Source organism: Rhincodon typus, chromosome 4, assembly GCF_021869965.1.
Source record: "Rhincodon typus isolate 14 chromosome 4, sRhiTyp1.1, whole genome shotgun sequence".
In the NCBI taxonomy this organism is placed as follows: domain Eukaryota; kingdom Metazoa; phylum Chordata; class Chondrichthyes; order Orectolobiformes; family Rhincodontidae; genus Rhincodon; species Rhincodon typus.
The window spans coordinates 77,988,759-78,060,847 of NC_063335.1; positions in this window are offsets into that span (position 1 = coordinate 77,988,759).

Sequence of the window (72,089 nt, forward strand, 5' to 3'; positions counted from 1 at the left end):
TGGTAGGCAAGTTATTGGAGAGGATACTGAAGGACAGGGTCAACCAACATTTGGATAGTCAAGGTCAGGTTAGGGATAGTCAGCATGGATTTGTGTGCAGGAAGTCATCTCTGACAAATCTTTTAGAGTTTTTCGAAGAGGTAACCAAGATGATAGATAAGGATAGGGCAGTGGGTGTTGTCTACATGGACTTCAGTAATGCCTTTGACAAGGTCCCGCACTGCAGGCTAGTCTTGAAGGTTAGGTCGCACAGGATCCAGGGAGAGCTAGCTGATTGAATTCAAAATTGGCTCGATGGTAGGAAGCAGAGGGTGATGGTTGAATGTTGTTTCTTGAACTGGAGGCCAGTGACTAGTGGTGCGCCACAGGGGTCGATGCTGGGACCTTTGTTATTTGTTATTCACATAAATGATCTGGATGTGATGTACAAGGCGTGATTAGTAAGTTTGTGGATGATGCAAAATTAGGAGGTATCATTGATAGCAAGGAAGGTTATCAAAAATTACAGAGGGAACTTGCTCAAATGGAGAAGTGGGCTGAGGATTGGCAAATGCAATTCAATACAGATAAATGTGAGGTATTGCACTTTGCGAAGTCAAACCAAGGTCGGACTTCGACAGTAAATGGTAAGATCCTGAGGAGTGTTTTGGAACAGAGAGGACCTGGTAGTACAAGTACATAGTTCATTGAAAGTGGCGTCACAGGTGGACAGGGTGGTGAAGAAGGCATTTAGCATGCTGGCCTTCATTGGTCAAGGCATTGAGTATAGGAGTTGGGACGTTATGCTGCAGTTGCACAAGTCATTGGTGAGGCCGCACTTGGAGTTTTGTGTACAGTTTTGGTCACCCCGTTATAGGAAAGACATAGTTAAACTGGAAAGTGTGCAAAGAAGATTTACAAGGATGTTGTCAGGACTTGTAGCCCTGAGTTATAGAGAGAGGTTGGCCAGGATAGGACTTTATTCCTTGGAATGTAGGAGAATGAGGGATGACGTTATTGAGGTGTATAAAATCATGAGGGGCATGGATAGGATGATTGCATATAGTCTTTTCTTCCCAGGGATGGGGAATTGAAAACTGGAGGGCATAGGTTTAAGGTGAGAGGACAAAGATCTAAGAAGGACCTGAAGGGCAACTTCTTCACGCAGAGAGTGGTGCGTATATGGAATGGGCTGCCAGAGAAAGTGATTGAGGCAGGTACAATAGCAACATTTAAAAAAACATTTGGATAGGTACATGGCTGGGATGGGTTTAGAGGAATATGGACCAAATGCAGGCAACTGGAACTAGCTGAGTGGGCACCATGATCAGCATGGACCAGTTTGGGCTCATGGGCCTGTTTCAATGCTGTATCATTCTATGACTCTGTGTGGTACCAAAACACATTAAACACACATGTTCAGGAAACTTGATACTGAAGGTCAAGCCAGATCCTACACAGGTGACCAATAAGATGGTATAACACCACAACACTGGTAGAAAGGAAAATGTTTTGAAGGAAATTTCCATTCAAGTTGCGTGGCTGTGTGGAGTTTCCATGCATGCCAATTGGCATACCAATGCACTGACTTCTACTTTCAGATTCCGCTGCCGTGCATGGACCTCAGAGATCCGTCTCACAAAGTATGACAGGTCATCAATTCTGTGCATTGACAAAATCGCACCACAGTGCCAATATACATTCTCATTTTTGGCTTCCCGAAATCTTTAAACCTGCTTGTTACCAATGGTCCAGCAGTGGCAGGACTACTGGTATGCACATAGTTGGGTATAGTCATAAATCATGAAATTCAAACCAGATCATATGAGAAGTTTTATAGCACAGTCTCAGAGCACTAATGCTCATTCTTTTCAGAACAAATTTCGCAATAGTGTTCTGGTGGTAAGTGAAAGTTCAGGACCTGATTTCTGGAGTATTTAGAACACTTGGCCCTTTACAGAGTAGAGCAACGCATTTGCAACTGTAAAATGTCTCACATGAACAAGAAAAATAGTCATGCAATGGGTGTGCAGTGATCACTAAGCTTATGAAATGAGGTTTAGCAACTATTTGCATTGCTATCAGAGATAAAATGAGCCTTGTGCTAGTTAGTAGAGCTATGCCTCAGGAAACTTAAAAAAAAATTTGTGTTGTTGTGAGCAATGTTGGGTTGAGTCTGAGAAGTAGAAGTATATTGTGCTTTGTGTTAACACATACCAGTTGTTGTGGGAATCTAATTCATAATTCATGTGTTTTTAGAATGTAATTTCCAGTTTAGGAAATATAACTTTATGTTGGAGGTTAAAGTGTTAAGTGTATAGTAATTGGAAAATTTGGGCTGTATTTATTTTGGGGCTTCCCTCCCCCTCCCCAGTCTTGACGAAGGGTTTTGCCCAAAATGTTGACTTGGATGCTGTCTGACCTGCTGTGCTTCTCCAGTCTCACACCTATAGACTCTGGCTTCCAGCATCAGCAGTCCTTATTGTCCCCAAGTCACTGAAAACCAGCACTGTGAAGTCCCTTCTATGGATGCCCACCTTGAAGGTGTTTTCCTCCTCCCTCCAAAGAGAGCTCAGTGAGTCTCTCTCCCACTGCAATCCTCCCTTCCGGTTGTCTCCTATTCCCCGAAGCTCTTCAACCACATTCCACCCTTCCCACGGACCAATCATAATAATCCCCTACCTGTATCCACCTATCACCGTCTCTCCTACCCTTTCCCCCAACCCACTCCCCTTCCTCTATTTTTTTCTGGGCTCCCCTTCCCCTCCCCAGTCCTGACGAAGGGTTTCGGCCCGAACCGTCGACTTACCTGCTTCTTCGATGCTGTCTGACCTGCCGTGCTTTTCCACTCTCTGGGCCTGAACTTTCATTATTAAGTTGGAACCATGGAATCAAGTGAACCCGACTCAGAAGATGCCTGGAGTGCCAAATCTTTAGACCGGCATCAGAGTGCGAGCAGGAATCAGACCTCAGAAACAGTGTGGAATAATGCTACATATTAGGCCTGTCTCAGTGCTTTGAAACAATACAAAAAAAAAATCAAAAACCAGCCTTCTAACACCTACTCTTTAAACCCCATCCCTTCAATCCCATATGCTCCTCATGTCCCCTCCATACCAGCCTATGTCACATCATGCCCCTGGCCAAGCGCATGGACCCTAACACCCCGCATGCTAATATCTGTCCCTGTTACCATCTTCATGGCTGTTCATATTCTCTATGCTGATTTACAGCCCCGGCCAAATCCCAAGTTCTTTCATACCCTCCATGTCAACTTAAGTCTCTCACCCATTCCTGATTAGCTTCATAACTTTGTTTCATCTCATGATGAGTCCTGAAGTCTTCCCATGGTAGATACTGGGTGAGTTGTCATAGAATGTGTATAGACATAGGGTGATGATGGGCATGAGCACAAAGTTGGAATACAGAGGCTATAAAGGACCATTGGGAGTGCCTGGTGGGTGATTGAGTAAATGAGTGATTGGGATGGTTGGGTGAATGATTGATGGGGGGCGGCATATGATCAGGTGGGATTCAACTGGACACCCCCCATTCCCTTCCTCTGCTTCCACTCCACCCTCCTGCTCTTGTTCCATCCCTGGTGAAAACAGTGGATGTAGTTTCTCAGGAGCAACTTCTGGAATTGGATTTTGGTACCATTTGGCTCATCTAGAGATTTGATTAAGAAATTTGTGTGCATCTCAAGTGAACGTCACTCAAACAAGCCTGTGATTATTAGAAGGTAATTTCTGTTTGTCTTGGTTTAAGTGTTTGCCCTGGTTTAAGTGTTTGCCCAGAAAATAGGCGCAGTTTTTAGCTTGGTGTAGAATTCAGCTCATGGGATTGAGAGAGCCAACAAAGATGGATGTTAGCCACGTTTGCAATTTAATGAGAAAGAATATCAACTTTATTATTCATTATACAGAATGTAGATGGGGCTTAAACTCATTTTAGACTTTATGACCGGAAGGGCTATGTTCAATAAAGCCTATTGCTGTTCACTCATAAGACTAGATCTCGTATTAGTGCGTGATGTCAACTGAAACCAGACCCATCCAGACTAATGGAGAGGATTCTGTTACACTTCTGATTTGTACCTTGTAGATAGTGGATAGGCAATAGGGAGACAGAAGGTGAGTTATTCACTTTTAAATTCCTGCGCACTCACATGCTCTTGTAGGCTCAATATTATTATGGCTGGTCCAGTTCAGTTTCTGGTCAGTGGTTGTTGATATTGAAAGATTCAATGATGGTAATGATGATGAATGTCAAAGGGCAATGTTTTGATTCTGTTTTGTTGGAGATTGTTTTTGACTGACATTTGTGTGGTGCGAATGTTACTTTCCATTTACCAGTCTGAGGCAGGTTGTCAAAATCTTGTTGTTGGAGACGGATTAATTCAGCATCTGAAGAGTTGCGAATGGTGTTGAACATTGTGCAACATCAATTAATTTTTTATTCATTTGTGGAATGTGGGTGTTGCTGGCTGGCTGAAATTTGTTGTATGTCCATAGTTGCCGTTGAGAAAGTGGTGGTGAGGTGCCTTCTTGAACCGTTGCATTCCTCCTGCTGTGGGTTGACCCACAATTTCATTAGGGAGGGAATCCCGAGATTTTGAACCAATGACAATTAAGAAACAGCAATATATTTCCAAGTCAGGATGGTGAGTGTCTTGGAGGGGAACTTGAAGGTGGTGGTGTTCCCATGTATCTGCTGCCCTTGTCCTTGTAGATGGAAGTGGTCGTGGGTTTGGAGGGTACTGTTTGAGATCTTCAGTGAATTTCTGCAGTGCATCTTGTAGAAAGTACACACTGCTGCTACTGAGCGTTGGTGGTGGAGGGAGTGGATCCTTGTGGATGTAGTGCCAATCAAGCGGGCTGCTTTGTCCTGGATAGTGTCAATCTTCTTGGGTATTGTTGGAGCTGCACCATCCAGGCAAGTGGGAAGTATTCCATCGAACTCCTAACTTGTACCTTGTAGATTATGGACAGGCTTTGGGGAGTAAGGAGATGGGTTACCCAGCACAGTAATCTTAGCCACAGCGTTTATGTGGCAAGTCCAGTTGAGTTTCTGATCAATGGTAACCCCCAGGATGTTGATAGTAGGGCATTCAGTGATGGTAATACCATTGAATGTAAAGGGACAGTGGTTAGATTGTATCTTATTGGTGATGGTCATAGCCTGGCATTTGTGTAGCATGAATGTTAGTCTTCTCAGCCCAAGCCTGGATATTGTCCTGATCTTGGTGCTTTTGAACATTGACTGCTTCAGTATCTGAGGAGTCACAAATGATGTTGAACATCGTGCAATCATCAACAAACATTCCCACTTCTGATCTTATGTTGGAGGGAAGGTCATTGATGAAGCCGTTGAAGATGGTTGAGCTCAGAACACTACCCTGACAAACTCTTGCAAAGATGTCATGGAGCTGAGATGACTCACATCCAACAACCATGACCACCAGGTGTGACTCCAACCAGCAGAGAGTTTGTCCTCTGATACCCACTGATTCCAGGTTTTGCTAGGGCTCCTTGATGCCACACTGAGTTGAATGCAACCTCAATGTCAAAGGCTATCACTCTCACCTCACTTTCGGAATTAAGATCTTATGTCCATGTTTGAATTAAGGCTGTAATGAGGTCAGGAGCTGAATGGCCCTGGTGGAACCCAAACTGGGCATCACTGAGGATGTCACCAAGGATGTCATTGCATCACATACTCATTTCTGATCTCATGGTGGAGGGAAGGTCTTTGATGAAGCAGCTGAAGATGATTGGATTTATGGGCACTACCCTGAGGAACCCTGCAGACATGTCCAAGACCTGAGATGATTAACCTTCAACAACCATAGCCATCTGTCTTTGTGCCAAGTATGATTCCAACCAGTGGAGTTTTTCCCCTGGTTCTCATTAATTCTAGTTTTGTTCGAATTCTGTGAAGTTCTGGTGAAAGGTCACAGACCTGAAACCATAATTCCATTTGTGTCCAAATGCTGCCAGATATGTTGAGCATGTCCAGCATTTTCTGTTGTTTATAAAAATACGTGCTGTATTTCTCAGAGGGTTATTTGTTTTTGTCTGATACAATGACAGTATCCTACAAATAGCATTCCAGTACTTGTTTTTGTATCTTATTCAGTAGCTAATTGTTATTTTTCTTGTTCCATAAACCGGTTTTGACATTTTATAATGAAAACTGCACACCAGGACGTATTGGAAAGCAGCAATCTGGGATGTAAATACTATCACAAACTGTAAGAATAAAATGCATGTATCTTACAAACGCATCTGACCCATTTTTCAAATTTTAGGTTTGTGTAATCCATACTGTTTAATCTCATATTTAGTTTTTCAATTTAGTGCTTGATATTTTGTGAGTTCTTTGTGGTTATCAGTTCAGATAACATGTGCTCCTTATCATTGATAAGTATGCTATACAAAATTGCTGGTGTAACATTAGGCATTTAAGTTTATTCAGAAATAACTTTATTTTGATTGGCTATCTCTGTCCCTACCGCATCCTATTTCTACCAAAATCCTCATCCCTGCTTTCATCACTCCAAGCTTAATTTTTCCAATGCTGTCTTTGCTGACCTCCAAAGTCCCATTTTACCTAAACTCTAGTTTATCCCAAATGTACCTTGCTCCTGTTCCACTTGAATAATTAGACATTTTATCCTACAGTCTGGTAATAACATCCCAGACTGCTCTGCCATACCACATCTACTTGTATCTTCAAAAGTGTCCTTGTCTCCTATTTCCAATTTAGCTTCAACAATCTTACTGAATTGTTCAATCTGCTTGTGTTCAGCCAATGTCATTTCTGAAGTCCTACTTTAAAAGGTGCGATCAAAGTGCAATTTGTTAATGATTATTGACATTTTATATGACCAACTTACTTAACTAACTTAAATTTCATAACTGTAATGACTCTGTGAAAAAAAAATCATAGAATCCCTGCAGTGTGGAAACAGTCCATTTGAGTCCACACTGACCCTCCCAACAGCATCCCACACTGACCCATCATCCTACCCTATTCCTGTAACCCTGCATTTTCTTTGGCTGATCCACCTACCCTGCACATTCCAGGACACTATGGGCAATTTAGAATGGCCAATTCACCTAACCTGCACATTTTTGGACTGTGGGAGGAAATTGGAATACCCGGAGGAAACCACGCAGGTAGAGGGAGAATGTGCAAACTACATAGAGCCAGTCATCTGGTGCTGTGAGGCAGCAGTTCTAGCCACTGAGCCACCGCGCTGCCCTAGTGAGACAGTATCAAACCTGCTGAAATAGCAAAAGACAGTGTTCAGAATCTAATACAGAGAGAGAAATTCAGTTAGAAAGAAGATTGATATTTAACTCTATGAAATGATGGCTGGTATTTTCTGTCCCTATGCATCCAGCTATCATATTCTGACTTTTGAAAACATATGTGAAAATCTATAGGTTGGAGAAATGTAGGAGCAGAAAATTCTGGTCACTCTACTACAAAATAATTTTTCCTGTCCAATGTCAGTCTAAAATTATCCAAATCTCCCCTAAATTTGTATAATTTAATTCATTCATTCATTTTATTTTTGATATGTTACTATATATACCAATCTGGCTTAAATTCAAGCAATTTATACCAAAGTCTTTTTTGATAAATATGTACTTAATGCATATTGTTCGTATTTTGCTGGTCTTGAGTTTCAAGTTGCCCCCTAGTGTACAATTTGTTGTTGCTGCTTCTGGTTGACTATGTTATGATCCCAATTGATGCTATTACTGGACAAGTCAGATCCCAGACTGAAATCTAGCTTGAAAAATTTTTTTTCTGTTATTCAGCAAGGTGGTCTTTTACTGAAACACAAACACACAATGCCGCAGATTTGTTACTAAATAGAAAAAAAAGTTTATTAAACAAAAAATTAAAATAAAATAGAATAAACCAAGCTGTTTACATATAACAAAATTGAAGATTTTGAATCATACAGCAAAAATACAATCCTATCTTTCCCAACACCATTATGTTACAGAACACAAGCACAACAGTTTGCTTCTGGATCACAGCTACAGTTTTTTTTTTATTTAACTGTTTCTTTCAAGTTCCAGTCTTTAGAGTTTGGTAGTTTCTTCCTTGATCAGTTAATCAATTGAGTTTTGACTTTCCTAACTTAGAATAACCCCTTTCAGGTTCTAGACAAACACTTCTGATTGGCAACTTTTAAATTAAAATCCCATACACTGAGGTAACCTATTTCCTAACTTTTCTGAATTATCTAATTTTTCTAGGAGATACTGTTTCATACATTTAACTTCAACTAAGATTTCTGCAAACTGAAAACAAAAGCCTTCTAAGTGATGTTTTTTTTAAAGAAAGTAGAAACATAAAAATGAAAAAAGTAGGCCATTTGAGCCTGCCCTGCCATTCAATATGATCATGGCCAATCATTCTACTCAGTACTCTGTGCTCACTCCATACCCTTTGATTCCTTTAGCCCTATGAACTAAATCCATGTTCTTTTTGAAAACATTCAATGTTTTGGTCTCAACTGCTTTCTATGACAGGGAATTCCACAGGCCCACCAGTAAAGAATTTTTTCCTCCTCAGTTCTAAATGCCCTACCCTATATCCTTAGATTGTGGCCTCTGGTTCTGGATTTCCCAGTCATCAGGAATGTCCTTCCTGCATTTACCCTGTCTAGTCCTGTTTGAATTTTATAGATTTCTATGAGATCACTCCTCATTTTTCTAGAGTCCAGTGACTAAAGTTCTAACCAATCCAGTGTCTCCTTATAAATCAGTCCCGCTATCCTAGGAATCAGTCTGGTTAACCCTTGTTGCACTCCCTCTATACCCGGAACATCCTTCCTCAGATAAGAAGACTAAAACTTCATACAATATTCCAGGTGTGGTCTTACTAAAGCCCTGTACGGTTGCAGCAAGACATCCTTGCTCCTATACTTGAATCTTCTCACTATGAAGGCCAACATGCTGTTTGCGTTCTTCATCATCTGCTGCATCCGAGAGTTTATTTTCAGTGACTCACGTACAAAGACACTCAGATGTCATTTTAGCTCCCCCATTCCCAATCTACCACCATTCAACAATCTTGGCTGTCCTCACAGAAATTGTATAGCAGCCTTTCAAAGATAGTGTGAGTGCAAGGGATACTGGTGTTTTGATGGATACCCACTGAATGGTGAGTTGTTCCAGGAACAGCGAATGATAAGATGAGGCTGGAATTGGACGGGTAGGTACTTAATGTGGTCAGTTTGGTAAGATATAGTGAGAAAACTTGCTGGGCTTCATGGTGAAAGTCCTTTGAAAAACTGCAATGCATTTCAAACTCAGCCAAAAACCCTTGCAAGAATCAATAAAAACTAGTTGTCAACATGCAACAAACTAAATGGATTTCCTTGACCACACTAAAACTTGCAAGTCCTGTAGGTCTTCATACTTAGAGAGGATGATGGCAGCAAACCTAGCATAAGGTGAGGTGCAGACTCAATTCAGCTTCAAATTCAATAGGATGCTGTGAAGTTATTCACTTTGGGCCCAAAGCAGAAAAACTTTCTGAGTGATGAGAACTTTGGGACTGAAGATATGTAAATAGTGAGTAGTTCCCTTCACAACTCCCCAAAATTATTGATATTAGTTATAATAATAATCTTGGACAGGGAACAATTTCAGCATTTGCAGATGAAACTTGGAAGCATTGTACACTGTGAGGAGGATAGTGTGGAACTCCAAAAGGACATTGACACATTGGTGGAGTGGATAGATAGGTAGCAGATGAGATCCAATGCAGAGAAGTGTGAGGTGATTCACTTTGATCAGAAAAACTTTGACAGGCAATATCAAAAAGGAGGTATAATTCCAAAGGGGGTGCAGGAGCAGAGGGACCTGGGAGTATACATGCAGAAATCATGCAGAAAGGTGGCAGGACAGATAGAGAGAGCAGTCAAAAAAGGATGCAGTGTCTTCGGTTTTATTAAATGTACAAGAGCAAGAAGGTGATGTTGAACTTGTATAACATATTTGTTGGACTTCAGCTGGAATATTGTGTAGAGATGTTGGTTCCACATAGTAGGAAAGGTGTGAATTGCTTTGGAATGGGGTTGATAGGGTAGATAGGGAGAAGGTGTTCTTACTTATATGAGGAACAAGAATGGGAGGGCATAGATTTAGAGTTATATGCAAAAGAAGCAAGGGTAATGTGAGAAAGAAAGCATTTTCGTACAGCGGGTATAGTGTATGGAAAGCTGGAAATGTGGTGGAGGGAGGATCAATTGAGGTATTCAAGAGGCCAGTAGATGATTATTTGGATCTAAATAGTGTGCAACGGTATGGAGAAAAAGCAGGAAATTGGCACTAGGTAAGGATACTCACTTGAAGATCCAGTGCAAGCATGATGTGTTGATTGTAAAAATTCTGTTATTCAGTGATTTAAAGCCTATCCACCAACTACAAGGTCCAATCAAGGAGTGAGATGGGATACTCCTGACTTGCCTGGATGAACGTAACTCCAACAACATTCAAGAAACTTGAAACCATCCAGGACAAAGCAAGCTGCTGATTGGCACAACATCCACAGACATTCACTCCTTCCAATACCCATGCTCAGTTGTGATAGTGTGAACCACCTACAATATGCATTGCAGAAATTCTCCAAGGCTCCCCCAGACAGTACCTTCCAAACCCGTGGCTACTACCATCTACAAACAGCAGATACATGGCAAATGCCATTACCAGCAAGTGCCTGTCCAAGGCATGCAGCAACCTGATTTGGAAATATATCACCATTCCTTCGGTGTTTTTGTGTCAAAATCCTGCATTTTGTCAATGCTTCCTAAGAGCATTGTGCATCTAGAGGGAAGCAGTTCAAGAAGGCAGCTCACCACGACCTTCTCAAGTGCACTTAGGGATGGGCGCTAAATGCTGGCCTAGTCAACCACACCCATATCCAATGAATAAACAAAAACAACATGTTCTGTAGTCCAAGTACTCAAAGTATTAAAAGCAAATAGACAGGTACCACAGCTTTGTGGGCAGGTGAATGTAATGTTAGCCTATACTTAAAGCAGGCTGGAACACAAAATGAAAGGTTATGAGGCAGAGCATCAGTAGAATGACACCAACATTTATTTGATTAAATTAGAAGCCAAGATTGCAAAAACATACCCAGCTTGTATCCCTCCCCAATTGCAGGAGATTGCAAGGTGATTTGGTTGAGGGTGTTTAGAATGTTGAAAGTTATTGATTCAGGACCAAATAAAGAACTAATTTCCATAAAAAGAATAGCAGACATTTGGGACAGTCAACACTGTCCTCCTTAAAAAACTGTGGATACTGGGATCGATTTTTGTGAGGTATGAAATGATACTGATCAAAAGCATAAAGATAGTGTTGAGATGCTGATCAGCAATGATCAAATTAAATATCTGATAAGATTAAGTGACCAAATGGTTTAATCCTGTGTACTATATTACAGATGAACAAAGTCCTCTCCAAATTAACCGTTCAATGGTAAATGTGATAATTGTCTTAGTTGGAGTCAAAATATGCAAGATCTAACTGAATCAATTCTTATTACTGGATAAATTAGAAAAGATTTCTGCCCAATTTGACATTACTTTGAGAACAGGAGTGGGCATAAAGGTGGCCAAATCCAGATTTTCCAATCACGATGGAGAAGGATTTATGAGAATTTGAACTACAGTTAGTTCTGCTATAATGTGTGTTGCTGTAACCCGATTGATGAATAGTGGACACTGTTTGGATAATGCCAACTTTCTGCTATACAGGTATAGCAATTTCCCTATAGTGCAATTTTCTATGTGATTTTCTATAGCGAGAGGTTGCACAAGAACGCAACTATCGTGTTATAGCAGAACTGCCTGTACTTTGCCATTTTTCCATTATATAAGGAAGTGCTGCTGGATCAGTGGAAGAATGGAAAAGGAACAGTAGATGGCAGCATTTAACTTTAAAAGTTGGATTAATGATGCTAAGATAGTTACTGAACGCACAATCAAGCTGCAACCTTGAAATAGTTTTACCTGATTATTCTGTCCAGCACAAACCATCTAAGTCAATCACTCACAGCACATTGTGTAACCTACAGACCAGACATTAAAACTAATAAACAGCTGACAAAATATAAAGATCAATACAAAGTGTTTTAAATTTAATTCTGTAAACATAGCGATAATGCTTTGTAATATTCCAAAAGACATTTTCAAATTTGAAATGTTCATTGTACCTGAAGGTGGTATGACAGTTGAAATGCTTCCTTTAATGTATAATGCATCTATTCTTCTTGCGAGATACCGCACTCAATAAAGCTAAGGTCTGGATCACTTAAATTTCTTTAAAGTTGCGTTTGAAGTCAAACTTCAAGATTTCCCAATAGATTTGACTTACTGAGGCTCAATTTGGGATAAGTAGAAACCACAAAATTTTGTGTAACTTTGGCCATTCATCATGATCATTCGCCCTTAATGGCTGTCAAAATGAACTCTTAACATGTGGAATAAGACATTGCTGTTAATTTCACTGCTATAACCTGGCTAAAAATAAACCCTAGTGGATCTGACACTTGTTATATACCCCACCTTAGGTTTGATAGGAAGGAGATGGGGTCATGTATAAAATGGGCAGCTGGTCCAGCATCACTTTTCACAAAACAATAAAAGTTAAAAACACCCTCTGACTTTTTTTTAACAACTCCAATCTTGTGAGAGAAACACTCAAACAAGGGTTTGTGTTCTCTCCAGAATGACTTACATTATCCTTTTGTAGAATCAAAAGTTTCAACGAAATATAACTGAAGTCACTGTGGTATATTATTGAAATGATCTTGTTTCTGATAATTTTGAAACATAGCAAAACATATTTTCTCTCTTTTGTTTTCATTAAACACAACAATTCAGAAACATGGTTTGGAATAGATTAACAGGGACAACTGATAATTATTAGAATAGATGGTGGCTTTCACAAAATCACAGCCATGTTATAATGCAGAAGGAGGCCATTCGGTCCATTGTGTCGAGATCAGTTATCCGAATGAGCACCATGAACTGGTACTATTTTCTTGCCCTTTCCTCATACCATGCACAATGTTTTCATTTAAATAATCATCTAATGTCTTTTCAAATGCATTAATTGAACATGCCACTACCCAACCTCCGGCAGTGCATTTCAGACCCAAACTACTTGTTTTGTGAAAAAGATGTTTGTCACATCATTTTTTTTTTCTTTACAAATGATTTTAAATCATGTCCTCTCATTCTTGACCATTCTATAAGCAGGAAGGGTCTCTTCTTACCTACTTTATCCAGATCCCTCATGGTTTTGAAAACTTCTATCAAATCTCCCCATAGTTGAAGCTTCTCATCCTGCATTGTTCTTATAAACTTCTTCCCTCTCTAAAGTATTCACATTCTTTCTATAGTGTGGTGGCTAGAACTGTACACAATACACCAGCTAAGGTCTAACAAGTCGCTCATACAAGGTTGACATCATCTCCTTATTCTTTTACTCATTTAGTAAAGCCAAGAATACTGTATAAGTGCTGTCTTCACCCGTCTTGCCGCCTTTAGTGATCTGTGCACATATATACCAAAGTCCCTCTGATCCTGCATGCCTTTTAGAGTTACTTGTTTTTTATATTGTCTGTCCATGTGCTTCCTATCAAAATGCATCATTTCACACTTCGCTGCATTGAACTTCACCTGCCATCCATCTTCCCACTTCACCCGCTTATCTATATTCTTTTGGAGCTCCACGCTGTTCTTGTCACAGTTTACAATGCTTCCAAGTTTCATGTCATCTGCAAACTTTGAAATTGTCCCGTTCACACCAAGATCTGAATCATTAATCTAAATCAATAAAATCGAAGTTCCCAATAGTGACCATCGGGAAACTCCACAATAAACCTCCCTCCAGCTGGAAAATACCCATTAACCATGCTGTCTGTTTCCCAACGCTCAGCCAATTTTGTATGCATGTCTTCTGAAAGTTTCCCACTAAAATGTGCCTCATAGCCATTTCCATAATAATAGAAGGATTTCACCGCTTTGTATTATTGTTTGAGACCATACGTTTAGCTGCGTCACATGTTCCACCTGTATCTGAAGCTCCTGCCCCATTTCCAATTTTCCTTCCATTCCTCCGATGTGTTGCGAATTTGTGTAGAGAACTTGTGAATTGGAAAGCAGGAAGTTAGAATTTTTGTTTGTAAAAATGAAAGGGGGCAAGAGCACGTACTCCCTTTAAGAGGCAATGTACTTTTCTAAGCTTGGAGATTTAAACAAAAATGTCTGCAAGCAGCTGCAGATGTACAGACAGTTCTGAAATTGAGACATATGTATCAATTGGCTGTATGGTTGGAAACTCGAGTGTTTTGTGTTAAGGAAATGAGCTTGAATATCAGCCAATTAATTTAAACCAGGCACTTAGAGACTGAAATCAAATTGAATTTAAATCTGATGGTGTTGACAACCTAGAACCAATCCTATTATAAGAAAATTGACAGGTCATCCAGGGTATATAAGAAGAGGGTTTTTGACAATCAGGTTGAGAACGAACTGCCATCAGGAGACTAAAACTCTGGTTCCCATAGAAATCTGTGATTAAGCATCATCTAAAAGGTACCATGTACTCTTAGCTAATGTTCCTGACACCAGAATTTGATAGAGAGAGGCGTTTCAGATATCAAAATTTGATGGAGAAAGGTGTTCCTGGCTGAGGATCAGCAGAGAAGGCATGGAGGATTCTGAAAGACACATCCTGACTGTTGTTTTGAGAGTCTAAGTTTTAATTTGTTTTCCTTATTACTTTGGTTTATATAAGTGGGACTTATATTTATTGGAACGGCATACCATGAGAATTCTGTTTTATTCAGGATTAGTTAGTAGTTAAGGGGAAATTATTAGGTTTGTTAGTAGGTCTATTAATTTGTTCAGTGTTAGAGTGAGATGAATACATTGTTACTTGTTGTTTATAGAGTGAATGAAAGGATTTCATTTCATTTAACCTCTCCTTTATAACAGATTGGGAGGTGAAAGGCAGGTTTTCCCATTTTTCCCATTTCCTTTAGCAGATTACAAGGCAAGGCGAGCTTCTCTGGGTGTTTCAGTTTTACTTATCAGAGGGGTTCGAACTCATCTCCATAACAAATGCCCTTAAGCACGTTATTGTTGCTTTCCAAATCCATGCACATCTTTCCTAAAACTCAGTACATGATTTCCACAAATCGTGATTCCACCTTGATACTTTTCAATGGCTCTTATCAAAGTTACAAATGACACAATATGTGACCCTGACAGGGTAAACTATATCTCCGTTTCCTTTGTGACCTTTCTGCTGCTTTTCATATGTTTGACCACAACATCCGATACAAGTACCTCTCTACAGTGGCCACCTGAACTGACTTAGCCAGTTCTGTTCTAATTCATCTAACCATAGGCTATCATTTGTAATGCCTTCTATTTCTGCCTTTGCACGCCATTATCTCTGGTATCCCCCAAGGATCTGCCCTTCCCCACTGTTGTGATTGTAATGAGGGTCAGCCAAGTCACCCTTATAGAATATGAGTTCCCTGTTAATCTCAGGGTCCAATCAGGGAGCCCTGCCTGACAGATGTAAACCTTGTAGGAGGTTCTGTTCACTCTGAGAGCTAGCTCTGAGGAAGCTGGATCAGTGTCAAGGACTTTCCACGTGTCATTTACATCATAAGAGTTGCTTCATTTCTAATGAGTCCAAATCCAGGTGACAGGATACCGGCATCTGTGGTGTTATTTCACCCATCCTCACCATTTTTCATCTACATGCTGTCTCCTCAGAAATATTGGTCAGCAGGCTGAACAATGGTGAATGCTTTACTTCAGAAAATGTTAAACAAAGCATATATGACAAAAGAAAGGAGTTATATACATAACTTCAGGAACAGTGTTGAAATAGCAGACAATGAAATTGAAACAGACATGGGAGACGAGTTGGGTTTTTAATAAGACACAAATGCATGAACTAATGTAAATGTGATTCAATGGCAAGATTCTGAAGTCACCATTTATGGCTTGAGGGCAAAATTGAAAAAAATAGTCTTGATGTTGAAAGTTATTTTTTCCATTCTCACTGTATTTTCCCACCTTTCTTACCATTACTCATGCCAAATCAGGGAGAGAAAAAAATCCATCTAGGCATTCACTTGGTTTTTCATCTGACAAATTGTCAACATTTGGGATAAATTTCCAAGAAAACTGGCAGAGGCAAAACACTTTATAACGATCTGGAAAAAAAATAGAAACCGCAGTAGTGGGGTATTTGTTTGTTCCTAATTCCTATATTAAGATGGTTTGAATCACCTTTCTTATTTAGTTATCAGAATATAGGTGTGTTACAACAATAAGTTGCATTTTGTTATATGTACTTTCATGAAGCATAACCTCTGGCTGGAAATTTAATTTCCAGAAATAAACTTGAGTGAGGACACTGTAAACAATGGCTAAACTAATTACAATTCAATGATTGCCTGTGTTTATTTGTTAAAGTCAGAATTAGAAGCTTAAAAACACTGAACAATGGATAGCCACGTTCTTAGTCTTGTTACAGATGACATGTTTGCGGTTATCAATGTAAGAGATGTAAATTATTCACATGGTTGCCAGCTGAAAAAAAGATTTGAAAACAAAGGATAAGGGACAATCCTAAAAAATCTACATATTCTAGATCGAAGAATAGGTTTAAAATGAAAATAATTAATTTTTGATTTCTATTGTGACATCGCAAATGTGCCATATTCAATCGGAGACAAATCGCAGTGTGACAGTTTTTGCTTTGTGATTATTTGTATCTTTTCTCACAGAAATATGTCATGGAAGAAGCCAGCTGTCTGTCTGCTGATGGGCCAGTACAATGGGCATAGAACCCATTAGAAAGAAGGGATTTCTGATCTGGAGCTACTTAGCAGGAAAGGTGAGTGGAGAAAATGGCAATGGAATCCTCACAGGGAAAGAGAGACAGAGAGCTCTGGAAGTCTATGTGCCAGTCTGCGAGCCATTAATTTCTCAAGGGCAATTCAGGATGGTCAATCGTTGCAGGTGCAGCCAGTGATTCCTACAATTGTGAATAAATCAAGAAACTGAGAGTCAAGATAAATCCTGAAAAAGTGTATCACACCTTGATTTGGACTCACTAGAAATGAAGGAACTCTTATGATATAATTTAAAGGGAAACTGTTGGGTGGAATTAGAATCAACAACAGCGATGTTGTCGTTGTAATTTTAAGGTTCAAGTAATAGGGGTTTATGAAATATATATTAACCTATTTCTTACTTTGTTTTATTCTTGTGTAGTAAAGATTTTTTAAAAACACATCAATTCTTGTACAGTGTGTGATTCTTTCAATTAATAAATAGGAATTCAAATTCCTTATTAAACATATACAATTTTGGTCCCTTTATTTGAATAAAGATATTATTTCATTGGAGACAGTTCAGAAAAAGTTCACTAGCATGATCCCTAGTAAGGACAGAATGTCTTATGAGCAAAGGCGAAACAGATTGGGACGCTACTCATGATAAGAGGTGATCTCATTGAAACAAATAGGATTCTTAAGGTGCCTGCCAAGGTGAAAGCTGAGAGGATGTTTCCCCTCATCGAGGAGTTTACGGTCAGAGAGTGTAGTCACACAATAAAGCAGTGTCAATTTAAGACTGCAATTAGGAGGAATTTCTTTTCTTGTAGGTTATGAGTCTTTGGAACTCCTTGCCACAGAGCACTGTGGGGTTAAAGTTGTTGTATATATTTAAGACTGAAATAGGGGGGAGTTGATGCCCTAGTGGTATTATAGCTGGACTGTTAATCCAGAGACCCAGATAACATTCTGGGGACCCAAGTTCAAATCCCATCACGGCAGATGGTGGAATTTGAAATCAATAGAATACCTGGAATTAAGGATCTAATGATGACCATGAATCCATCGTCAATTGTCAGGAAAAACCCATCTGGTTCACTAATGTCCTTTAGGGAAGGCAACTGCCATCCTTACCTGGTCTGGCCTACATGTGACTCCAGACCCACAGCAATGTGGTTGACTCTCAACTGCCCTCTGGGCAATTAGGGATGGGCAATAAATGCTGCCTAGCCAGTGACGCCCTCATCCCGTGAATGAATTAAAAAAAGATAGATTCTTGGTCATAGGAGAATCAAAGGTTACTGGGAAAAAAACAGGAAAGTGGATGTGAGGAATGTCAAATCAACCATGATCTTGTTGAATGGCAGAGCATACTCGAGAGGCTTATGATTTTATGGTCTTAATTTATGGAGCATCTTTACTAAACAAGATGTCTAAAGACTCTTAACTGAAAATTTATAAGTGGAAAGGAAACCATGACATTGGAGAAAACTTAGAGAGATGACGGAGGATAGATTGAAAAGATGTGTTTGATGAAAATTTTCAGTAGCTCAGAGAATATCAAAGTAGAAGAATTTAGAATGTCTTTTTTTTGTGTGGTGCTGACGTGACTGAAAACTCACCAATTATATATTCATTTGAGAAAATTTGATATTCATGGAAGTCAGAGATAGAAGACCAGGATTCAGATGATATATGGTTCCAAACGTTCACAGAGGTGGAGAACTTCAAGGTTATGGAGGGATTTAACAACAAGGATACAGACATGAAATTCAGTGCGCTGGAAAAAGGAGCCAGATTGGTCAGTGAAGAACAGAGCAATTGACAAGCAAGACTTTTATGCAAGATTTAGACAGCTGCTCTAGAGTCAAGTTAGGATTTATAGAGGATGGGTAGTAAAACATTGGTGCTGGAGATAATTACGCTAGTTGGGTGTTAGTGGAACGAAAGCCATTGTCATTCATGAAGACAGCATGTTTAGCTTACAGAGTCTTGCATAGCAAGACACCTAAGTAAATGGTAGCTTGGTTACTGGAGGAGCCAACAGTCTTCATAAAGAAGTGTTCTATCATTCCATTTCTGTTATTCTGTAATTGTTTGCTTTGGTAAAAAAATTGCCATCAGTCACCTGTTTAAAGCAAGAATGGACAGAAGACTGACTAACTGTTGCTGACAGCCCTTGTGATATCCTAGAAAGAATTGGAAGTAAAGAAGCTGAGGGCTGTCACCACCTTGACTGCAAGAGGCAATGCAGTGTTAGCTGTGGCAGAGACTGCAGACAGTATTGAAGGGAATGATTCAGGCATCACCTTATATCCTTCTTATGATTCGTATGTAACTCTTGGCCTATATAACCTATTGGAAAGGTCAGGATTTTTGGCACCTTTCCCCCTTTGTATTCTCCTTCAAGTTCCATGTGTTGCAGCTGCTCTTCTCTCTCTATTCATAGTGCAATGGCCAAAGAGTTTCCATTTTTGGAAAAAAAATATTGCCAGCATTCACTTAAACTTCCTGAAGGTTGCCCCTTTGCGATAAACACCCAGAATTCACAGACATGGTAACTACGGAATCTTTGCAGTGGTTTAAATTAGAGCTTAAATTGTGCTGGAACTGTTGAATTCTGTCCTGTATTACCCATGTTGTTGAAGTTCAGGAAAATCAGGGTCTTAATTGCATCACAAGGCCTTAATTTACTTATAAAACTCCTGCCATTTTCCAATTGAACATTGTCTAAGTTGAAGCCAATCAAAATCACAGCATGCAGTTTCTTACAGGACATCATGTTTTTTTTCATCTTTGTTCTGCTACCATTCCATTTAGGCTGAGAAACAGGTCAGAAGGTAGATAAAAATCTGCTCCACTTTGTGATCAATTCCAGTTCCAGTACAATATACTTTTTGATTTAGTATCACTTTACTGTGCTCATTTACCTTGTCCACCTTCACACAGCTGGAAAAATAAACATCATATATCATTGTTCTACCAACCTAAAAATGTGGAAGAGAGATATTCCCCTAAGACAAATATGATGATGAAAAGTATGCATTGGCCATCTGTTCTGAAAACAAACCTCTATATTTTCTATAGTAAGTGAATGTGCTGAAAAGAAATGAGCAGTGATTTCTGTTGAGTTAAACATGGTTTGTTTGAAAAATGAAAATGTTTAGTCTTCTTCTACTCTGTTTTCCTTCTCAGAATCCTTTAGATGCTATCATCCTCAATAACATTCATCAGAACTCCAATGCTGGTGGTAATGTTATTTAAACAAATTTCTTCGTTGGCTTTCTTGAAAAGAAACTGATTAAATGGAAGGAGCCAATATCATTGCTCTGTATCAAAGTGTTATGTACCATTGGACAAGTGGCTAAACCTTTAATATCAGAGTTCTAAACTGAGGGTTTGGTTATAACCTCTGTTTGTTAGAAGGAAAAAGTCATTAAGAACTGGTAGGAAAAGAAACAAACATTACAAAGGGTTGAGAGACAGATTGATTCAAAACAAACAGCTAGCTACTGGACAAATCTACACTTCTAACAAATTTTGCAGAAGTGAGACAGAGGGGTTAAAGTCATAGATTGGGATGGGAATGTTGATGAACATGTTTGCAATGATATAATAGCCATCATAGTGAAGCAAGGCAATCAATATATTAGATCTTCTTTGATTTTGAAAAAATGCTTAATTAAGTGAAGATGCACAGATGTTATGCAGATGCAATCAATGAACTGAAGAATGTTGGATAATATGATAAGGTGAAAAATCTTAGTTTTTTCACAGTGATTGCTATGATATATACATCATTAATTAAACAAGGATCTAAGAAACAAGAATCTACATTGATATCTAATTATTGCATGTCATAGAGTCATACAGCTCGGAAACAGACTCTTCAATCCCACTTGTCTGCACCGATCTGATATACCAATTTGACCTAGTCCCATTTGCCAGCATTTAGCCTACATACCTCTAAACCCTTCCTATTCATACACCCATCCAGATGCCTTTTAAATGTTATAATCGTACCTGCCTCCATCACTTCCTCTGGGCAGCTCATTCCATACACACATATAAACCCCGTGTGAAAAAGTTGCCTCTCAGGTTCTTTTTAAATCTTTACCCTCTCACCTTAAATCTATGCCTTCTCATTTTAGACTCCCCTACCCTAGGAAAACAATCTTAGCTATTCACCCTATACATGTCCCTCATGATTTTATAAACCTCTATAAGGTCACCCCTCAGCTTCCAACACTCCAGGAAAAATAACCCCAACCCATTCAGCCTCCCCTTATAACTCAATCCTTCCAGTCCTTGCAACATTCTTGTAAATCTTTTCTGTACTCTCTCATATCCTTCGTATGGAAGTTTTGACTCTCTTGGAGGTCAGAAGGGTTACGTTGGCATAATAAATGAGTGCTGAAATGTGCTGCAAGGACTTACAGTCCAAATTGTGCTTTAGATGTTCTCAATAAACATGATGTGCTTGTTAAATAAAATTAAATTACTGCAGATGCCGAAAATCTGAAACAAAGTCAGAATACTGAGGAAACGCAAAAGGTCTGGCAGCATCTTGTGCAGAAAGAAATAGAGTTCTGAAGAAGAATCATATTGGACTTGAAACATTAACTGTGTTTCTCTGTCCACAGATACTGTTAGACTTGCTGAGTTCTTCAGCATTCTCTGTGTTTAATTCTAATGCAGTTGAAGCAAAATCTATATTCACAGTATTAACAGACTTTCTATAAAATAGCTTATGTATCTTTTGGGAATAGCAACCATTAAAGAAGAGAACTTGATTATTGGGACAACTAGAGTTTTAAACTCTTCAAAGAATATCACTAAACAAATTATAGCACAATGAAAACCTCGAGGAAGAAAACACACCAATGTATGTAGGGAATTGACTCTTTATTCAAAAGAAAAATGCCAAGTGTTTGGTTATGTGTACAGACATGTAATTTAGTTTTTTTTCATGTTAGCAAGTAGACATCAATGTTACAGTTTGATCTTTGGCTCAAAAATTTCAACTTGTGTTCATAGTAAGGCCTTTTCAAAATTAATGGAGTCTTTTATGAGTTATTGAAATCTGCAAGTGTTGGATAGACAGCACAGGCATTGAACTAAAATTCACCAACTGCCTAAAGACATGTACATGTGTAATTCAAAAGGGGCAAAATGCCTTCCAAGACTAGTACATTGCACTGCTCTTGGGCTGCTCCATGAAGGGGACATGGAGTGAAGGTTATAGAGATAGGAGGATCCACACAGAGGGGGCAGGAAGATAGCTCCAGCCACAAGACCCACCCATCAAGGGTCTTCGGGGAACACTCCTCCATTCTTCATCTCAGCCAAGAGCAGCTGTGTAAGGCAGTAGCATTCACCGAGATGGTGGTCATTAAATTTTACCACTCCCTCCAAGTCAACCTACAGCCTTTTAACAGTGGAAGGATGGTACTGCCAGTGGCCTTCAAAGTAACTGTTGCTGTCTGAAAGAATTTTTCAAATTCATGAGGGGGCTCAGTAGAGTATTTAGGGAGAAACTTTTCCAGCTCATAAAAGGATCAAGAATGAAAGGGCATGTTAATTTTAGGGATTCGTGATCACAGTTACCTAATATAGGCATTTAAGGTTTTTGTAAGTAATTTTCTGATAGCTTATTTGTTAAGTAGCAGCAGTTTGGATATGATACACTAATTCATTAGATAAAGAAAGTGTACAACTATGACAACTGGGGATAGTCAGACAACAAACAGGCTGTCGATGCAGAATGTTATAGTCTTGTTAAAATTGTGGAGGTAACATGCTGCTTTCTAGCCAAATTGATTGGGAACTCTTCTCTCGGTCTTCCTCTTCTTTTTCAGGTCTGTCTCCCATCTGCCTGCTGAGGACTGCATGACGAAGACTGGTCTTTGGGGACTGCCAATGTGAACAGCTACCTATGAGATCTGCTTGATGTGAACTCCCCAAGAAGAACTCCTCTCTGCCCTGGACACTAGTTATATAATATTTCTAGGAGTAGGCATATTATCATAATGAGTGGTTCAGGTCTAGAAGGCATTGCCTGGAAGTTTGAGGGCCACTCAGGAGATCATTTGATGACTATTTAAATAGAAACAATGTACATGGTTATGGGGAAAGAGCAGGAGAATGTCACTAATTCATTATGGTCATTTGGAGAGCCAGTGGTTAGGATTGGCAAAATGGCCTCCTTCTGCTCTGAAACACTTCTGTGATTCTCAATCTATGCAAACATGTACTTTTAGGTGGAAACAGGCACCAGAGGCAACATTTTACATTTGCTGTATATTGTTGAGTCACGATAGTGAAGGCCAGGAACAAGAGCTTCATTGATAGAAGCAGGAAGGGTGACATATGGTTTTGTTATTGTGGGACTCTCTAACATCCAAGCAGTCATTTTCCTTCATGTGGTCACTAACGTTAACATGGAGATGTGCTGAATTCACAAGTGCTACATCTGAATCTGGTGAATTACAATGATTAGAACACCATGTTGATAAATGCCGCAAGTGTGACAAAAGCCATGCTCATTACAATTAATCATCATGATGATCCAGAAATTGCCTGTTTTTTTTAATTAGAGATGTCTGTTGGACATATGGCTCATGACTCACCTTTGCTGTCTGACCATGTGAGTATTGTAATGAAGCAATAAGGCCAAAAGCATTTGAACATAGGAACCAGAGTAGGCCATTCAGCTTGTTCCACTATTCAATGAGATCATGGCTGATCTGTGACATAACTCCACTTACCTGCCTTTGACCCATATCTGTCAATAGATTGGCTGAACAAAAATTTATCTGTCTTAGATTTGAATTAACGAGTGATTATACATCTCCTCTTATTTCTTTAGATGTCTCTGGCAATTTCAGAAAATGTGAAGGGAGAAGAAGATGCAGGAAAGAGGCATTCTGGAGCATTTCAATCCAGACATGCAGTCTGTTAGTTGCTGCTGAATCTCTGGTTCCTCTAAGCTGCGTCCCATCACCTTTGTCCACTTTTTAATTCATCTGCACTGGACCATCAAAGAGTTATTTTGCCAAAAGCCTGAAATAATTGACTGAAGGTATTATTTTCTCCTAGCCACCTATTGAAATATCACTTTCTCCCCCATTCTTTTCACATCCTATGTTAATACTTCAGGTATACATTGTAAAACTTGAGAACCCTCCCTTATGCCTCTTTTTAGTGCTTCTCCTTGTGACCAGTTCTTCCACAGACATTAGCCGCAGCTTCTGTATAATGTGTGCAGCTCTCCTTTCAGAGGGGCACGCTGCCTTTAAGACATGCAGGCTAACTGGAATACGAGATCACCCTGCAAATAATTGGCCCGTCTTTTGAACATGCAACCAATCAGCAGTAGTTTTCTTCACTGGGTTGTAGACTGCAATCCTCTCAATAAAGGGCCAGCAGGAGACTTATGCACCAAGTGTGTAAATGGAATCATCTGCCCAGTAATTGTGCAACATGACCTCTGTCCCCAGTAAAGACTTCATCTTGTTTTCCCTTCCAAATTAGGGGCATTATGGTGGCTCAGTGGTTAAAACTGCTGTCTCATAGCACTACGGACCTAGGTTCAGTTCCAGCCTCAGGCAATTTTCTGTGAGGAGTTTGCACATCTCCCCCTGTCCAGGTGCTTAAGTATCCTCCCAAACTCCAAAGATGTGCAGGTTAGGTGGATTGGACATGCTAAATTGCCCATAACATCCAGGGACGTGTAGGCAAGATGGATTAGCCATGGTAAATGCAGGATTACAGGGATCGGATATGGGGGTTGGTCTGGGAAGCTGTTTGCAGGGTCAGTGTAGACTTGATGGGCTGAATAGCCTGCCTCACACTGTAGGAATTCTATGAAAATCTCTTCTGAGGAGCTAATGTCTGAAGACAGGCAATCAATTTAAAGTGTGACATATTCTCTGGCCTAACAAATCCAAATCAATGTTTGCCTTAGCTCCAGCTAGGTAGTCAATTTCAATCCTCTCTTCAACTAAGGTTTTATATAATAAAGTACTTTTCTTGAATTTGTTGCAGGACAAAATCTGCTTCCATAGCAGTGGATAGAAATTGTTTTTCTCTGAGTTATAGCCAGATTTCTTTTTGGTAAAATTCATCTAAGTCTTAGGACAGGAACATCAAAGCAAAACTTAATGATGTTAATATAAATTTCAAAGTAACCTGCAAAATACTAGGGACTAAACAGTAATAGTAATTACTTGATAAAGATAAGTTGCAATGATATTCTCAATGCTGAATAGGTGGGTGTTGCAACACACAGAAAGGACTAGACTGTTCCTTTGAGCAAAGGAGGTAAAATTTGTACCTATGACAGCAGATTAAAACATTGCCGTTGGAGATATCCTTACTCTATTATAAATGATCATGTCACTCCAGACTGGGATTGAACAATATTAAACTGTATGAGAGGAAATAATTAAACAGTGACTAAGATCACTTGGCAGTACACATTGACAATGTGACTTACAAATAATAACTTGGAATTCATTGCTAGCTGATACTTTGCATTCAGAAGTTCAAAGGCTAGTTCCTAATTAGATTTTCTCTTGCTTTGAACTTACAGCTCAAAAAAGAAGCTGAATCATTGAATGTCCTTATTAATGTATGTCTGAATAGAGACATGACTTATAAATTAAATTTTAACCCATAATCTTCATAAAAAACCATGATTTTCAGTTTTATTCCAGTGAGTAGTCAGTCTGAAACCAACAGAAAACCAGGCTTTGTGGTAGCATTTCATTGCATATGAAGTATTTGACCATATCTCAAAGAATGTTGTATGATAAAGATTAGTGAGAGATAATTATCTTTATTATTTTAATGTTCCCAGAATTTTAAAGCTTGTGGTTAGTATAAATGTACTGTTTGGATTGAAATGTTTAGTTAGATGCCCATGTTCAGTATTGGCCTATTGTTTCCAGCTGGCACCTTAGTTTGAAAGAGTATCGAGACTTCTGGCTCCCAAAAATGAGATGTTCACAGAGCAGCAGTTTTGTGGAAGTAATCAATGAGGCTGCAATAAAAAGTAACATTCTTATTAGAAAAGTTAGTGGGATCCATCACCCTTTGCCCTCACGTCCTCCATGGCAACAAATCCAGTATTATTCATGGGCAGACCAAGCAATCACATTGAGATGTAAATAGACCATGTTTTAAGGCTGGAGATAACAAGGTGTAGAGCTGGATGAACACAGCGGGACAAGCAGCATCAGAGGAGCAGGAAAGCTGACGTTTCAGGTCTGGACCCTTCTTCAGACCCAAAACGTCAGCTTTCCTGCTCCTCTGATGCTGCTTGGCCTGCTGTGTTCATCCAGCTCCACACCTTGTTATCTCAGATTCTCCAGCATCGGCAGTTCCTACTATCTCTGAATCAAGTTTTAAGGCAGCAGTTTTCTGTTTTTTCAAACTTGGTGTGGTTAAGCATGTTAGGTGTCAACTAACTCACCGTCCTCGCCACCAAGAAAACTTACTGGGTTTTCTGCCAACCATCTTGTTAGCAGCTGACCAACAAGCCTATCAGCCAATTGCAAGCCTTGACAGAGGCATTAGAACTCATCAGAAGTGGGTAACCATTCAAAGATTGGCAGCTCTTGGTCCTAAGTCTATTAGTTGAGGTCTCCTGTCCAGCGGATCTAATGGTGCATCAGTAGATATTTTTCTTTAGGTTCTCATAGGGAGAGGGGGAGCTCAGGGGGATAGGGAGCAAGGGAAACAGGTATTTTTGCAAAGGCCAAAACAATGCTTCCCAAGTGTGCTTCTGCACCAATCTGGAGCAAATGATGAGGTCTCCCTTGTTACCCAGTCAGGAAAATGATCATTTTTTTTATCAGGAAGGCAGGTAATTGGGGTTGTGGCAAGTTGAAACCCTTAAGTGACTGCTTAAAGGCTCTAACAGCTGGCAAGTTGAGAAAGTCCCCAGTGAACTTTCTCACCCAGCACTTAATTCATGAGATGGAGAGAAGGGGGTACGAATGTCTCTATGGTCAATTATTTCCCCTTCTTGCCACTTCTCTCACCATTCCTCAGAAGAATTGTGCTTCTTTTTCCAAATCATGAAATGCTTAGTAGGTACACAATCATTGAAGTAAAACTTATTCACTAGGTTTAACTTTATTAACTACTTAAACCCCGATTGAAACAAGCCTTTGTATTCATAGCACTACTTTAAAGTTGTTATGAGTCCTTGAAACTGTCAATCAAACTGTGAACTGACAGGCACCCGAATATAATAATGATGCGTTGAAATTAGTCATTTGGCACAAATGGCATGATGATAACTCTTAGGCTTATGTCATCACCTAGTGAAATAACAAGCACTGATTTTAAAAAAAATGCAGTCAGTTTGTTTTCTAAGAATTTTAAAACTGGTTCATTTAAATAGCTTAACATGTTGACTGAGATAACAAGGTGTAGAGCTGGATGAACACAGCAGGCCAAGCAGCATCAGAGGAGCAGGAAGGCTGACATTTCGGGCCTAGACCCTTCTTCAGAAATGGGGGAGGGGAAGGGGGTTCTGAAATAAATAGGGAGAGAGGGGATCTCTGAAACAATTTTAACATGTTGACTGTTTACTTGACAGCTCTGATGAGTTTATTCACTTTGATGCACATTTATGTTTAGTTTTAACAATACCAAAGAGCATCTTATCTCACGTAAAGGTGTCCCTGGATTTATCCAATAGGGTAATCTACTTTAACAATGAGTTCCAGCAGCTTTAGACCTTCTCATAAGGCTTGAACAAATACAGTTGCTTCTAGGATCCACAGAAGTAGAAAGTACAACATCCCCCTGATCTCATTCAGTTCTGTGAAAATGGCTTGGGCAGAATTTCAAGAATTGGGGCTTTGGCTCTGTTTTGTCTAAGCCAGATTCCCTCTCTGACTTTACTAAAAAGCTGGCTTAAATGCTTAAGGAAATATTAGGCTGTTTTTATTTGTACATGGGATGTCGGCACACTTAACAGACTGATATTTGTTGTCCCTCTCTAGATACCCTTGAACTAATTGAATCTCTTTCTCATTTCAAAGGGCAGTTAAGAGTTAACCACATTTCTGTTGGCCTGGAATTACATGGAAGCCAGACTGGTTAAGAATGGCAGATTTCCTTCCCCAAAGGACACTAGTGAACAAGAGGAGTTTTTTTTACAACAGTCAACAGTGATTACACTGTTTCCATTAGACTAACTTTTAATTCCAAGTTTTTTTTAAAAATTGAATTTAAATTTCACCATCTGCCACAGAAGGATTGAAATGCAAATTCAGAACATTAGCTTGACTTTTTAGGTTATTAGTCCAAAAACATTTTCACCATGCCCACTACCTTCGAAGAAAACTTAAAACTTGATTTAAGAGGTAAGTTTCAAGGATTGTCTTAGGAGAGCATTTAAGAGGTGGAAACATTTATGAAGTCAACTCTAAAATCTAGGTACTTGAAAGCAAGTCAGCTAATTTAATGAGGTGATTTAAAACCAGAGTGTGTCTAAGGTTATAACTAGAAGGATGCAGAGCTCCAAATTGTAAGGCATCACAAAATTAAAGCAGGTTGTGGTGATGAGAAGTTTGTAAACAGAGTTGAGAATTTTAAATTTAAGATATTTCCAGATTAGGAGCAAATGTAGGTTAGTGGGTTTTAAGTGTTGTATGAAAGGGAGTTAGTGCAAGTTAAGACACAGACAGCAGAGTTTCACATGTGGGTGTGAATTCATTTTGGGGTCAAATTTAGCAACAAAGTTGTGAACAGTCAAATTGGACTAGTTGGACAAGTAGTTCAAAGACAACAAAAACAAAGTTGCTGGTGAAGTTCAGCAGGTCTGGCAGCATCTATGAAGGAATGTTGCCAGACCTGCTGAGCTTCTCCAGCAACTTTGTTTTTGTTCCTGATTTACAGCATCCACAGTTCTTTTGGGTTTTTTTTAAGTAATTCAAAGAGTCAGGTTAATGTTCTGAATTTACAGTCAGACGGTTAGTAAAGAGTAGGATGGAATTAATGGCTCAGGAACAGTTAGCGACAGGGCCCAAAGGCAATGGCTTTATCTTGCCAATATTTGGCTTGGGGAATATTTCTGATTCAGTTGGACAAGCAGTCTGATAATTTAAATAGAGTGGAGGGTTTGAGACGTGCTGGAAATATAGAATTAGGTATTGTCAAGGTGGAAATGGAAATAGTATGGTTTTGGACAATGCCATTGAGATATATTTGTGAGATGGAAGGAGATAGGTCAAAGATGCATGCTTAGAGGATGTTGGAGGTACTGATGGGGCAGCAGGAAGAGAAGCTATTGAGAGTGAATCTCTGCCTATGACTGGCTAGATATTAATGGAAATGGTTGAGTTCAATCCTCTCAGCTGATGCCTATTTGAACATTTGAAGGAGTATAGCATGGTCAGCTATGTCAAAAGCTGAGGATCCTCAACGACAGGTGAATGTTTACCACAGGCATAAGCATATAGGATGCCATTTGAAACTTTGAGTAAGAGTTGTATTAGTACCCAGGAAGGGACAGAGCCCAGATAATACAGTGTCAATTATGTAGTTCTAGGAATAATGGACATGGGTGTGGGATGTGACATTATAATTACTAACTTTGAGGAAGAAAGATAGTTTGGAGATTGTAGTTTGTAAGGATAGCATGGGTCAAGTGTGCGTTTGTGAGAAGGAGACTGATGGTGACAGATTTGAAGGATATGGGGACAGTACTTGAACAGAGAGGACCATTATTGCGATCAGCTACATGATTTGCAAGGGAAAATTGGATGATTAGGTATTTACAGAAAAGGGTTGAAGGAATATGAGGTGGGGCTCATGGACAAGATAGCCTTGGAGTAGGCATCAGGAGAGATATGAAAAAGATGTAATTAAAATGCAAGTTGAAGGCTTTGGCAAGGGGAGAATCTGAGGGGGAAGGTTTGCAATTTGGGTTAAAGGTAGGAGGGATAGTTGCTGTCGTGCTTGGATGGATGGTTTCAATCCTAGTGAGAAAGAAGTTGGCGAGCTAATTGCACCTGGTGTTGGTGAAGGTGGAGGAGACAGGGGTTTAATATAGAATGGTTTAAGAAGATGCTTTGTTGGTGCAGGGAGGCTTTCTTTGTAGTCCAGGATGATCCTGAACCAAAGAGCAGTTTTAGCAGAGGGAACAGTACCAGAAGGTTTGAGGGAAAATAGGAGAGAGGGAAAGATATGTTGACACGGAGGCTGATCTGAGGATGAAAATTCATTCCATGCAGATATTGAAGGAGAAAAGAAGTGAGGACATATCAGTAAGAAACTGGGAGCAGGTTTTTCAGATGTATTTTGTCTCTGCCTGAAGAGTTGGTAAGGAAAGCACCCTAGCTGTTTACAGCAGCCCTATAGTCATTTGATCATCTATGGAGCATTATTGGCTGCAGCCTAGACTTCCACTTCTCATCAGGGCAGGAATCATTCCATCTCACTACCCCCTGACAGCCTCTGGTTCACCTGATTGGATAGCAGATATTTGTCACAGCAGCACCAGTGACAGTGGTGGCCACTGCTGAGATTACAAAAAATCCTCAGATTCTAAATCTATAGCTTAGGAGAAGTAAGTGCTGGGGTGAGGGGGTGGATGTAGGGGTAGTATTATCTTATGGTAGGGTTGTGGGGGTAAAGTGAGACCATGGGTGGAATGTGCAGAGGAAGTAAGGGTCCTAATGGTGGGATTGCGGAGTTGGAGTGTCCACCTACAGGGGCAGACCTTTTTGGGGCCACCAATGTGGGAAGGATACGCATGGGGCAGTTACTTCCATTTTCCTGCCTGAAGCCTGAGGAATGTGACATACCAAATTACTCCCATCGCTCTCTTGAACTCGTATCAATCTCTTTGTTCACAAGTAAAGGGAAATATGAAGAGGGACAGAGATAATCAATTACAAGTATAGTACAACAGGGCCACCATGACAAGGGTTGAATCAAATGGGAAGGATGTTAAAAAAATTAGTTCCTAGAGGCTGTCGCTTTATCAAGTTGTTTTACCTTTTCATGTTCTTGAGAGGTTACAGTAACTTGAAATTGTGATCTAACACTGATAAGTCTGTTTCAACCTCTTCCCCACTGACATACCATTATTCAGTGGCATTGCTCTATAACTGATTAGAGCTAAATCTCAGTTTGGATTTTTGGGCTTCAGAGTCTTGACTGCTCTTTTTGCTTCTCTGTTCAAAATGCTGCAAACTTATTCATAGCCTGAGTTCTATGCATGCTGATGCTAAGCTACATTACGCACGCATTAATGACTGACCAAACACACTTCATTACTCCATTACACTGAGACAAACTGAAATTAGGGTGGGTACCTTGCTAATGCCAGAATGTTACATGTCATGATCTAATGTAATTGTTTTAAAGATATTCTGTCAGCCTGGTCTAGAAATGAAAGGTCATAAACAGAGTTACGTATTTAGTTGGAGCTGTCATGGTGATATAATCAGATTAACGTGGGTGTTTTTTTAGCATTGTCTTGTGAACATGATACATAGATGATAGTTTCTTCAATGAAGGTTGCTAGGCATTTAAACCTGATGGATGTGGTGTATATGATTGCTACTCCTCATGCATCAAACACACATTTTGTTTTGTAACCTGATTTACAGTTTACAGTGATATTTTTAAACTATGACTCCTAATTCTAGATTATCCCACAACAGGAAACATATTCTTCACATCTATATAGATCTGAAAGCCTTAATACTGAGGTGCCCATTAAAAATACCCTCCATGGTGATGTCATATCGATGTTTAGCAGAACAGTTTAGGATCTTGATAGTCTAAGATTTAATATCTGGGCCTCTTCAAAGTCTTTGTAACATTTGTCATGATAATGGTAAAAAACAGACTGTGAATTTTTGACTTTCATCATTTGCTTTTAACACCTGGGACCTTTCATGGACTAAAATGCTGTAGTGGTCATCTGACAAGGTTCAGCCAAATTTGAGAAACCATCTGTAAACCAGAATCAGTCGGAGCCCAAATTAACAAAGTTATTAAAGGCCTTAAAATGCTCATCTGTATCTCATGAGAGATTACTCCTTTCTGCAAGTTTCACAGATTGGGATGAAAATCACTGTCAGATTATCCAGTTTGAGAAAACAATGAAGCCATGAGTAAATGTAAGTGAACTGAATTTCAGGCAGTAGCTTTTGGACAGAGCAGAGAAAAGAAAATTGTGTTGGTAACAGCAGAATTAGAAGACTGTCCCCTTCCTGGTTTTGTCAGCCTCTTGGAAGACAATACCTGGTGAAAAGGAAATTGGAGAAACATCCATTTACCGAGAACTCCATGTTTATCTATAAATTTTGCCTTGCTAGGGATACAAATAATTAATTGAATAACAGTGGTCTCACGGTAAAACTTTACATCTCAACAACTCTAAGAACCTTTCCTGAAGAATTCCCTTCCTAAATGCATTGTGGGTTTACAATATATGGACTGCAATGGTTGTAGAAACAAGCTCACCACCTTCTTGTGGGAACTAAAGACAGGCAATAAATGCTCGCCCAGCCAACGAAGACTGCATCACATGAGTGAATAAAAACAAATCTTTTTAAACTCTTTGTTATTGATTTTCCTTTTTATAGTAGTCATTCTCCCTTCTCAAAGCTTTATGCCCGTGTTTGATATCAAGTTATTTTTTTGTCTGTGATCAAAGTAATGAAACTCATCTTTATTTTACTGAAGAAAACCTTGCAATTTAACTTTGACTAGTACGATGTTTTAATTGAATTGTGATGTAACTGTATACTCTAAAGAAGTAATTTACTTTTCCAGTCAAAGAGGCATTAAAAATAGAAAGAAGCTATTTATCACTCCTTGTCTGGTCATAACACAATGTCCACCATATCAATGTAACTTGTAATCAGTTGCTAACATATATCTGTTCTTGTTAATTTCAAGAAACTCTTCTCACTAGATCATGAAGTGACTTTCTTCTGTCACAGTGGACCAAGTAGCCTGTTTAATTTCCTACGGTTAAAAGACATGGTGGTAGAAACCCTGATCATGTACAATGTTGTGAGCTGGCAAATCCATACAACGGTGTTTTATTTGTATTTTAATTCTTTTTTCTGATTAGTTTTCAATGAGTGGAGAAACCTAAGCAGTTTTAAGATGTTTACGAACATTTGACATCCCAAAGATTTGCACTTCCAGTTTCCTGATATTGTTTTATTTCAAATGCCTTGCATGGAATAAGATTAACCAGTACTTTACAGCACTGTTTGCCCTTTTATATTGTTACTGCATCCTTTATTGCTTATACAGTATTCTGGTAGCTGTGAAATTAATGGAAGCACTAATTAACTTTTTAATGTTTTTGCATCTTAACAACATCATAACAAAATCTCTGGCTTGTTGCTTCATAACAAGGTGTTATTAAAATTTAACTATACTTGCGGTTACTTAGTGTATTGGCTGTCTGATTCTTAAAAGAGTGTTATTCCATTTCAGTAAGAATTTATTGTCTTAGTGGATGTTTATTTATCTCAAGGGTGTTTTCAGGCAAGATTACAAATCAACAATAGCAATCTATGACAATTTAATTGCGACACCATTTTGGCTTTGTCTGTTTTTAAACTGGTTACAATGTAGAGGTCAAAAAATTTGACATTGAGATTGGGGCTAGTTCTCAATAACAAGCAACCAGTATTCTGTTTAACAGGCAATAATTTTCTGCCGTATTATATTTTCAACCTCCTGATGGGTTGTTACTTAAATCAGATTTTTTCCAACTTTGTAAAATACCAAGGAAATGTCTTGCTGTTTGATAAAAGCGTTAATTGTAATCTGAGTGGGTCTGAAACATGAAAAATGATTGCTCAGAAAGGATATATTCAGCATGGGAGTTATGACAGGTTTACAAAAAGCATTCTGCTAATGAGTTTGACATTTTAGTGTTCTGCATGTGATAAAAATTTAAATGAGCTGCAACCTTTTGTTTAGAAGTATATAGTCATTTATAGTTAAGTTTCTGACTAAAACAGGATACAACACATTGCTTGTTAAGATCAATTAATGTGGAGCCTATACGCTGCAATATTAAGTGTAACAGGCAATAAAATATTTGCTAATGAACCTCAAAACAAAATGTTACACGACATAGAATATAGCCGCAAGAACAGAAAGAGATGATTCAAACTCTTCCGCCTGAATTTTCATTGATTTATATCATAGCTGGTCTGTACTTTAAATCGATTTTACCCACATTTACATAGTAATGTTATGTTATGTGTCCTTTGTCTGAAGACAGGTCCTTGCTTCATTGTCTGCTGATTATCCATCCTGAGTTGTTTTCTTGGCAAATGTTGTCATTGGTGATATGGCATTGTCTTCAATTCACTTGAAGACAGGATGAGAAGGCAGGTCCCAAGTCTACCTCAGCCAGAACAGGAATTAAACCATACCATTGGAGTTATTTTAAATCATATGCTCAGTATCGAGCTGTCTTTGGTTCTACCTCCCTGCAGATACAACTCCAACTCCAACTTCCATATCAGAAAATCCCAGTTGCTCTTTAGTTCCTTCACTCTTTCTCAGGCTAGTCTTCTTTCCCTTTGCATTCTAGGCTTATCCTTTCTAACTGTCCCCTTCCTTTCTCAGCTTGAAACTCAAGCTCCTTTACTCAGGCTTTAAATTTCACTTATTCCAGATCTATTTGAGTTAAAACAACTATATTTAGTTCCAGCCATGTATTCTGTCTCTGGACCTGATTCAAAGCGTGTAGCCAACATTTTCAGGAATTCCTGCCTTGGTTTCTTGTTGGGTATTTTATACGCTACCTGCTTAGCAATGGTTTTTAAATGTTCCATATCTTAGGATGTTAACTTCTGACAATATTAAAGTCTCCTGATTAGTTAACTTTTCAGCACTAAAAGTTGCCATCTTAATTGATTGTTTGGTACTTTTGCAATGTTTATTTTTACAAACAATGTTCGCTGTGTAAATTCTGGTTTGGTTCAAACAATTTCCAGTTCAAAAGTTGGCTCATTTTACAATGGATTAAATCCCAGCTTTTCATATTGAAATAACTGTTAGAAGCCAGGTCCCATTACCAGGCTTATACACCAGTGCACAGTGGGCCAGCTGTGGTCAGCCAGCTTGGAATCAATCCTCAATTGAGGAGATTCTATTCTCTTGGTTATATTGGTCAGCCAAGCCTTTCCTGATTGACCCAGGTTAACATCCCTAATCAAGAAGCTTGTAGTTAATGAGGTCAACCCGGTCCCAATCACTCCACCCACACTTCCCACCCACCCAGGGCACCTCCAAAGCCTCAAATGTGGCGATGTTACCCTGGTCTTTTGCTTGTAGCTTCTTCTGTGATGCTTTCACCCCAGGTCTGCATCTTCTGTCTTGGATTCAGGCACAGGTGGCATGTACCGGACCATGGCCCATCTCTTGCATCTGCCACATCTCAGGGCAGTCTCCTCCTCTTCTTCCGGCAGCAACAATATTGCAGCTGCATCCATTTCGGACTCTGAGGTTTCCTCGCCACTAGAAGGAGGGAGAGCATCTTCAGTTTCTTCTGGGCCTTCGGGTTGTTCTGAGAGGCCAGGTATGTTTTGCTCCTGCCCCCTTTGCGAGGCTTTCAGGTCGTCCACATGCTTGTTCAGGACTGCTTCACCTACTTGAACTCTGTATGTCACAGGACCTGACCTCACATCAACCTCACCTCGTCCAGGGCCATTTCCATGGTTACAGCACCAAACTTCATCCCCTGAATTAAATTGTCTCTCTCGCTTAGAGGAGACATTTGGCCGGTATTGGCGTTCCTGCTGCCATTTCACCCAGTGCCACATCTGGAAATATCAGGTTTGACCTTGTGTGGAGCATTTTCCCCATCAGCAACTCTGCAGGAGTGCGTGTGGGGTGGTTTTATAATCAGACAGGAACCGGGACAGTTTGGTCTCAATTGATGCCGTAGGCTGCTTCTTTAAACCTGTCTTCAACATTTGGACTGTTCTTTCTGCTAGACCATTGGATGATAGGTGAATTGGATCTGTCCTTATGTGCCGAATGTCATTGGACTTTAGGACATATTGGAATTCCCTGCTTGTAAATGACGTCCTATTGTCGGTGATCAATATTTCTGTGGGTCTGTGTGTCGTTAATGATACTCGCAGCTTCTCGATCGTCATCCCTGAGTTTGCTGAACGAACTTTATGCACGTCTAACCACTTTGAATGAGTGTCCATCCACAATCACCAGGAACAATAGGCCTGTGAAAGGGCCAGCATAGTTGACATGCAACCGAGTCCAGTGTTTTCCAGGCCATTCCCACGAATGTGGACTTAGCTGCTGGTGGTAACTGAAACAGCTGGTGATAATGGGGAAACAGGAGAGCTATGCTGGTCCTTTCACAGGCCCAATGTTCCTGGTCATTGTGGATGGGCACCCATTCAAAGTGGTTAGACGTGCATAAAGTTCACTGCCCCACCAACACAGCTATGTCAGCATCCAACCCTGGCCACCAGACATACATTCCTTCTAGCATCTTCATCTTGGAAACCCCAAGTGGAACTCGGCCACTAACTGGTGGCGACCTTTACTTGGGACAATCACCCTTGCTCCCCACAGAAGTATGCCATCCTGTACAGTGATCTGGTCTCATTGGGTCCAAAAAACGCTTCAGTCCTGGTTGTGACAGCCCTTCTGTTTCCCCCTTTATCACGAGCTGTTTCAGTTTCACTAGGACAGGATCTTTCAGTGTCCACAGTCAGATATTGTCCGTGGTGACTGGAGGGGTGTCCAGAAAGTTTAAAACCAAAACAGACTCTTCCAGGGAGGCACCACCAGTGACGTATCTGCCAATGGGAGGTGGCTCAAGGCATCCTCATTAGCCACTTGGCTTCCCGGATGATGTTCCAACTTATACATCTATGCACTGAGAATGAGGGCCCAACACTGAATTCTACCAGAAGCTATGGGTGACATCTCCTTGTCTTCCTTCAGTAGCCCTAGTAGTGGTTTGTGATCTATGAAAAATTCCCGTCCATAAAGATACTAGTGGAACTTCTTCACACCAAATATGACAGCCAAACCTTCCTTGTCTATGTGGGCATACTTGTGTTTGACATTGGCCAAAGTCCAGAAACAGACGTTATCGAGCGCTCCTCTCCGTTGGGCCACCGGTCAGCCAACACTACCCCAATAATGTACGGGAAGGCATCGCATGTCAGCACTACTTCTTGGTTCGGATCGTAATGGGCCAACACCATAGATGTCGATAGCTGCTTTTTCACTTCCCTAAAGGCTACTTCTTGGCTACGCAACTGTTTCCAAGGCTGACCCTTCCTCAATAGCAGGTATAAGGGTACCAAATGGAGGCCAGGTTATGTATGAATTTTCTGTAATAATTCACTAACTCAAGGAAAGACCTAAGCTCCAGTGCAGATATGGGAGCCGGTACTCCTTTGACCACCCTCACTTTCTCTTCCAAAGGGTGTAACTTAGTCTTGTCAATGCTGTAGCCCAGGTAGGTCACTTGGGTGCCTATGTCACACATTTTTCCCATTTAAGGCATACAACCACCTGGGAGAAATGTTTAATCACTATGTCTAAGTTCTCCAAATGCTTTCAATGGTCTTTCTGGTTATTAGCATGTCATCCAGATAAATGGCAACCTGGGGTAACCCTTGTAAAATGTTCTCCAATGTCCACTGGAAAAGAACACAGGCTGATGATATCCCAAATGACATTCTTGTATATTGATATAAACCCTTATGGGTATTAATTGTACTTCTGGGACTCCTCATCCAGGCTCAATTGCAGGAAGGCATGGCTCATGTCCAGCTTCGAAAAGAAAAGCCCCTCCACCAAATTTGCTTACAAGTCCTCTATGCGAGGGACGGGTATTTATCCAGCTGCGACAAGCAGTTTACCATTTGCTTGAAATCCCCACAAAGGCGAACTGAGTCATTAGGCTTCACAATTGGTATGACCAGTGCTGGCAAACTGTACTCTTTTGATGATTCCTTCACTTTGTCGTCTCCTCATTTCCACCTCTACTTTTGCCTGCAACGCAAATGGCACTGGGTGGGCTTTCCAAAACCTCGGAATTGCTTCCTAGCCAATATGTAAAATGGCTTTTGCCCCTTTGATTGTCCCAACCCCTTCTTGAAAAACTCCTAGGTATTTCACTAGGACTTCACTAAGGCAGCCATTTTCCAATTGAAAAATGTTTAACCAACGAAGCTGAATCTTGCTCAACCATTTCTGCCCCTGTAGGCTTGGATCTGAACCTTTTACTATCATCAGTTGTAACTGCACCAACTGCTTCTCATAGGAGACTGGAACTGAAGTTGTACCCTTAATTTGCAATGGTTCCCCAGTGTATGTTCTCGGTCTGGCTGATGTCTTGCGCGAGTTCAAATGTTGGAGTCCCGAGCAAATCTTGTTAAAGACAGATTCTGCAACCACAGATACGGCTGCGCTGGAATTGACCTCCATGATAGTTGGGTGACCACTTAACCAAACATTAATTTTAATTGTCTCTGATTTGGGTGTCACTAAGCAATTTAACTGTTCCAACCCACATGTATGGGGGCTTTCCAGGGTGTGCACTCTCCTGGCTACCAGCCTCTGAGTTTTCCTGCTAAAGTCGGGCCTTCTGGGACTCCTTTGCTGTCTTGAGGCTGCGTACCGGCAGCAGCTACAATGGCTTGCTGGCCCAGATCCTGAAGAACTAATTAGCCACTTGGCCGAGGCTGAGATTTGTTGTGGAGTTCTGCTGTGTGTTGGCCTAGTGTCCCTCTGCTCAGGATATGCCCTGCGTGAGTCTCTGCGGTAGTCTACACTCAAGTGGTGTTCCCCAAGCTCAACTGGACAGGTGAGGGTTTCCACTTCCATTGGGATGCCCTGTAATTCCAATGCTCCACTTGCCGCATTGCGGCAAGTCCAGTTGGGCTTCAGCTAGCAGAGACTTCTGCATGGTTATGTCACTAACCTCACATATCAAATGGTCTCTGAGCATTTCATTCAGGGTTAACCCAAAATTACATGCCTCTGCCAGTCACCATAACCTCGTCAAAAATCCCAATATGGATTCCCCTCGTTCTCTAACAGCTGAATAAAACCAATAGCATCTCAGGATTAGAGAAAGTTTGGAGCCATAATATTCCTTAATCAACTCTGTCAACTCTTGGAAGGTTTTAGTGTCTGTTGCCTCTGGGAATGTTAAGCCCCTTTTAACCGAGAATGCTATGGGTCCACACATGTTCAGAAGGATTACTTGTTGCTTTTCATCTGCCCCGATATCATTTACCCTGAAAAAATATCGCATTCTCTTGATATACTGGGTCCAGTCTTTGACAGCTGGTTAAATGAATCAAGCTTCCCAAATAGAGGCATGATATCAGAAATGCTTACCCAACTCCAAGATGACAGTTGCAAGTGAATGTTCCTAAGGCACATCCTGTCTTCTCCCATCACCACTGAAATAACTGCACAGAGGCCAGGTCCTGTCACCAAGTCACTCTTTGTTTACTTGTGCATAGTACACTGGCTGTGGCCAGCCAGTTCAGAGTCAAACCTCGACTGAAGAAATTGTAATCTCCTGGTCAGCCAAGGTTTTCCTGATTAGCCCAGGTTATCCACTCCAATCAAGAACCTCATAGTTAATGAGGTCAACCTGGTCCCAATCACTACACACATAAACTTGGTCTTGGATTGTTTTGCAATGGGCACAATCCTGAATATGAGACCTCAGTTGCCATGACCACATACAAGGTGTTTCCTCAAAGTGGCCCATGGGCTAAAAATTTGTATGGGTATCTGTTGCTTCCTTTTATTTTGTGCTATTCAGTTTGAGACTTTGTTAAACTAACCAACTGAACTGAATTCTATATCAGGCCTGCTGCACCATGAGGTACCTTGGCTGGAAACTACATTAGGAGACTCCTCCATATCTGCTGGAGTTGGTCTTGGGCTTCCAGATGCATCTGTTCCTCAAATGTCTATGGACACAACAGCCACAGAGATGATAGCTTCTGTGCCTGGACTCTGTGGGGATAGTTCAAATGAGCTTGTGTAGGCAATATCAGAAACAAAGCAGCTTCTCAGTGAAATGATCATTCAATTGTCAGAGCACACACAAGTAATATTTAAATTTTCTCCTCCACACATTGTGACATCGAGGTCTCTGACAAGGAGGCCAATGGGATGCCTGTACAGGCACTTTTACATCGTATACCTGATATAGATGAACACTGCATAAGCTGTTTGCTTCACTTACAGCAGGAGATGAATGGCAGGACACTAGGAAGCTTGGAGGAACAGAGAGATTTTAAGGTGTTTGTCCATAGGAATCCTGAACCCTGCAGGACTGGTTAATGGAGTAGTTAAGAAGGCATACAGGACTCTTGCCTTTTTCAGTTGAGGCACAGATTATAAGAACAGGGAGGGTATGTTGGAGCTGGGCACAACTTTAGTTTGGCCATAGCTGGAGTTCTGTGTACAGTTCTTGTTACTGCACTATAGGAAGGATGTGATTGCACTGCAGCTATTGCAGAGGAGGTTTACCAGGATGTTGCCTGCGATGGAGCATTTTAGCTATGAACAGAGCATGAATAAGTTTGGGTTGTTTTCTTTAGAGCAGAGAGGGTTGTGAGGGGACCTGATTAAAGTCTATAAGATTACGAAGTTCATGGACAGGGTGGATTGAAAGCAATTGTTCTTCTTAATTGAAGAGAATATAATTTTAAGGGGAAAGGCAGGAAGTTTAGAGGGGATTTGAGGAAATTATTTTACACCCAGAGGGTGGTGGGAATTTGGAATGCACTGCCTGGTACTGTAATTGAGTGGGAAACTTCACAACCTTTTAAAAAATACTTGGATGAGCACCTGAAATATCATAATATTCAAGGCAATGGGCCAAGTGCTGAAAAGTGGGATTAGTGTGGATTTTAGTGCAGTTTTTTGTTGGTGTAGTTAATTAGCTGAAGGGCCTCTTCTGTAATGCATACATCTACGATTCTCTGAGATTGGAACTATGGCAGGAAGAAACAGAACTTCCCTTCACCCTCTTACTCCTCTTTATGTAATGTTGCCTTTCTTGTGTACTGGTTAATGCTTTGCACATTTAATAAACCAAGGTGTGAGGTAAGCAGCTCATGGAGCTTGTGTAGGCTATAAGACCTTGGAATGTGTTTGTGAATTCTGAAACTTAGGTTGAACTTTACAGCTTGCCTAATATTAGCTTTTCTTCACAGCCATTATTAGGATTAATTTGTATCAATGTGGTTAAGATTACTTGTGGTCAGGATTTGTAGTCGACTTGGTTGGTCTTTGCATGAGATTCACCTAGATTTTGCTGTGTGAACATCTGATTATTGAAATTGCTGCTTGAAGGGCTCGTACACCTCAAAAGTAGAGCCCACTCCCTTAGAGATAATAACAAATTACTTCAGCCACTCTGACGGACATGGGGGCCTTTTTTCACTTTGATTGTGCGCGTTGATTCGAATGAGGATGGAAGAAGCCATAGATAATACATCACAGAGTGAGTCACAGGCTCAGCCTGTCAATCTTGGTCTTGTCCACCCTGAACCTTCAACGTTCCTTTCTGCCTCACCCTACCTATCAGCCTCATCAGCTTTGATCTTCTCCAATTTCCCACCTTTTTTTTAAAGTAACTGCTTTTCATCTCCTTAATTAACCTCCTGAGCATCAGGCATACAACTTAGTTATGCCAAATATTGTTATGTACTGTCCTCACATATTATCTTCTACCCTTCTTTTGAGTGGGCATTCACAATTATTACCTTCACAATTATTAGCCCCTACGCATTCCAGGGTGCTGTCTCCAGTCCCCATAACTGACGTCTCCACCACAACGCTGGCCCTCAATAATGCCCCTTGAGTTTCAGTGAACAGGTGGCCTCTACCCCCCACCCATCCCGACTGACCTGGGATGGCAGCCCCAACTGATGTGTGACCAGAACATGATCTCTGTGCAGTTCCCTGACTGGCTTACAGCTAATTCCCAGCCTAGTTGTGCTGGACCTGAAGGGCTGTCTGTGGCCCACTCTCTGGACTATAACGGAATGGAACCCCTGACTTTGAATGCCACAAGTGCATGACTGTGTCCGAGTACATGGACTGATGATGCCCTTAACTTACTGCACCAACTGCCGACAGTCTCCCTTGACTCAATTGAGCAAAACTCTCCTTAGACTTTGAGACTTGGCCATTTGGTTGAAGCAAATTCAGTATGTTTGCCTTTTTAGCTGCTGGCACGTGCTGTAGGTGCTACATTGATATAACACAATGCTGTACAGCAACATGTTCACTCCTTTGACTGCTAGTTTGTACTAAAAAGCAAGACAAGATAACAGTACTATGAGGAGACAGCAGACAAAAAGAAAAAGCCAGGCTAAGAAAGCATGTTAAGACCCCTGAGATGAACCCTGTTTCAATGCATACGATTGATGCATGACCCTGTAGACAATATAGCCTGGTAGCAGCATTACAATGTAAGGTGTTGGTGAGCACCAAAGGCAGTGTTAAAGTGGAGAATTACATTAAAAGTGAGTCAGAGATACATAATGAGATGTCGTGCTTCTGGACTTGTCCAAAACCATCCTGTCTGGAAGAAGTATGGAGGTCACAGCTCTGGAGCGTTCACTGAGATATTGTTGAGGTCTTGACAAGATGGAGGATTGGAGAAGATGCCAGTGTGTTGAAGCCACCAGGTACAAGCTCTGACTATAAAAGAATTGTCACTGACTAGTTTCTCTCCACTGCCTGGGAAAATAACAAAGTTCATCAATTAAGCAAAGTGAGGTAATAATGAGATGTTAATGTTATAAATAGGCCCTTTGTTGCCCACTGGTGAGATGTTCACCTAGCTGTTAAAGCCTTATTGAAAGTGGAGTCGCAGGTAGACAGGATAGTGAAGAAGGTGTTTGCTATGCTTGCCTTTATTGGTGAGTACATTGATTATACGAGTTGGGGGGAGTCATGTTATAGCTGTACAGGACATTGGTTAGGCCACTTTTAGAATACTGCATGCAATTCTGGTCTTCCTGCTGTTGGATGGATGTTGTAAAACTTGAAACGGTTCAGAAAAGATTTACGGGGATATCATCAGGGTTGGAGAGTTTGAGCTATAGGGAGAGGCTGAATAGACTGGTGCTATTTTCCCTGGAGAATCACAGGCTGAGGGGTGACCTAGTAGAAGTTTATAAGATCATGAGGGACATGGATAGGATGAACAGTCAAAGTCTTTTCCTCAGAGTGGGGGAGTCCAAAACTAGAGGGCATAGGTTTAAGGTGAGAGGGGAAAAATTTAAAAAGGACCTAAGGGGCAATCTTTTCTCGCAGATAGTGGTGCGTATATGGAACGAGCTGCCAGAGGAAATGGTGGAGGCTGGTACAATTACAACATTTAGAAGGCATCTGGATGGGTATATGAATAGGAAGGGTTTAGAGGGATAAGGGCCAAATGCTGGCAAATGGGACTAGATTAATTTAGGATATCTGGTTGGCATGGACAAGTATAACTAAAGCCTCTGTTTCCATACTTTATGGCTGTATGGCTCTGTGGCTCTATGTGCAAAATTGCAGTTTTTCTCTTGACATCTCAAATCACATTTCTCTACTTTTGTTACATTTTTCCAACTGAGTCATCATTGCCCACACCATTCAGGGCATGGGAAAATGATGCCCATCTTCTCTGTGTGTGCCCTATTGAATCTGCCATCCTTTTAAAAACATTGTTTAGATCAAGCTTCAACTTTTTCAGTACCAAGAGTAACACAAGCTAAGTTTGTGACCTGTTCTCTTTTTATTCTTTATGTCTTGGCTAATTCTAGTTATTCTGTACTATAACTGTTCGTACACCAATCTAACTTTATTGTGTTTAATACTGAGCACAGAACTTCGGTTGGGATTTCAACAAAGCTCAATTGAACAGAAGGGTCACTTCCTTACTCTTGTCTTCCAAACCTCTGAAGCAAGGTCAGCGTTCCATTAACTCTCTTTTGTGATTACTTTTTGTACTTGAATACTGGCTTAGAGAGATGTGTACATGGCTACCTAAATTCATTTACTCCTGGGTCTTAATCTTTTCCACTAAGCAAAATTCCAATATCTTTTTCAGATCAAAACTGGGTGACATCACATGTCCCCAAATTGAATTCTATCCAATATATTTACTTGTTATTATTTAAATTCTCCTGGAAATATATACTAATATATAACTAGAATTAGCCAAGACATAAAGAATAAAAAGAGAACAGGTCACAAACTTAGCTTGCTGCAACCTTAAATGTTCCTTACTTATTTTTTAGTTTTTATGTGCTTGCTGAAAGGCTTATCCATTGCACTAGCAGAGAGATTTCTGTGATGGAACTAAGCGATACTAACAAAGAAGCATTCCATTTTTCAATCATCCAGTCTTTCTTTTCTTTATTCATTCATGGAATGAGGGTGTCACTGGCCAGGCAGCATTTATTGCCCATCCCTAACTGTCCAGAGGGCAATTAAGAGTCAACCACATTGCTATGGGTCTGGATGCAAATGTAGCCCAGAGCAGCTAAGGATGGCTATTTCCTTACTTAGTGAACCAGATGGGATTTTCGGACCATCAACAATGGATTCATGGTCATCAATAAATTCTTAATTCCAGATATTAATTGAATTCAAATTCCAGCATTTGCCGTGGCAGGATTTGACCCAGGGTCCCCAGAACATTATCTGGTTCTCTGGATTAACAGTCCAATGATAATACCACTAGGCCATCGCCTCCACTCCACAGCTGTGGCAAAAGATCAATTCAATTGGTCTTTTAGGTGCCTGGGCTAAGGAGGAACAATAACTTACAGAGTCTCTGCTCCTGTTTGTTAATCCATGATTGGTCTTTGGAAAGTATAGGTTAACAAATTATAGGAGTAGTGGCTTGCTGGATGCATGTTGATAAGGTGGGACTTGACCGAGATGTCTCTGAAAAGATGATAGTTATTAGCGGAGTTTAAAAATGCTTGACAACTGGAGATGTTGTTAAACCCATCCCTGAACAAATGGGTTCCTCCAGGAGACTACCATTCCACACGTGTTTAATATACATGGTTATAAAGTTTGGCAGATAAAAACTGAATAAAATGCAAATACAGAGAGTCTGATTTGCTGCAACTTGAAGGTGCTGCAGAACGATTTTAGGAACAGGTTCATACCAGCTTGAGAAATTTCCAACACTGTGGTATTGCCGCTTTCTTAAATCAAAAGGAATGCTTTTATTAGATTTATGTTTATGATCTGAATCTGCAAAAGAAAAATGGCTTCAGATTTTGCCTAGTGCTATTTTCTCTAACAAAAAAGCATGGTGAAAATTGGTTGTGTAGGACAGGGAGCATATTTCATCTACTATTGTAAAACATTTCAGGTCAGCTACAGACCAAAGATTATTAGGCTAATTGACCATTCGTCAACTGTGCATGCAACTATAACTACAGTTTAATGGCAGATTAAATAACAAAATCCCATTTTGAACATTTTTCTTTGCTCATTTTGTTGCTACCTCATTTTTCACAAGATTCTTACAGACCTTTGTAAAATCGTAGCTGTTAACATTCATTTCTAACAATAATCCTACACAAGAGACTTGTGCTACTTTCAAAGTCTTTCCACTTGCTGTATGTGTTAATTGATCAGTGTAATATAAATAGCAAAGTCTTATTTGACACGGTTCACAGAACAGTAACAATAAAATAAAGAACTGCAGACGCTGGAGATCTGAAATAAACAAAACAGAAATTGCTGGAGAAACTCTGTGGGTGTGGCAGCATCTGTGGAAAGAAAGCGGAGTTAACATTAACTTAAAATGTTAACTCTGTTTTCTCTCCACAGATGCTGCCAGATCTGCTGAATTTTACTAACAATTTCTGTTTTTGTTGGTTTCCTATAGAAGCAGTTCCAGTAGTTTTATTTCTCTGCAGTGTTAGCAAATGCCTGAAAGTAACATTATTTTATTACTTTATTTTTTAAATTGATCATTTGCTGCTTTGTTTAGCAGTTTGTAAATTGATTTCGAGGTACTTCGTCAAGGTAGTTCAATGAGATAACGCAACTTGTTTGTATTGAGGGCTTGGGATTCATTTTAAAAACAACACAAGTTATTTGTAAGAACCCATTTTATCTGCAGATAGTTTTTGTGGAACTCTTACAGATACACGTTATGAACCAGACCAGATCCTGTCAAAATATTTTAAGGAGGTAGCCCAGACCTAAACTTTTTCTTATTTTAAAGTAAAGTCCCAATTTCCAGATGCAATGCAACTGGTCAAACTATTTGATGTTAAGCAAAACACAATTTATTTAAACAATATAGTTAAAATACAACCAGAGAAAGAGGAATTTAGAATAATGTAACCCTATTGGAAAATTTAACCGAATAATAGATACAGTAACTATTACTAATTAACTGTTCCAATATAGTAACTTTCTATAACACCTTTCATCAAAAAGGCAAATTCAGAAAAACAGGTTTTATCTGACATGTAATCTAGCAACCTAGGAAGAGAACACTCAGCTTTTGGCTGTAATCAAAACAGGAAAAAATAGCTTCAAGTTCTTTAAGCCCACAACAGCAATTGCTTTCAGTTAAATCTAAAAACTAAAAAAACCCCTAGAAATCCTGGTCTATGAGAACTGGCAACACCCAGCCAGGCTGCTTCTATTGTTCTAACTTAATAAAAAACTCAAGTGGTTTTGATAGACTGCTCAACATGTCTGCCTTAAACCTCTTTTTAAAGAAAAGACAAAATAGCCACTTCAAGCCACAGCATTATCACATACAGTATTTTGAAACAAGTTATGTCCAATGGAGTTGTACTTGTGATTTCCTTCTCTGAAAGTTGTCTCCTTATGTGAAAGTGTGTTATACATTTGGGATTAGGCAATGTTAAAACCAGCAAATTTGAAAAACACCTTCCCCTAACAGTTATCATTAGTCAGGACCGGCATCATCTGTGGAGAGAAAAATAGAATTAATGTTTTGAGTTCAAGTATGACTCTTCCTCAGAACCTTCTGAAAAGGTTTCAGACAAAGATTCAGAACAGACTCAAAATGTTGGCTCTGTTTTTCTATGGATGATGCCAGACCTGCTGAATTTCTCCTGCATCTCCTGTATTTGTTTTAGATTTTCAGCATCTGTAATATTTTTCTTTTATTATTTATCATCCATTATTTAACATTTAGGAGAATGGGATATTTTAGTGCTTATGCCTCAGCAGCTGAAAACCTGGCTGTCATTGTTGAAACAATTTAAATAAGGGGTCAGAAAGAGGCCAGAATTGTAAAAGTACCATGACTTGTACAGTTGGAGGAGTCTACAAAGATAGAGAGGAGGCAGAGCATGGAGAGATTTGTAAGTAATGATGAGAACTTTAAAACTGAGATGTTGATGGACTAGCAGTCAATAGGCAACTGGGTGATGGGTGATTGGGAGTAGAATGAAGTTAGGACACAGCCAGCAGTGTTTTAGATGAGCTCAAGTTAATAAAGTGTGAGAAGGCAGATGGTGCTCAATTTATTGACTCATCCAAACAGCAACATCTCCAACAGTGCAATAGTCCCTCTGTACTCTGTTGAATTGCTAGCCCAGGTTACATATAGAAGTTTCAAATATACAGCTTGGACTAATAACGTTCTGGTTCAGAGGCAAGAATGGTGACAAGGTTGACATTGACATCTGTGGCTTCCATTACAAGCTGAAAGTTTGATAACCTTGTCTTTTCAAAATGGATGCTATTCACATTTTCTTTGCAGTATGCTCAAAATGTGTTAACATTAACAGTTCAAGGTTATAATGGGGCTTAGTTCATAACCATATAAGCAAAAACTCAGAATGCTGGCCCTAATTAATCATTCATACAGGAGTGTTCAATCCCATTGGTCCACTTCAGTAGATTGGAACTGGCTTTCTAAGCCCTGTCCTTGTGGAGAGAGAAACAGAGTTAGATTTTTTGAGTATAGTGACCATTTTTTGGAAGCTCTTTATTTTCTTTTTTCTCATATCCAGAAGTGCTCTTACACACAGCTGAATGTATTTTATTCCAATCACTAAATTGCCCACGGTTTTTTTTGCATTTATTAAGCGCAGCCAGTAGATCACTAATAGCTTACAATGGATTAGTTTACTTTCAAAGCTGGTTAAGGTCAATATGGAACATCAAAGGTGAGGGAAAGAGATAGGGAGATAGGAGGCTGCTAAATCAAAATGGATTTGGAAGGGGAGATAAAGCACTCTACCCCCTGCAGTGCCCACCTCTCACTAAAGGCGCTGAGAGTATTTGGACGCTGTAATGTAATTTTATATGAGGATTAAAGTTTGATAAATGCTTCATTGATGAGCCTACTTGCTTCATTAATTTTACCTTTTGGTTTTCCAAACTAATCAAATAAACTAGACATTATGAAATCTCGATATGGAAACTGGAGTGGCTACTTGGTGACCTCAGGTGGCCATTTGCTCCAAAAGAGCTCCATGTTGGACATTAGGTATCAACATTGACCTCACTCACCTCGTGTCCATGGATAATGGCATCCTTTTAAAAAATTTTCAAGGCACATCTCCAGTCCATTTACAAGATGCTGCTGCAATTCAATGCTACATTTAAGCCTGCACCAATAACTATTATTGTAATGCTGCAGCAAGGACACTGTGCGCTCAGCGACAACACACCCATCTTATGGACTGGGCCAGGCTGCATCTCTGTTCACTTGCTGCCATAGGTTCAGAGTGAGTGAGCCCTGTCTGGATGGGGTGAGAAGCTGAATGTTGGCAGACCACTATCCACCTTGACTCTTTTTGATCTATTTGAGGTGTTTTCCTCATAGAATGATAGCGAAGTAGGTATTAAGAGAGATGAAAGTGAGTGGTACAGCTGTTACTGTTCATGCAGGTGTACAGGTGTCCTGAGGGAGTGAATAGGTAGTGCTGAGGGCATGCAGGGTTAGTGGTATTGAGGGTTAGGTTATGAGCCTTTGCTTGAAATTGGTTTCCCCTTGAAAGCTGTAAGCTTTTAGTATTCCATACTATGTAGTATGAAGCCTCATTTAAATGCATAACCAGCCTTCTAGCAATGTAAACAAAAGATTTATCAGGTGACATGCATGCAAAGCTTTTGAAATTAAGAAGGTTTTCTTCTTGGAAAGAATCTAAAATAACGTTGAAATAGAGGTCGGAAAGGGGACAATGATTATTGCGGCATCATGAGTAGCTGCCCATGGCCATTGGCCAAAAAGATTCAGACAATTGATTGAAAGGGCATAAGCTAAGAATTCCTAGAAATAGGGTACATCAACAGGTGCTCAGCAGCAGAGGGCAGTCCTCATTCAACGGTCCTCAGAGCTGTTTCTCTCAATGGACAATGGACTGGAAGAAAAGAAGGAAGTCCCAGAGAAGAGATCCTTAACACCTCAACTAGAGGAGAGGATGTTGCCTACACAACTTTAACAAGCCTGTAACATTCTACACCAGCAGCCTGGTTGTTCTCTGGAATCAATGAACCATCTTCAGTTGTCGCAATTGTTTGCTTCCTTTCTCTAATTAACTGATGTATCATACCTCAACTGCTGTTAGATTCGAGATCCTTATGACAAAGGACAAAGATGGTCCTGAAATCAAAGTTCTAAACTGGGGGAAGGCCAATTAATACAAGATCAGGATTTGGCCAGAATGGACTGGAAAGAGGTACGTTTGGGTAAATATGTGTCAGAGAAGTGAGACACATTCAGGGAGGAGATAGGGAGAGTACAGAGCCAACATGTTCCAATAAAGACAAAGCAGGACCAACAAATCCAGTGAACCTGGATATTGAGGATAAACAGAATCGAATAAAGAGAAAAAGGAAGGCCAGGGCAGATACCAAGGGCTCAAAATAACAGATGTCCAAGTGAAATATAGAATATGTGAGGGCAACTTAAAATGGAAATTAGAAGAGCAAAAAGGGGGTATTAAAGAATAATGGCAGATAAAATGAAGAAACATCTTATGTTAAATAAAAACCAAAAGAACTGCGGATGCTGTAAATCAGGAACAAAAACAGAAGTTGCTGGAAAAGCTCAGCAGGTCTGGCAGCATCTGTAAAGGAGAAAACAGAGGTAACATTTTGGGTCCAGTGACCCTTCCTCGGAACATCTTATGTTATTTCACAAGTACATTTAAGAATAAAAGGATAACTGGGGAAAGAGTAGGGGTCATTTAGGATTACAGTAGTAATTTGTGGGTGGAGCCAAAGGATGTAGGTAGGATCCTAAATGTATATTTTGTGTCGGTGTTCACTAGTTAGAGGGATAATGTGGGTATAAAACTTGGGGAGAAGAACTGTGATATACTTAAAGAAATTAACAGGAAGAAAAAGAAGGTTCTGAGTGGTGTGGCAGGCTTAAAAGTAGATAAATCTCCAGGGCTGGATGAAATCTATCCCAGACAGTTTAGTAAGGCAAGGGAGGAAATAGCAGTGCCACTGGCAATAATTTTCAATTCCTGTTTGGCCACAGGAGAGGTCTCACAGGACTGGAGGCCAGCCAGCATGGTACTATTATTCACGAAGGGTGCAAGGGATAAACCAGGAAACTACAGGCCAGTCAGTTTAACCTCAGTGGTGGAGAAATTATCGGAAGCAACTCTGATGGACAGAATTAATCTGCACTTAGAAAGGCAGGGATTTACCAAGAACAATCAGAATGGTTTTTTTAAGTCGGACCAATTTGATTGAATGTTTTGAAGAGGTAACTGGGTACGTAGATGAGGGCCATGCATTCAACTTAGTCTACTTGGACTTCAGCAAGATTTTTGATAAGGTCCCACATGGGAGGCTGATAGCCAAGGTCAGAGCCCACAGGATACAAAGAAATTTGGCTAATTGGAAACAGAATGGGCTGTAGGGCAGGAAGCAGAGATGCTCAAAGATATTTTTGTTACTGAAGCCCTGAAGCAGGGATCAGTGTTGGAGCCGTTGCAGTTTGTTGTTTACATAAATAATTTAGACTTGAATGTCGGAAGGTTGGTTGGTAAGATCATGGATGGTACGAAAATTGATGGGGAGAGAAACTGAGAAGAGAGTAACCGTAGATTACAGGAGGGTATAGCTTGGCTGGTCAGGTGGGCTGAACAGTAACAAATGGAATTCCATCTGGATTAAGTGTGAGGTGATGCACATGGGCAGGACAAACAAGACAACGGAATACTTGATGGACAGTAGGACTCTGGAAAGTATCAAGGATCAGGGAGACCTTGGTATGCTTGTACACCAGTCCCTTAATGTGCAGAAAAGATTTACAAGGATATTGCTGGGTCTGGAGGGTTCGAGTTATAGGGAGAGGCTGAATAGGCTGGGGCTCTTATCCCTGGAGCATTGGACGCTGAGGGGTGACCTGATAGAGTTTTATAAAATTATAAGGGATATGGATAAGGTGAATAGCCAAGATCTTTTTTCCCAGGGTGGGAGAATCCAAAATAGAGGCAGAGGTTCAGGGTCAGAAGGGAAAGAATGTCCTGGAGGGGCAACATTTTCACACAGAGGGTAGTGCTTGTATGGAATGAGCTGCCAGGGGAAGTGGTGGAGGTGGGTAGAATTATAACATTTATAAGGCATCTGGATGGGTACATGAATAGGAAAAGTTTAGAGGGATATCGGCCAAATGCTAACAAATGGGACTAGATCAGATTGGGATGTCTGGTCAACATGCATGAATTGGATCAAAGGGTCTGTTTCCATGCTGTATAACTCAATGACACTATTACAGGTTGGTATGGTAGTGAGGAGTCAACATGATTGAAATGTATAAAATTATGAGGGCATGGAGAGGGTAGACAGGTAGAAACTTTTCCCTTGGTGGAGGGATCAATGAACGGGAGTTTAGTTTGGATATGAAGATAATTTTTTCACCCAGAGGGGCATGGGAATCTGGAACTCATTGTCTGTAAGGGTGATAGAGGCAGAAAACCTCATAATATTTAAGAAGTACTTAGATGTACGCTTGTGATGTGAAGGCATACAAGGCTGAGGGCCAAATGCTGGAAAATGGGATTCAAATAGTTAGATGGTGGTTTTTTTTACCAGCATAGACTCAATGGGCTAAAGGGCCTTTTTCTATGCTGTATGACTCTATGCTGCTTTTTCAGAAATATCAGAAAATTGCTACAACTGGTTGATGACCTTTTTAGGTAACTGTGATCACAAACCTCTCGAAATCAATACCCTGGTGGGAGGTAGATCCAGTAGTAGAGATAGAATGAGTGTGAAGGATTGTTAGAAGATTGTGTCCTTCTTCCTACTACACTTGGCATTTCTCCAGACAGCTGAGACTGTTTCAACCCATTTGGTATTCTTGGGCCAGGCTAGCATGGTCTGGTTTTGTGACCTTTACTGCTGGTCATAGGGTAAGAGGACATCCGACATGTGTACCAGTCCATTCAGCAGAACCTCGAGGTCCCTACCGTCAAAACAGGGGGCTGATTTCTTTTATCATCCCCCTCTGCCACCTCACCTACTTCCATATCTGGGTCAGAAAGGTACCATGTAGTTCTGGACTGAAGGGGCTTGTTTGGGGACACAATGGCAATTTTAAAGAAGTCATGGGACAAGGGTTGCCAGTGAATTCTGATAAATCTGGTGAGTTCTGAGTTATTCTGGGCATTTGCTTGGTAAAATAGGGCCAGAATCAGTGGTGTGGGTTGCCAGAGATACATGGTGGATAGTCAATGAGATGAGTTTCTTCACAAACCCTCACAGTGGGAATCCTTCCAAAAGACTTGATACAACTCAGACATAGCCCCAAGGCTTTTCCAGTTATGTTACCAACTTTTAGGCTGCTCAGCAACACATTTGCTGGGATAGATCTTCTCTTCCGAACTGGGTCTGTATATGGTCCTTCCCCATGTGTGTAAATCTTATTTTAGTAAAAGCTTCAGCAGTTATTTCACCATGACCTTGACTAGTCTTAGGTTAAGTCTCAGAATTTCTTGGAACTGGTATTTCAACCCTGCCTGTCCCTTTAAAAAGTAGATAACAAGGTGTAGAGCTGGATGAACACAGCAGGCCAAGCAACATCAGAGGAGCAGGAAAGCTGACGTTTTGGGTCCAGACCCTTCTTCAGAAATGGGGGAGGGGAAGGGGATTCTGAAATAAATAGGGAGAGAGGGGGAGGCAGATAGAAGATGGATAAAGGAGAGGATAGGTGGAGAGGAGACAGACAGGTCAAGGAGGCGGGGATGGAGCCAGTGAGGGCGAGTGCAGGTGGGGAGTTAGGGTGGGGATAGGTCAGTCCAGGGAGGACGGACAGGTCAAGGAGGCAGGGATGAGGCTGGTAGCTAGGAGGTGGGGGTGGAGCTTGAGGTGGGAGGAGTGGATAGGTGGGAGGAAGGACGGACAGGTTAGGGAGGCAGGGATGAGCTGGGCTGGTTTTGGGATGCGGTCGGGGGAGGGGAGATTTTGAAGCTTATGAAGTCCACTTTGATACCATTGGGCTGCAATGTTCTCAAGCGAAATATGAGATGCTGTTTCTGGAACCTTTGGGCAGCATCGTTGTGGCACTGCAGGAGGCCCAGGATGGACATGTCGTCCAAGGAGTGGGAGGGAGAGTTGAAATGGTTCGCAACTGGGAGGTGCCGTCGTTTGTCGCGAACTGAGCGTAAGTGTTCCGCAAAGCGGTCCCCAAGCCTCTGCTCGGTTTCCCCGATGTAGAGGAGGCCACATTGGGAACAACGGATACAGTATTCCGCATTAGCAGATGTGCAGGTGAACATCTGTTTGATGTGGAAGGTCTTCTTGGGGTCTGGGATGGGGTGAGGGGGGATTTGAAGGGGCAGGTGTCGCACTTCCTGCATTTGCAGGGGAAAGTGCCGGGAGTGGTGGGGTTGGTGGGGAGTGTGGAGCGGACAAGGGACTCCCGGAGAGAGTGGTCCCTCCGGAAAGCAGATAAGGGTGCGGAGGGAAAAATGTCTCTGGTAGTGGGGTCAGATTGCAGATGGCGGAAGTGCCGGAGGATGATGCGTTGGATCCGCAAGTTGGTGGGGTGGTATGTGAGGACGAGGGGGATTCTGTTTTGGTTGTTATTGTGGGAAGGGGGTGTGAGGGATGAGTTGCGGGAAATGGGAGAGACACGGTTGAGGGCGTTTTCCACCACTGTGAAGGGGAAGCTGCGGTCCTTGAAAAATGAAGACATCTGGGATGTCCGGGAGTGGAATGACTCATATCGGGAGCAGATGCGGCAGAGGCGAAGGAATTGGGAATAGGGGATGGCATTTTTGCAGGAAGGTGAGTGAGAGGAGGTGTATTCTAGGCAGCTGTGAGAGTCGGTAGGCTTGAAATAGATATCGGGTTCCAGGTGGTTGCCAGCGATGGAAACAGAGAGGTCCAGGAAGGAGAGAGAGGAATCGGAGATGGTCCAGGTGAACTCAAGGTTGGGGTGGAAGGTGTTAGTGAAGTGGATGAACAGTTTGAGCTCCTCCTGGGAGCATGAGACGGCGCCGATACGGTCATCGATGTAATGGAGGAAGGGGTGGAGGATAGGGCCAGTGTAGCTCTGGAAGAGGGATTGTTCCATGTATCCTACAAAGAGGCAGGCATAGCTTGGGCCCATACGGGTACCCATGGCCACCCCCTTTGTCTGTAGGAAGTGGGAGGAATTGAAAGAGAAGTTGTTAAGGGTGAGGACTAGTTCAGCTAAGCAGATGCGGGTGTCAGTGGAGGGGGACTCGTCAGGCCCACGGGACAGGATGAAGCGGAGGGCCTTTAGGCCATCTGCATGGGGAATGCAGGTGTATAGGGACTGGACGTCCATGGTAAAGATGAGGTGTTGGGGACCAGGGAATCGGAAGTTTTGGAGGAGGTGGAGGGCATGAGTGGTGTCATGGACGTAGGTGGGGAGCTCCTGGACCAACGGGGAGAAAATGGAGTCGAGATAAGTGGAGAAAAGTTCGATGGGGCAGGAGCAGGCGGAGACAATGGGTTGACCAGGGCAGTCAGGTTTGTAGATTTTTGGAAGGAGATAGAAACAGACGGTGCGGGGTTGGGGAACGATGAGGTTGGAGGCTGTGAGTGGGAGGTCACCTGAAGTGATGAGGTTGTGGATGGTCTGGGAGATGATGTTTTGGTGGTTGGGTGTGTGGTCATGATCAAAGCAGTGGTAGGAGGAGGTGTCGGAGAGCTGGCGTCTGGCCTCGGCGATGTAGAGGTCAGTGCGCCATACTACAACTGCACCTCCCCCCTCACCTCCATCCCAGACCCCAAGAACACCTTCCACATCAAACAGATGTTTACCTGCACATCTGCTAATGTGGTAAACTGTATCCACTGCTCCCGTTGTGGCCTCCTCTACATCAGGGAAACCAAGCGGAATCTTGGGGGCCGCTTTGCAGAACACCTATGCTCGGTTCGCGAAAAACAACTGCACCTCCCAGTCGCGAACCATTTCAACTCCCCCTCCCATTCCTTAGACGAAATGTCCATCCTGGGGCTCCTGCAGTGCCACAACGATGCCACCTGAAGGTTGCAGGAAAAGCACTTCATATTTCGCTTGGGAACCCTGCAGCCCAAGGGTATCAAAGTGGACTTCACAAGCTTCAAAATCTCCCCTCCCCCAACAGCATCCCAAAACCAGCCCAACTCATCCCCGCCTCCCTAACCTGTCCTTCCTCCCACCTATCCCCTCCTCCCACCTCAAACCCCACCTCCATCTCCTACCTACTAGCCTTATCCCTCCCCCTTGACCTGTCCGTCCTCCCTGGACTGACCTATCCGCAACCTCACTCCCCACCTACACTCACCTTTACTGGCTCCATCCCCGCCTCTTTGACCTGTCTGTCTCCTCTCCACCTGTCCTCTACTTTATCCATCTTCTATCTGCCTCCCCCTCTCTCCCTATTTATTTCAGAATCCCCTTCCCCTCCCCCATTTCTGAAGAAGGGTCTCAACCTGAAACGTCAGCTTTCCTGCTCCTCTGATTCTGCTTGGCCTGCGGTGTTCATGCAGCTCTACACCTTGTTCTCTCAGATTCTCCAGCATCTGCAGTTCCTACTATCCCTTTAAAAAGTAAGTTGCCTTCACAAAACTGAATGATAAAACCCCACTTACCTCCACTTTAGAAACCACGCTCGCAAAAAAAAAGCTCAGTGAGTTGTTTAGAACATAGAACATAGAACATAGAACAGTACAGCACAGTACAGGCCCTTCGGCCCACGATGTTGTGACGAACTTTTACCCTAAACCTAAGGTCTTTCTAACCTCCACCGCTACCTTATACTATCATCCATATGCCTATCTAATAACCGCTTAAATGCCCCTTTTGAGGCCAACTCCACTCCCCTCTCTGGCAAGGCATTCCATGCCCCTACTCTGAGTAAAGAACCGACCTCTGACATCTCCCCGATATCTCCTCCTTTCACTTTAAAACCATGCCCCCTCGTAAAAGCTACGTCCACCCTAGGAAAAAGTCTCTGGCTGTCTACTCTATCTATACCTCTGATCATTTTGTACACTTCTATCAAGTCACCTCTCTGTCATCCTTCGTAGTTCTAACAAGAAAAACCCTAGCTCTCTCAACCTTTCCTCGTAAGACCAGCCCTCCATTCCAGGCAACATCCTGGTAAATCTCCTCTGCACCTTTTCTAACGCTTCCACATCTTTCCTACGATGAGGTGACCAGAACTGGACACAATACTCCAGATGTGGCCGAACCAGGCTTTTGTATAGCTGGAGCATAACTTCACGGCTCATGAACTCAATCCTTCTATTAATGAAAGCTAACACACCATACGCCTTCTTAACAACTCTATCCACCTGGGTGGCAGCTCTCAGGGAACTGTGAACATGAACCCCAAGATTCCTCTGCTCCTTCACACTGCCAAAAATCTTTCCATTAACCCTGTATTCTGCTTCCAAGTTTGTCCTTCCAAAATGAATCACATCACACTTTTCAGGGTTAAACTCCATCTGCCACTTCTCAGCCCAGCTCTGCATCCTATCAATGTCCCTTTGTAACCTGGAACAGCCTTCTGCACTGTCCACAACGTGACCCACCTTCGTATGGTCCGCGAACTTGCTAATCCAACCTCCCACTCCTTCATCCAAATCATTTACAAAAATCGTAAATAGAAGAGGACCTAGAACAGATCCTTGTGGTACACCAATCGTAACTGAGCACCATGTTGAATATTTTCAGTCCACTACCACCCTTTGTCTTCTAAGGGTCAGCCAATTCTGAATCCCAATCTGCCACATTTCCCCCTATCCCATGCCTCCTTCCCTTTTGCATGAGCCGACCATGGGAAACCTTATTAAACGCCTTACTTAAATCCATGTATACCACATCCACTGCTCCACCTTCATCCATGTGTTTGGTCACCTCTTCAAAGAATTCAATAAGGTTTGTGAGGCATGATCTACCCCTCACAAATCCATGCTGACTATCACAAATCAAATCATGCCTTTCCAAGTGATCATAAATCCTGTCTCTCAGAGCCCTTTCCAATAATTTGCCCACCCCTGATGTAAGACTAACTGGCCTGTAATTTCTGGGGCTATCCCTGTTCCCTTTTTGAACAAGGGAACGATGTTTGCCTCTTTCCAATTTTCCCACACTATACCCATGGGCAGTGAGGAAGAAAAGATCATCGCCAAAGGCCCTGCGATCTCGTCCCTCACTTCCCATAGAATCCTTGGATAAATCCCATCAGGTCCGGGCGACTTATCTATCTTCAACTTCCTCAGAATTCCTAGCACATCTTCTTTACTAACATCAACCTCCTCTAGCCTACCTGCCTGTTTCATAACGTCCTCCTCTGCAACTAGGTCCCTCTCAATTGTGACTACTGAAGAAAAGTATTCATTAAGGACCTCTCCTATCTCTTTAGGCTCTGTGCACAAATTCCCTTTACAATCCTTGATCGGCCCTACCTTTTCTCTGGTCATTCTCTTGTTCTGCACATACGTGTAAAAAGCCTTGGAGTTCTCCTTGATCCTATCCACCAAGGTTTTCTCATGCCCCCTTATAGCTCTCCTAAGCCCTTTCTTCAGCTCCTTCCTGGCTAAATTGTATCCCTCTAGAGCCTTTTCCGTTCCTCTTTTCCTAAACCTTATATAAGCCTCTTTCTTCCTCTTAACCAATCGTTCGACCTCTCTCGAGAACGAAGGCTCCCTCACTCGACCGCATCTTCCCTGCCTGCTAGGGACAAACATATCGAGCACATGCAGTATACATTCCTTAAACAATCTCCACATTTCTGTGGTGCTCTTCCCTGACAGGATCTGTTCCCAATTTATGTTACCCAGTTCTTGCCTAACTGAATTGTAATTAACCATCCCCCAATTGTAAACTTTACCCTGTCGTATGTACCTATCCTTATCCATGACTATCATAGAGCATAGAACATAGAACATTACAGCGCAGTACAGGTCCGTCGGCCCTCGATGTTGTGCTGAACTGTGAAACCAATCTGAAGCCCATCTAACCTACACTATTCCATTATCATCCATATGTTTATCCAATGACCATTTAAATGCCCTTAAAGTTGGCGAGTCTACTACTGTTGCAGGCAGGGCATTCCACGCCCTTACTACTCTCTGAGTAAAGAACCTACTCTGACATCTGTCCTATATCTATCACCCCTCAATTTAAAGCTATGTCCCCTCGTGCTAGCCATCACCATCCGAGGAAAAAGGCTCTCACTGTCCACCCTATCTAATCGTCTGATCATCTTGTATGTCTCTATTAAGTCACCTCTTAACCTTCTTCTCTCCAACGAAAACAGCCTCAAGTCTCTCAGCCTTTCCTCATAAGACCTTCTGTCCATACCAGGCAACATCCTGGTAAATCTCCTCTGCACCCTTTCCAATGCTTCCACATCCTTCCTATAATGCGGCGACCAGAACTGTATGCAATACTCCAAGTGCAGCCGCTCCAGAGTTTTGTACAGCTGCAACATGACCTCATGGCTCCGAAACTCAATCCCTCTACCAATAAAACCTAACACACCGTACGCCTTCTTAACAACCCTATCAACCTGGGTGGCAACTTTCAGTGATCTATGCCCATGGACACCGAGATCTCTCTGCTCATCCACACTACCAAGAATCTTACCATTAGCCCAGTACTCTGTATTCCTGTTACTCCTTCCAAAGTGAATCACCTCACACTTTTCCACATTAAACTCCATTTGCCACCTCTCAGCCCAGCTCTGCAGCTTATCTATGTCCCTCTGTAATCTGCAACATCCTTCCGCACTATCCACAACTCCACCGACTTTAGTGTCATCCACAAATTTACTAACCCATCCTTCTATGCCCTCATCCAGGTCAGGATAAATCCCATCCGGCACAGGGGACTTATCTATTTTCACACTTTCCAGAATTGCTAACACCTCCTCCTTATGAACCTCAATCCCGTCTAGTCTAATAGCCTGTATCTCAGTATTCTCCTCGACAACATTGTCTTTTTCCTGTGTGAATACTGACGAAAAAATATCCATTTCGCGCCTTTCCTGTCTCTTCGGACTCCATGCACAACTTCCCACTACTGTCCTTGACTATCATGAAAGAAACAGAGTTATGATCGCTACTGCCAAAATGCTCTCCTACCAACAGGTCTAACACTTGGCCCAGTTCGATGCCAAGCACCAAATCCAAAGTGGCCTCTCCTCGTGTTGGTCTATCTTTAAATGTTTGTCCCACAACTAGATGTGAGAGGACTGTAGGGCTTGTGGGATTGATTGGACCTGTTTAGTCTATATTTCTTCCTCTGTTTGCCATGCAAATATTCTTGTTTTGTAGCTTCATCAATTTTTAACCTCATTACAATGTATACCTGGTGCTGTTTCTGGCATGCGCTTGGTCAGTAACATTAATTCTGAGCCACATTTGGTGATAGATATTGAAGCCTTCCACAAATAGAAATGTAGTCATCTCTTTTTACAATGTTGAGTGATAAATGCTGGCCAGGATATAAGTGTTGTTAACAGAGCCACGGCTTACAAAAAGACTTGCCTGTTGCGTTCACTTGCATGGTGAGTCATAGATAAATATTTAAGTTCAAAGGCAAACATGATTTGCAGTGTTGACATTATCAGTTATTTCTCAATTTCACCGCCCCTCACCCTCGCTAACTGTGATAGAATTGTAAGTTTTTACTGTAAGTTTGATAAATTTAGTCCAGGATAGTAATGATTAAAGCAAAAATATACTTTAAGCTTTAAACTGAACATAAAGATAAATAAAATTTGGGAATAATCATGAAGGTAAAGATAAAGTTGCCATAATCCCAGAGAACCATAGGGCTACTCTATCATCATTAGAAACAGATGATGGGTGGTGGTTTAACCTACAGGTCACTACTCCTCAGACAAGGAGAGAGCTTGAGAAAGAGGGACCTTCATGGTAACCTCGGCTGACACAGGAATTGAAACCCTACTTTTGGCATCATTCTGCTTCCTCCAAACACCAGATGATGCAAAAATGGGTGGAAAGGCAAGCTGTGAGAGTGATACGAAGTTTAGAGAGATTAATATTAAGTAATTGGGTAACAAATTGACAAAAGGAATATGTGGGGAAAATATGAAGTTCATTTTGGAAGTGAGAAAAGAACAGGTGTTATTTAAATAGAGAAAAACTGCAGAAACTTGCAATGCTACTGGGTTGGGGATACTTGTGCATGAAGAAAATGCCAGCACACAGGTGCAGCAGGTAATCAGGAAGGCTCATGGAATGTTGGCCCTTGTGTCAAGTGGCTTGGAATAGAAGTAGGGAAGACTTATTGTGATTGTAAAAGGCGCTGGTGAGACCAAGTTTGGAGTACTGAGGGTAGATTTGGTTCCCTCCCTTTAAGGAAAGGTATCATTTCATTGGAGGCAGCTCACTAGGGTGATCTGTGGTATGGAGGGCTTGTCTTACAAGCAAAGGTTAAACAGATTGGGACTCTATTCACTGGAATTTAGAAGAATAAGAGGTGATCTCATTGAAACATTTAGGATTCTTAAGAGGATTAGCAGGGTAAATGCTGAGATGATGTTTCCCTTCATGAGTCTAGGATTAGAGGACACAGGCTCGGAATAAAAGGGCACTAATTTAAGACTGAAATGAGGAGAAATTTCTTCTAAAAGTAGGAAGTCTTTGGAAACCATCCACACAAGTGTATTATCTTCTATTACAAGTGATTACTCTTTCACATCCCAGTGGCTTAACAAAGTGGTAAGTGAAAGTGTGCTGTTAATAACTACTACCTAGAACTTTTCCCAGGGTAGGGGAGTCCAAAGCTACGGGGCATAGGTTTAAGTTAAGAAGGGAAAGATCTAAAAGGGACCTGAGGGGCAACTTTGAGGGTGATATGTATATAGAGTGAGCTGCCAAAGGAACTAGAGGAGGTTAAAATTGCAACATTTAAAAGACATTTGGAGACAACTTGCTCTTGGGAGTTCAGCAAAGGTTTACCAGGCTGATGGTGGGACTGATGAGAGACTGACCGACCGACCGTTTTTGCTGCAGTTTAAACGAATGAGGATGTCCCTGGTGGTGGGCGGTGGTGGGTCCAGAACCAGGGGTCACAAGTCTGAGGATTTGGGCTAGACCATTTAGGATGGCATGCTGGCTCAGTGGTTAGCACTGCTGCCACAGCGCCAGGGACCCCGGGTTGATTCCAGCCTCGGGGGACTGTCTGTGTGGAGTTTGCACATTCTCCCTGTGTCTGCGTGGGTTTCCTCCGGGTGCTCCGGTTTCCTCCCACAGTCCAAAGATGTGCAGGTTAGGTGGGTTGGCCATGCTAAATTACCCGTAGTGTTCAGGGATGTGTAGATTAGGTGGGTTATAGGGGACAGGTCTGGGTGGGAGGCTCTGAGGGTCAGTGTGGACTTGTTGGGCTGAAGGGCCTGTTTCCACACTGTAGGGGTTCTATAATCTAAACAATCAAACTGTCTGACTCATGTAGGTTATGTTGTAGGTGAAAATAAGTCTTCAAATAGATAAATAAAGCATTAATAATGAATTATATAAAGTGTGAATATGCAATATTTTGTTTTACTTGTTTGAAAGAGTATCTTGGTCCCTCCAGACAATTGTTATGTTTCCATGTTATCGCTACGGCTGATTTCAATGCACCATCATAGACTTGATGATACATGGGACTGAACTGACCTGGAGTTTTGATCACTGGCGCCACTCATATATGTCTCAAGGCTCAAGTTTAATTCTCAAGAAGACATTCACAGCTATTAAAGAAAACAATCTTACAGTTCTTCTGCACTAGCAGCCTAACATATTATTACGACTGTACCCAACTTCAATTATAAATACCTGACTGGAAAACCAATGTGTCTCCTGTAGGTACCCATTTAAAATAAAGGTTTGGGTCTGATTGCATCTTTACAGCATGATTCAAATAGGTGGTTTGGCTACTAACCCAGAACAGTAGCTTCAAAATGAAAGTTGTAGGATTCAGGCAGGCCCGCTGGTGGGTCAGTGTTTATAGGTGTGAGGCTGGCAAAGCACAGTAGGTCAGACAGCATCCGAGGAGCAGGAAAATCAATGTTTCAGGCTTCATCAGGACTGGGGAGGAAGAGGGGAGCCAGAAATAAATAGGGGGGGTGGGGCTGGGGGCAGGATGGGAGAAATGGTTATAGGTGGATGCAGGGAGGGGGCTTTGTGATTGGTCCGTAGGAGGAGTGGGGCGGATAGGTGAGTAGTAAGATGGACAAGTTAGGTCAGGTCAGAGAGGGGAGGGGGGGGGGGAGGGCTGGACATGGGATAAGGCTGGGGCTGGAGGCATTTTGAAGCTGGTGAAGTCAATGTTAAGGCCATTGGGGCTGTAAGCTTCCAAGGCGAAATATCAGGTATTGCTCCTCCAGTTTATGTTTGGCCCTCACTCTGACAGTGGGGGAGGCCAAGGATGGACATGTCATCAGCGGGGTGGGAGGGGGAATTAAAGTGGATGGCAACCGGTATGTCGGGTTGGTTGATATGTGCAGAGCACAGATGCTCTGCGAACTGGTCCCCGAGTCTGTGTTTTCTCCCCTCGCCAGTATAGAGGAGACCACATCGGGAGCAACGGATACAATAGATGAGGTTGGATAAAGTGCAGGTGAATCTCCGCCAAATCTGGAAGGATTGTTTTGGGCCTTGGATGGAGGTGAGAGGGGAGGTGTAGGGGCAGGTGTTTCCCCTCTTGTGATTGCAGGGAAAGGTACCGGAGAAATTGGTGGGTAATATGGAGCTGATGTGGGGAGTCCAGAATAAGGAATAGTTTAAATATCAGGGATCTCCCATTTGAGATGTAGATAAAGAGTGTTTTATTTGTATTTTTGCGTGTCATTAAACTTTGCAATTCTCTTCCACAGACCGTGGTGGAGACTGGAAACCGTTTGGTTTCCCCGATGTAGAGGAGGCCACAATGGGAACAGCGGATGCAGTATACCACATTAGCAGATGTGCAGGTGAACATCTGCTTGATGTGGAAAGTCTTCTGGGGCCTGGGATGGGGGTGATGGGGGAGGTGTAGGGGCAGGTGTAGCACTTCCTGTGGTTGCAGGGAAAAGTCCCAAACCATCCACAACCTCATCACCTCAGGTGACCTCCCACCCACAGCCTCCAGCCTCATCATTCCCCAACCTCGCACCGCCTGCTTCTATCTCCTTCCCAAAATCCACAAACCTGACTGCCCTGGTCGACCCATTGTCTCAGCCTGCTCCTGCCCCACCAAACTTATCTCCACCTATCTCGACTCCGTTTTCTCCCCCTTGGTCCAGGAACTCCCTACCTATGTCTGTGACACCACCCACGCCCTCCACCTCCTCCAGAACTTCCAATTCCCCGGTCCCCAACCCCTCATCTTTACCATGGACGTCCAGTCCCTATACTCCTGCATTCCCCACACAGATGGCCTAAAGGCCCTCTGCTTCTTCCTGTCCCGCAGGCCTGACCAGTCCCCCTCCACTGACACCCTCATCCACTTAGCCGAACTCATCCTCACCCTCAACAAATTCTCTTTCAATTCCTACAGACAAAGGGGGTGGCCATGGGTACCCGCATGGGCCCAAGCTACGCCTGCCTCTTTGTAGGTTACGTGGAACAATCCCTCTTCTGTAGCTACGCTGGCCCTAAACCCCACCTCTTCCTCCATTACATTGATGACTGTATCGGCGCCGCCTCGTGCTCCCATGAGGAGCTCGAACAGTTCATTCACTTCACCAACACCTTCCACCCCAACCTTAAGTTCACCTGGACCATCTCTGATTCCTCTCTCTCCCTCCTGGACCTCTCTGTCTCCATCTCTGGCAACCACTTGGAAACCGATATCCATTTCAAGCCCACCAGCACCCACAGCTACCGAGAATACACCTCCTCCCACCCATCTTCCTGCAAAAATGCCATCTCCTATTCCCAATTCCTTTGCCTCCGCCACATCTGCTCCCAGGATGAGGCATTCCACTCCCGTACATCTCAGATGTCCTCGTTTTACAAGGACCGCAACTTCCCCCCCTCAGTGGTCGAGAACGCCCTCGACCCTGTCTCCCGCATTTCCTACAACTCATCCCTCACACTCCCTCCCCACAATAACAACCAAAATAGAATCCCCCTCGTCCTCACATACCACCCCACCAACCTCCGGATCCAACGCATCATCCTCCAACACCTCTGCCGTCTGCAATCCAACCCCATCACCAAAGATATTTTTCCCTCCCCACCTTTATCTGCTTTCTGGAGGGACCACTCTCTCTGTGACTCCTTTGTCCACTCCACACTCCCCTCTAGCCCCACCACACCCGGCACTTTTCCCTGCAACCGCAGGAAGTGCTACACCTGCCCCTACACCTCCCCCTCACCCCCATCCCAGGCCCCAAGAAGACTTTCCACATCAAGCAGATGTTCACCTGTACATCTGCTAATGTGGTATACTGCATCCGCTGTTCCCGTTGTGGCCTCCTCTACATCGGGGAAACCAAACGGAGTCTTGGGGACCGCTTTGCAGAACACTTACACTCGGTTCGCACTAAACAACTGCACCTCCCAGTCGCGAACCATTTCAACTCCCCCTCCCATTCCTCAGATGACATGTCCATCCTGGGCCTCCTGCAGTGCCACAACGATGTCACCCGAAGGTTGCAGGAACAGCAACTCATATTCCGCTTGGGAACCCTGCAGCCCAACTGTATCAATGTGGACTTCACAAGCTTCAAAATCTCCCCTCCCCTTACCGCATCCCAAAACCAGCCCAGCTCGTCCCCGCCTCCCTAAACTGTCCTTCCTCCCACCTGTCCCCTCCTCCCACCTCAAGCCCCACCCCCATCTCCTACCTACTAACCTCATCCCGCCCCCTTGACCTGTCCGTCCTCCCTGGACTGACCTATCTCCTCATTAACTCCCCACCTACACTCACCTTTACTGGCTCCATCCCCGCCTCTTTGACCTGTCTGTCTCCTCTCCACCTATCTTCTCCTCTATCCATCTTCTATCCGCCTCCCCCTCTCTCCCTATTTATTTCAGAACCCCCTTCCCCTCCCCCATTTCTGAAGAAGGGTCTTGACCCGAAACGTCAGCCTTCCTGCTCCTCTGATGCTGCTTGGCCTGCTGTGTTCATCCAGCTCCACACCTTGTTATCTCAGGTTCTTCAGCATCTGCAGTTCCTACTATCTCTGAATCAATTATGGGAAGCAGGTGGAAATGGAGTTGTGGTCATAGTTAGATCAAACATGATCATATTGAATGGTGGGCAGGCTTGAGTTGTCAAAAGGTTTATTTTTGCTCCTATTTGTTACGATTTTGCCTCATGAACAAAGGAGAAGCAAGTACAAAAAAGTTCTGAAGAAATCATACCAGACTCGAAACGTTAACTTTGTTCTTCTCCCCAGAGATGCTGCCAGACCTACTGAGTTTGTCTGTGTTTATTTCAGATTTCCAGCATCCACAGTGTTTTGCTTTTATCTGAATGAAGAGGGAGTCTCCATGAACATTTTCACTTTCCACGATGTCAGTGTCCAGCATGTGAGTGTAACAGATCAAGCTGAAGCATTGACAACCAACTTAGAAGTGTTAAATGGACAATTCATTTCAAACCCACTTCCAAGTTTTTGTCACAGAATTTAGTCTTCAGCCAATACAATTCAATCCATGAATGATTAAGAAATGTGTTGACTGCGTGCAACAAAAGCTTGGCATCATGACAGTGTCCTGACTGCAGCACTAAAGATTTATACTTTAGAATATCTAGCCAAGCTGCTCCAGCACAGTTGAAGCATTGGCATTTATCCAACAAAGTTAAAAAAGCAAAAAAAATCAAATCTGGTCAATGATCATCCCAACAGTCATTGAATCCCTAGAATTTGGAAGCAGGCCATTCAGCCCATCAGGTTCATGCCAACCCTTGGAAAAGCATCCTACCCAAACCCACCCCATACCTGTAAGCCTACATTTCCCATGACGAATCCACCTAGCCTGCACATCCCAGGACACTATGGACAATTTAGCATGGCCAGTCCACCTAATCTGCGTATCTTTGGACTATGGGAGGAAACCAGAGCACCTGGAGGAAACCCACGCAGACAACATGCAAGCTCCACACAGACAGTTGCCCAAGGGTGGAATTGAACGTGGGTCCCTGGCACTGTAAGGCAGCAGTGCTAACAACTGAGCCATCACAGTCTACTATCTACTGTCATTAGCAAAGTGATAGAAGATGTAATTGATATTATAAGCAAATGTTTAGCATACTTAACATTAATCTGCTCATCTATGCTTGGTTTGTGTTCTCTCCACTGCTCCAAACACAATTCCAACAATTTTCCTAAACATGGAGAGATTTGAAGTCTGGAGGGAAGTGAGAGAATTGCCCTTGACATCAACATTTGACCAAATCTGGCATCAATGTGCTCCAGAAATATTTAAGTCAATGGAAATTGTGGGGAATATTGTCCAACGTTTAGAATCACACCTAGCACAAAGGGGCACAGTTATACTTGTGAGGCACCGATTATTTGATCTCGAACACATTGTCAACTTAACCCTGTCCATCTTCAGCTGCAGTCCAGGATCCAGAGTAGGGCAGCCTTCTTTATTGTCTCACAATGTATATTCATTCCCTTCATTATGGGAGTGCAGCAGTTGCAGTACGCACCATCTACAGGTTACAATTCAGCAACCTACCTGGCTTTGTTGATGGCACCTCCCTTACCCATGACTCCTTCCACTGCCCAGAAAGACAAAGGCAGCATGGACATGGGGGCAGCACCACCAGTAGGTTGTATCATCCTGATTTAAAATGGATCACCATTCTTTCATCTTTGCTGGGTCAAATTCCTATCTAATAGCACTGCGGCAGGGCATAAATAACATGGATTGCAGCTGTTCAGAAAGGAAACTCACCAGCAACTTTTCAAGAACTCTTTAGGGTAGGCAGTAATGCTCTTCTTTGCAGCGATACCCACATCTCATGAACTTTTAAAAAAATATATACTTTGAATCTAATTTCCCTGTCAGTGGATCAGAATCAGCTGTGAACAAATAATTGTTACCTGAGATAATCTTCTCTTTTAGCTCTGAATAATATTTGACAGTGTGCAGGCTTACAAAGTAAATACATTTTTATAAATGGAAAGAGAACAAAAAAATTAGGTTCTGTTATAAAGGGAATTTGCTTTTCTTTTGTTTATTTTCTAACCTGACTGTACGACATGCTTTTAAAAGGGCTTAAAACAACAACATAAAATACCTATGAAAAATAATTTCTGTTCATTTATCAAAAAATGACAATTTTAAGCAATCTTACAGGCGTATAGACTAAACTGTATTTAACAATCAGTTCCTGTGTAGTGAAATGTAGAACTTGATTTGCATAATGATCTGGTGAAATTGATTCCTATATTTAATAAATGACAGGTTTATGTTTATCTATATTAAATCATTTTCACCAGGCTTCACCAGTCAGGCATAAAATGTATTTATGTGATGGAATTCCTATCACTATCTTTGCAGGCCTATGGTAAATGTCACCTTCAGTAGCATGGCCCAGTCATCAGTGGACTTTCTGGTGCTGTTCTAGCTGAATGCTCCAGCTGGGGGTATGACGCCGCTGTATCATGTATAAGATTGTCTGAATAAATGTGAGCAGTGTGACCCCCATGCCAATAGGAGTACAATACTTATTACAGTATTTAAGATGATTAAGGGTTTAGTTCAGCTTGTGATTAATTTTATAGTCTATCTTTTCTCTAAGGCTTCATTTTGCGTTGACAAGTTTGATGATTATGACAATGATATACAATGGTATTTTCTTCTATTGTGATTCTACATCTGAAAAGTTACAAAATAATACCATTCCATTAAGCTCCTTTCATTAAACATCCAACTTCCTTAAAAGTAAACAGTTGACTAAGATTTTCTAGGCTTTTGTCCAAACTCGGTGTTATAACTATCTTTGTTGATAAAATGACAACTACAACTGATATAATGGTGTCTTTTTTTAAAAAAAATGATTAAACTTGCATTTATATAGTGCCTTTTTGTCCTCAGGATATTTCAAAATGCTTAAGCAAATGCGTAGCCTCAAGGCTGTTCTGCCATTTTATTAGATCAGAAATTATTTATAACACAACTCTATCACATACTTTTCTTTCTAAATCCTTTCATAACCATAAAATTTTAATAAGCCATTAACTTCTGAGTGTAAATGTTCCAGATTTTCATTATCCTTTGAGTGAATAATCACTTCCTGAATTCGCATTTTTAGTGGCTTAGTGCTGCTCTATGATTATGTTCCCTCATCTACATCTTCCCTTTAGGAGGCAGTTGTTTCTTTGGTCTGAATTTTACAGGGAGAATATATTGTTTGCCCCACTGAAGATCAATTGGTTACAAATTGGCTGACTTTACAAAACCCATGCTGGAGCAATAATATGCTGATGTGATCTGACAAGGTAAGGTACAACTGAAACATAATTTTCTCACTTCTGTATTATGACACCCTTGAGACAATAGTAAACATTTCATTAGCCTGTTCGTACCTGTGCACAAGCCTGTGGTGATTTGTGTGCATAAACATCCAAATCCCTTTTCTTTTTCCTATAAAGAAACTATTCAGATTTGTTTTATTTTCTCTGAGCAAAGTGGATAATATCACTCTCTGAACTCATGAGCTTGTCATGCTTATTCCCATTTATCTTTGAAAAAAATGGATGAGACTTTAACCTGTTCAAAAGCTATTGACTTGCATAGAGTTAAAATCAAGCCTAATAATAAGGGGAAATTATGGTGTAGTGGCTAAGTTTCTAGGGGCAAAAGTTTAAATTCCACCATAGCTAGTGGAACTTATATTCAATTACTCGATCTGGAATTGAAAACAAATCTCAGCAATGGTGTCTGCCATGCTACTATTGATTATTATAAAATTCCTTCAGTTCATTATTGACATTCAGTGAAATTCCCTATCCTTGTCTGGTTTGGCCTACATATCCCCAGCAATGTGATTGGCCATTCACTGCCCTCTGCAAAAGACTAGGAAGCAACTAAGTTCAAGGCAACTTAGGGATGGGCAACAAATGCTGGCCTTGTTAGTGAGATCTTTGTGCCATGAAAGAGGAACTTTTATGTTCTTTTATGACTTGCATCACAGTAAATGAACTATGTTTGAAGTCACTGTTCTCTTGGCTTCTGGGCTGTGCTTCTTATCTAGTTTGGAATCAAATTAAGTTCAACTTTGATTCTGTGATGTACCTTGGACTATTTTACCATGTTAAAGACACGTTTTAGAAACATGAGGTTGTTGTTGTAGAACATAGCAATTCATTTGCACACATTCAGGGCCTTTAGATGATGAAAAGGTAAATGACTATTCAAATATTGCTTGTAAAATCCTGGCTAACTGATAGGTAAGATTTAGTCAAGCTATCGGGATGTCTTATGCTCTTTGATGGGACCTTGGTTTAAGATGTAAATGGCAGTTTAACAATAAATGTTGCCACAATAGTTAAATATAAAGTGAAAATTATTTATTTTTATAAGACCTTAGCCAGGCCACAGCAGAAAAACAGTAGCCAATTATGAATAAGAAAAACTATTTTACGATGTAACTTTGGGACTTTTTACTTTGTAAAAGTATAGACTTTGACAATGTATGATTGAATTCTTAAAAACAAGAGGATTCGACTCATTCCATTTTGATATATCATTTGAGTTAGATCAATTAAGAGTTGGGCAGATGTGGGGATATATGTGCAGCGGGTGGATGGATGGTATAGCCTGAAAACATATATAAAAGATTGAAACTAAGGTAGGTGCTTGGAGGTATTTCTTTTTGCAAACAACCTTTCAGTCCTTGGAACAAGTTACCAGAATGGCTAGCATTCATTTCGAGCTAGCTAGAATAAAAGAGCAGGGATATATTACTGAGGCTGTATAAGGTTCAGGTCAGACTACACTTAGAATATTGCGAGCAATTTTGGGCCTTGTATCTAAGGAATGATGTACTGGTATTGGAGGTTGTCCAGAAGAGGTTTACAAGAATCATCTGGGAATGAAAGTTTTGTCATGTGAGAAGCGATTGAGGACTCTGGGTCTGTACTCAAAGGAGTTTAGAAAGGTGAGGGAGGAACTCATTAAAACTTATAGAATACCTAGAGGCCTAGATAGAATGGATGTAGGGAAGGTATTTCCACTCATAGGAGAGACTAGGACCTAAGGGCTTGGCCTAAGCAGGAAGGACTACCCCTTAAACAGTGAGAAGGAGGAATTTCTCAAGCCAGAAAGTGGTAAATCTGTGGAACTCATTGCCACAGAAGGTCATGGAGGCCAAGTTATTGAGCATATTTAAGACAGCAACAGACAGGTTCTTGATTAGTAAGGGGATCGAACGTTAAAGGGAGAATGCAGGAGAATAGGGTTGAGAAACATATTAACCATGACTGAATGGTGGAACAGTTTCTGTGGGCTGAATGGATTAATTCTGCTCCTATATCTTATGGCCTCAGGGTCCTGAAGCCTATTTTGCCCTGTTGCCCAAATTCCCTTTGATTAACAACGCAGCAGGAGAAGACTTTCATCCAATCAGTCTGGACTAAAATCAAAGTCACGTTCTGACATGGAAAAAGATAGTGTTGTGTTTGTCCCCACACTTATAGTCTCGTAAAAATAAATTTGGCAATTTTTGTCCGAAACAAGTATAACCATATTAGTCATGTAGACTGCAATAAATCCTAATGCAACACACAGGCCCTGGTGATAAATGAAACCTTAGTTTAACAATAAGCACTTCTGAAGAAATATATAAAAGGTGAGAACAGAGCTCAGATATTGAACATGATCAGCTAGCAATCTTGCATGCAGCTCTCATGAATCACTATGGCTGTGACAAAATAGAAAAATTACAAATATGGAATTGTAAAATATTAATATTTAAATTCCATAATTATTACAGCACGCTGTGTACAAATTCACTATTTTACTTTGCCCATATGTGACTATACATTCATTTAGATTGTCAAATATGACCCTGAGATTAAGGAAGGGTACAGTCAGCTTTATTGTCATGTTGAAAAACAGCACCGCATGTGTGACTCATATTTTCTGTTGATTTTAAAAGTGTAACTTGTTTTTATTTGTTAGTGATGCATTGTCAAATTAAATGTGCAGCAAGGTCATAAATATGCTCATAAAGAATATGTTGTTATTTTCTTGTATGCAATACAGAAGAATACAAGCACTGCAGGTATACTTGCATTAAATGGAATACAGCAGTTCAAGAGGGCAGCTCACTACCCCATTCTCAAAGATGGACAGTGAACGCTGGCATTGCCAGCAATGCTTATATTCTAAGAATTAATTAAATAAAAACCCCTCATACAGTAAATTATTATCATGCTTTCCTTTTGATCCCTTTATGGATTATGAGAGAAATTTCCCTTTATCAATTGGGTAATGCCTGAATTGGTATCATTTAAAACCAATGTTTGTATTTTCTCTCCCTGAAGGAAATACTGCTGTGGATAAGTGAACAGGTTATGATCTGTATAATTAAGTGGATGAGCTAGGCTGAATGGCCTTTATATTTAACCTCCAACAATATGCTGGCAAGATTTGGAGGTGGGAGGTAGGGGACTTATGACTTACCCATAAGGAATGCATCTCACATATACTGCACACATTACCAATGCCTCTTTTGTTGCAGCAGAGATTGTGAATTCAAATTTACT